The sequence below is a fragment of the Malania oleifera genome, chromosome 12, assembly GCF_029873635.1.
Source record: "Malania oleifera isolate guangnan ecotype guangnan chromosome 12, ASM2987363v1, whole genome shotgun sequence".
Classification (NCBI taxonomy): Eukaryota; Viridiplantae; Streptophyta; class Magnoliopsida; order Santalales; family Ximeniaceae; genus Malania; species Malania oleifera.
The window spans coordinates 14,837,901-14,909,989 of record NC_080428.1 but is presented as its reverse complement, the minus strand read 5'-3'; the positions used below and the strand labels follow the sequence as shown (position 1 = coordinate 14,909,989).

Below are 72,089 nucleotides of genomic sequence, written 5' to 3'. Positions count from 1 at the left end.
ACCGATTGTGCCCTCGAGTAGAGTTGTTAGCTCCCTGGCGTCCAGACCACGTGGAGCGGGCCTTTCATGCTATAGGCATCTAGATATGCATACAGTTAGGCTAGCACTGGAGGTCCAACCAGTGTTTAGCCCCGCCTACGTGCCGCACAACCTAATCATGAGGGGGTAAGTCATGACATATAGCCATCCAGGGGGAAGTTTATAGATATATGGTTATGTATAGTACACACAGAAAGTAAAGATTACGTATTATAGATAGAAGTACTTTTGAATAGATAACTCGAAAATTTTCATATTCTATATGATATAAGCATGTGTTATTATACAGATGTTTTTCTTGATGTATATCGTATACAATATTAATTAAATGATATGTTACCAATTAACTCATATATCACACACTGATAATAATATATTTCTCCTTACTAAGAGGTGTCTCACCCCAGCATTATTAAACATTTCAAGTAATCCAGAGATGTGAGCAGAACTGGCTCAGAGGTAAAGGTGGTGTTGAGTCGGCGTAGTTTTTGGGGTGAGTTTTTGGTTTGTCTTTGGAGCCCACAGTATTTTGGGATTTTTGGGAAGTGTTATGTATATGTGTGTATGTGTACAGCTAGGTATATAGTACTCTGGTATTGTATTTTGGAATATGATGGGTATGTATGTACTTCTGCTGTTTAGGTGTTATATGAAATGCACAGGATACCAAGGTCCCACTCCGAGCTGCGATGATGATAGCTATGCTCATGCAAGGTATTAGGAATTATATTGATATAGAAAACAATTGATGAAAATTTCAACTCGTTACAAGTTCAGTTGTGTAATAATTAGCCCAAGGGCCAGTTCATCTCCTTACGGAATGCAATTTATTTCCAAATTTCATGTAATCCCAAAGAAAATAAGAAAAGAAATTTTTACTGAACATAGTTCAGATTCAATTCCTTGGATTTTTGATATTTTTTCGATGAAACTTAAACTTTAACTAAAAATTTAACAAACATGAAAATAACTAAATAAACACCAGATTCAATACGAGAATAACGAAAGAAATAATCTTGCAATTATTCGACTACATAAAAATACTAACTTTGAACATAAACTCAAACAAAAATAAACTCTAACTAAATAAAAAAAAATTAATTTTAATAATAAAAATACCCAAAGAAAATATTTAAATGCGACAAAAACTTTAAATAAAAGAAACAACTGAAATTAACAATAATAATGCTCAAACAAGAATTTAAATGCAAGAAAGAGAGATTAAAATAATGATATTAAATCAAACATGAACTCAAACAAAACTAAACTTTAAACATCCAAGAACTTAACAAAAAGCAAACTAAACTTTAATAAAATTAATCCAACAACTAATTAAAATTCAACAATGATAAAAAGAAAGAGAGAGGGAGAAAAGAGAAAAGAGAGAAGAGATAGGAGAGAAAGAGAAGAGAGAAGGCCGTGGAGAGCTTCTTGGGTTCCTCCTCAAAGCTACTTGCAGCAACTTTTCCAAAATCCTTCTCTACCTTGTCTTGCGTGGCTATTCCCCCCAAGAGACCCTCCTTACTGAGGAAAACATAAAAAACACTAAAAATTGCCTACCAAACCTTAGCCTCCGTCCTTTTTATTCCTTAAGGCTTCCCTCTTTTTTTGACTTTTTCAACCCGTCCGAGAGTCCCTTCATGCATGGCCTGCAGCCCCATGAACCTAGCGCGCGCACACAGCTCTTGGGTTTTCTCCCAATACATGGCAAGGCCCCTTTTACATGGTCACATCACTCACCATAAAGCTCACGGCCTACCTTGGAGGAGCCCAACTCCTTGTAATCCAAAGACCAAGCCGGCTCCTTCACGCATGCACGCACAACAACACATGTCACAACCCAGCTGCTGCATAGCCACAATGCCCACTCTAAAATGACCCACATGGCCTCTCCACACATGCTTGTTACTTATTAATAGGCCTCATAAAAAAAAATTCTTTGACTTTAATTTCTAAAAGAATTTCTTGCAATAATAAAATATAAAAAATTTGTAAATTATCGAATAAAAACCCAAATATTATGAATTGAGTTCACTATTAAAGTATTGAACAAAATCAGACATTTAATTAAAATTATAATCTTTAATGCATGAATTTAAATGCCTAATTACGCAACTTTGACGCGTAATCACACCCCCCAACTAACATTTTGCTAGTTTCTCGCAAATAATGTGAATGCAATATAGGGCGATACCCACAAATACTTATTCCAACAAAAATTAAATGAATGCACATGCAACACAACCATACCATTTCACATACAGGAATATAACCAAATTACACACAAACTATACACAATTCATTCAACTTCGAAGCAAGTCATTCATGCAAGTTTCATCCTTATATAGCTATTAAGAACATTATACTCACATAGATTCAACCAGCAATAAAATTCAAAGTTAATGTAGTCATATAATTTCGAGTATAAATAAGCGAAATCTCAAGGCATATGTAATGTGTAAGACTTGTTACACCCAAGGTATCCATGGACACCTACAGAGCGGTTGTTTTGACTCATCTTAACTAGTATACCCTCAAAAACACTCAAAAAGTATGGATTCACTCATCATATGTGAGGAGGAGTGTCATGATCAAATATCCCACATATTGCAAGGAACAATGCTTAATGTACGGAGTGGACTAATTTGAAAAGGATCCAGCTTATTTGTGAGGTGTTGAGTCCTTCACCCTAGCATCTTCTTACCTACTCGTCATATCCAACTAAACTACCCTAGATCAACTTATTCACAAACCAGATGTGAATACATCTGAAGCATTAGGCGATTAAAGAGTCTTCATACATGGAGAACATGTGTTGTGTGAAACGACTTGCTAATAAAATAAAATATTTTCCCTTACTTTTAAATTCAATCATTAACCTAAACAGCGGAAGGCCAATCATATAGAATAAAACCACACGTAATACAATACCAAAGTGTCAAATCATCCCACAACGATACAAACATTGTTGTCCTCTCAAAAACTACCCTTACAGATACCAAGGGTTTACAAAACATGCCACTCAAAAATAATACTCCCTCTCAAAAAGGCAGTACAACAGCCCCTCTACCTGCGAGCCTGCTCTGCTCGCCTAACTGGTTCACCTGAAAAACAATTTAGTACTGGGATAAGCCAACGCTCAGTAAGACGAAACATACTATTACTAGGGTGTGGCTATTGAGCTATAGTTTGGTAAAAATAATCTGATTTAAGAATACTATGAATAATTGAATCCAAAAGTGTTGATATTACATAACGTATAATAAAACCATTAACTACATAACTGAACATGCCAATTTGTATGAAATTACTTTTCATATTAATACTACTATTTCTGAAAGTCTGATAGTAGGGGTGAGCATAATTCGGTGAAAACCGAATTAACCGGCCGAAATTGGCCGGTTCGGTTTGGGTAAAAAACCCGGTTCGGTCGATTCGGTTAGAATTCGACAAATTTTTTGTTAATCCGTTTTGGTTCGGTTAACAGTAAAAAAAATATCAGTTAATCGATTAACCGAATTACTAATAGTTTACATTTTTAATATAATTTATAATAGGGGCGGGCAGTGAACGCACTAAACGGCAATCGGGCTTGGGGCTTGGGGCCTGGGGGGAAAAAGGTCTTTGTTCACAGTGGGGATTGGGGATTAGAGTTAGGGCTAGGTTTCTCACTTTCTCTGCGCTCTGCCGATATGCCCCGCAGGCCCGCAGCTCTCCATCGGACCACCTCTCGCCTCTCGGAGTTGGCAAATCCCCTCTGGCCTCTAGCCTCTTCAAGTCTTCGGCAGCTCGGCTATCCAGAGTCCAGCTTCTCGGCCCTCAGCGTCTCAGCCACCAGCTTGTCGTGCAAACCCAGACCCTGCCACCCCAGTAACTCTTCCCCTTCTCCTCCTCCTCTTCCTCCTCCTCCTCCTCCTCTTCTTCTTCTTCTTCTTCTTCTTCTTCTTCTTCTTCCACCCCGTAAAATATCATTTTTATTAATAAAATTAATAAATAAGGTATATAATTAAGCTGGATTTGGTTTTTTAATTTTTTTTATAATAATCAATTTTAAATAATTTCGGTTAAAATCGGTTAACTGAATTACCCGAATGGGTAATTCGATCGAGTTCGGTTCGATTTCCTCCTCCAATTCGGTTGGTTTGGTTAATGGTATTATTTAACCGAATTTTTTGGTTAATTCAGTTAATTACCCGAATTTGACCTAACTGACCATTTGCTCACCCCTATCTAATAGTACTCATAATATCAGATAAAATTCCCTAGATGGTTGTATGTCATGATTTAACCCCTCATGACAGGGTTGTGCGGCCCGAAGGCGGGACCTATCCTGGCTGGCTGACTAGGGTAAGTCAACTGAACTCCGACAGTTTGATCGGCCCCCTCAATCCATATATGATGGAGAAGTTGTCCCGACGTGGGCATGATCAACCTCATACCACTTACTATCTGAGTAAAGTGGTTGCACTCTGAATTGAATATCTGTAACTACGGTACCGTGCTCTACTGTTTAATCCATTAGGGTCTGATACTATATAGGTAACTAATATCTGCAATATACTGTTTTTACTGTAGTTTCTAAAATAACCATAACCTCATAAAATTTATTTGAAATTCCAAATAAACTGTCTGAAAATTTGATTTCAGTATAACTGAACTGCTGTCTGAATATCTACTTATTGGGGCATTATAGAACTAATAAACATGCTATTCTGAAATTACTGAAAATGCATATTTCTAAGTATACTATATACTGAAAAATATTCGTCATTTTATAGCATGCAAATATCATGGTATTTCTGCTAATAACTATAGACATGGTATTCACAAATTCTGTAAATATAGCACTATTCGGTTATCAACTCAAGCCACAAATACATACTAATATTATCAAGTTCTGGAAACTGTAAATAAATATATAATCTGAATAATAATTTGATAAAAATATATAATTCATGCTGAAATCATAAAAGAGTTTCCTAACATAGCATATTTTCCCTACTTGACTACTAGAAAGCCCCTATGGTATATTGGTCCAACACCCGCAGGGCTTCTCACCCAACACCCTGAAAACAACATTCTCCAAAACAAAATATCATTATTTCTTTGTCTCCATCATTTCCTACAGCTACCAGAAGGCCAAAAGCTGAATAAAAGGCCTTACCCTAATTCTAGGGAGAAATTCAATTCGATCCCACCAACGATCTGCCCCAGCAAACTTAAAGAGAACTCTGCTAGAAGTGTCGTGGTGGCCTCAGATTGTTGATCCGGTGACTGACGGGGCCGAAATTGAAGAAAGTTGGAAGAAAAACTGTAGGAGAGGGAGAGAGAAGGTTTTTCGTCGATTTTCTGTGATTAAATTGAGTTTACGGCTATCTGTACTGCAGCCTTTGTCAATGAGCCACATCATCTCGTTGGCAAGTCTAAGAAGAAATTCGTCGATGAACTCTCCCCTTTGTCAACGAAATTCGAAGTCGCCCAAAACATTCTTTTGGTATATTTTCGTCGAAAAAACATACCCTCATCGACAAGTCTCTCTTGTACCCTCGTTGACGAATCCCTTGTGTTCATCGACGAGGCCATAAGAAAGTTTCTTGGGTTATTATATCCAAAATGAAATGTCGTCGATGAACGCGAAACATTCGTCAACGAAGTCTACTGCTTCCTTTTGTTCCTGTTCCCATTTCCTTTTCTCTTTATTATTTAAATAACATTATTCTTCGGGTCGTTATATTCTCCCCTCCTTATAAAATTTTGTCCTCAAAATTTGCTGTTTATATATCTCATTATCCTTTAAAGGCAAAACGGTCTACTTATTTTATTACCTACCCTCACTTATGGCGGAGGAATACCGTGGTCACATGGGTAGTCCTGGGAGATTACAATTATGAAAGAAAATTCCCCCAAAAACAAAATACTACCTATCTTATACATTACATTACAATTACATTATACAAAACAAAATAAAATTACTACTACCCCAATCTATACATCACCACTGTGTTTACTAAATAAGTGGCGATATTTTTGTCTGATCTCATCTTCAAGCTCCCACGAGGCTTCTTCTACCATGTGATTCATCCACAAAACTTTCACTAACGGTATCCTCTTGTTGCGCAATATCTGTTCATTTCTATCTAGGATCCGCACTGGAGCTTCTTCGTATGCTAGATCACCACTGTATTCCAATTCTGCATAGCTAATGATATGAGAAGGATCTGGGACGTATTTCCTTAGCATAGAGACATGAAATACATCATAAATCCTGAATAAAGATGGTGGTAGAGCTAGCTAATAAGGGGCCAATGAACCTAGGGCTCAACTTACCCTTCTTCTCAAACCTCATGATCCCCTTCAATGGTGCTATTTTCAAAAATACATGATCACCCACTTCAAATTCCAGTTCCCAATGGCGAGTATCTACGTAGCTCTTCTGCCGACTCTGTGCTGCACTGATTCTATTTCGAATGAGTCGAACTTTATTGCACGCCTGCTGAACCATCTCTAGACCCAAAACTCACCTCTCGCCGACTTCATCCCAGAAAAGAGATGATCAGCATCTTCTACCTTATAAAGCCTCGTATGGTGCCTTGCCAATGCTAGCCTGATAACTGTTATTATAAGCAAATTCAACTAGAGGCAAAAATTGAGTCCAGCTACCCCCAAAATCTAGTACACACGCTCGCAACATATCCTCAAGTATCTGAATTGTTCTCTCTGTCTGTTTGAGGATGGAAAGTGGTGCTAAATGCTAGCTGAGTCCCCGGTACCTCCTGCAAACCGCGATGTAAAACGTAGATCATGGTCTGAGACTATGGATACCGGCACTCCATGGGGTCGAACAATCTCCTGAATGTAAATCTCTGCTAATCTACTCATAGGGTAGCTAACTTTAATGGGCAGAAAATGAGCTGTCTTTGTCAGCCTATCTACAATTACCTAGATGGCATTCTGACCATGTGGCGGCAGCCTAGTAACAAAATCCATGGACACGTGGTCCCATTTTCACTCGGGAATAAAAAGTGGCTGCAACTGACTAGCCGGCCTCTAGTACTCAGCTTTAACTTGTTGGCACGTCAAACACTGTTGCACAAATTCTGCTATTTCCCTCTTCATTCCACTCCACCATAAATACTCTCGCAGATCCTTATACATTTTTGTACTGTCAGGATGAATAGTGTATAGAGATCTGTGTACCTCTTCTAAGATCATTCTCTTAATGTTATCATCGACTAGCACGCACAATCTGGTGCGAAATCTGAGAGTCCCATCATCAGAAATGTTGAATTCCTCTCCCTGACCATCCTAAACTCTGGCTAGCACCTCTACTAATTTGGGATCATTTCTATGAGCGGCTTTAATTCTTTCATACAATGCATGTTGTACAACCAGACTAACAATGAATGCCTGAGGATCATCTTCAACTAATTCCACACCAAGCCTTTCCAAGTCCATCTGAATTGGATGCTGAACTACTGCTACTAGCTGTGCTATATCCTCTAATTTACGGCTCAAACCATAAGCCACCTCATTCACTTTACCTGGGTGGTAACTGATGGTATAGTCGTAATCCTTGATGAGTTCAACCACCTTCTCTGGCGCATATTCAACTCTTTTTGTGTGAAGAAATACTTTAGACTCTTGTGATTAGAAAATATCTCACACCTCTCACCATATAGGTAATGTCTCCAAATCTTCAGTGCATGTACAACCGCAGCCAATTCCAAATCGTGAGTAGGGTAGTTCTTTTCATATTCTTTCAACTGTCTGGACGCATATGCAATCACCCTACCATGCTGCATCAGTACACAACCGAGCCCTTTCAAAGACACGTCACTATAGATAATATAACCATCACCTCCAGATGGAATCGTCAAGACTAGTGCAGTGATGAGCCGCTATTTTAATTCTTGGAAACTCTACTCGTATTCTTCATCCCACACAAATATGGCATTTTTCCTAGTCAAACGCAGGTCCTACTAAAGCTGAAAACCACTCAACAAATCGACGGTAATAACCTGCCAATCCCAAGAAACTTCTGACTTCTTGCACATTTCTCGACCTGACCCAATTCACCACCGCGTCAATCTTGCTGGGATCCACTGATATACTGTCTCCTGAGATCACATGGCCTAAAAATGCAACCTTCTCAAGCCAAAACTCACACTTACTAAACTTGGCGTAAAGTTTCTCCTCCCTGAGTTTTTGTAGTACCTGCCTCAAATGCCCCTCATAATCCTCATAATTCTCATAATTCCTCGAATATACCAGTATATCATCAATAAAAACTACCACAAACTGGTCTAGATACTGGTGAAAAACTCTATTCATAAAGTCCATGAACACAGCTGGGGCATTCGTCAGACCTAAAGGCATAACAAGAAATTCATAGTGCCCGTACTTGGTTCTAAAGGCTGTCTTAGCAACGTCCTCTGCTTTTACTCTCACTTGATGGTACCCTGATCTGAGGTCAATCTTAGAATATACCCGTGTACCCTGGAGTTGATCAAACAAATCATCTATACGGGGTAGAGGATATTTATTCTTGATAATAACCTTGTTGATTTCTCTATAATCAATACACATCCTCAAAGACCCGTCTTTCTTCTTTACAAACAACATTGGAGCTCCCCATGGCAATACACTAGGTCGTATAAATCCCTTGTTCAGCAAGTCCTGCAACTGCTCCTTTAATTCTCCCAATTTAGCTGGAGCCATACGGTAGGGAACCTTAGAGATCAACGCTGTCCCTGGAGGCAAATCTATAGGAAAATCCACCTCGCGTTCGAGAGGCAATCCTATTAGTTCCTTTAGAAAAACATCTGAAAATTCCCGCACGACTGGGGTACTGTCGAGCTTCAATTCATTTTCTAACGCTTCCTTTATAAAATCTACGAATCCCTGACTTCTGTCTAGGAGTAATCTGCTTACCTATATAGCTGACACCAGCTGCGGTGGAGTACGTACTCGTGAACCAACAAATCTGAATTCCTACTCACCAGGGGGTCTGAAAATTACCTCTTTCTAACAAGAATCAATGCTGGCGTGATTAGTAGCCAACCAGTCCATACCCAGTATTACATCAAACCCACACATATCAAATACAATCAGATCTGTTGGTAACACTCTCCCCTAAATTTCTATTGGATGGCTTCTAAATACCCTTTGACATCTCATCACTGACCCTGATGATGTAGCTACTGACAATGCTATATCTAACAATTGGGTTTCACTTCCAGATAATTTAATGTAAGATGTAGAGACAAAGGAATGAGTGGTACCTGAGTCAAATAAAACAATACCTGGATATGATAAAATAGTAAATGTAAATGTCACCACATCCGCGGCAGCCTCCACATCACCCGGCGTTAAAGCATAAATTCGCGCTGGGGCTACATTCCTCTATTGGCCTCCACGAGACGCCTGATATCCTCCTCGACCTACTTGATGTCCTCCCCGATAGGGCTTGGGAGCTAGAACCTGGTCCTGCGGCCCTGGGCATGCACGTGCCATATGACCGGGTCTCTCACACTGGTAACATACACCTGTCCCTACTAGGCACTCCCCCGAGTGTTGTCTTCCATATGTCTGGCACACTGGAAAGGTCTGTATACCCTGGTACTCCAAAGATCCTGCCACCTACCTCTGATCTCCTTTATCACGGCCTCCTCTCCATGGACCCCTACTAAAGCTAGCCTGGTAACCCTGAGGAGTCGACCTCTTCCTCTAACTCTAAGCTGCTAAACCCCTCTGAATACCACTCTTAATGATCGCAGCTCTGTCTACAACCTCCGTAAATGTTTGAGCTCTGAAACCAATCACCTGCTCAAACAAATTCTACCTCAATCCCTCTTCAAATTTCTTGGCCTTTTTCTCTTCATCAGGTGCTAGGTGTAGAGCAAAACATGACAACTCGATAAACCGAGCTGCGTACTGGAATACATTCATCTGCCCCTGTACAAGATGTAGAAACTCTGTTGCCTTTGCGCTCCGAACGACAGAAGGAAAATATCGCTTGAAGAACAGCTCCTTGAATCGATCCCAAGTCACTAGCACTAGAACCGGCCTCTGCTCCTCTATCAGTCGCGCTGATCTCCACCAGTGCTTCACCTCCCCTGTCAGTTTAAACACTGCAAATACCACCTTCTGTTCATCCGTACATGGAAGCACAACCAGCGTCTCTTCAATATCCTAGACCCAATTCTCAATTACAATCAGGTCATCTCCTCCAGTGAAAGATGTGGGCTTCATCCGTGTAAACTGCTCGATCGAACAGCCACGCTCCCCAGAGCTTCTAGCCATCTCAGCCATCACCTGCTGGGTGATGCTGTGCAGAACGAAATCAGTATCGGCACCTTCCATACTGGAAGATCCTGCTCCATCCCTCCCAGCGTTCGTATCGCTACTTCCTGGATTCATCCTGAAAAACAAGAACACACTTAAGAACCTAATCTTCTGCACGGACCCTATCTATTTCATTCTACTCAGATCCTATATTTATAATTAACTACTCTCCCTAATCTTAACTCAAAATCCAGTTCTTCCACCTAGACACATGACCCGACGATAGTTTACTATGATTTTCCTGAAACCATCACCCCAGGAAAAACACAGAAACCACCACGGAAAATTCAGTACCCAGACCATAGAACAAACCTCAAATTCTTCCCTATACTCTAGTATTGCTTTCACTGTACTCTAAAGTCTACAGAACCTAGCAACCTAGGCTCTAACACCAAATTGAAACGACCTGCTAATAAAATAAAATATTTTTCCCTTACTTTTAAATTCAATCATTAACCTAAATAGTGGAAAGCCAATCATATAGAATAAAACCACACATAATACAATACCAGAGTGTCAAATCATCTCACAATGGTACAAACATTGTTGTCCTCTCAAAAACTACCCTTACAGATACCAAGGGTTTACAAAACATGCCACTCAAAAATAATACACACTATCAAAAGGGTAGTACAACAGCCCCTCTACCTGTGAGCCTGCTCCACTCGCCTAGCTGGTTCATCTGAAAAACAATTCAACACTGGGATGAACCAACGTTCAGTAAGACGAAACATGCTATTATTAGGGTGTGGCTATTGAGCTATAGTTTGGTAAAAATAATCTGATTTAAGAATAATATGAATAATTGAATCCAAAAGTGCTGATATTACATAACGTATAATAAAACCATTAACTACATAACTGAACATGCCAATTTGTATGAAATTACTTTTCATATTAATACTACTATTTCTAAAAGTCTAATAGTACTCATAATATTTGAGAAATTTCCCTGGATGGCTGTGTGTCATGATTTAACCCCTCATGACAGGGTTGCGTAGCCCGAAGGCAAGACCTATCCTGGCTAGCCGACTAGGGTAAGTCAACTAAACTCTAACAGTCTTATTGGCCCCCTCAATCCATATCTGTTGGAGAGCCTGTCCCGACGTGGGCACGATCGACCTCATACCACTTACTATCTGAGTAAAGTGGTTGCACTCTGAACTGAATATCTGTAGGTACGATACCGTGCTCTACTGTCTAATCTATTAGGGTCTGATGCTATATAGGTAACTGATATCTGTAATATACTGTTTTTACTATAGTTTCTAAAATAACCATAACCCCATAAAATTTATCTGAAATTCCAATTAAACTGTCTAAAAATCTGATTTCAGTATAACTCAACTGTTGTCTAAATATCTGTTTATTGGGGCGTTATGGAACTATTAAACATGTTATTCTGAAATTACTGAAAATGCATATTTCTGAGTATACTGTATACTGAAAAAAAATTCGTCATTCTATAACATGCAAATATCATGATATTTCTGCTAATAACTATAGATATGGTATTCACAAATTCTATAAATATAACACTGTTCGGTTATCAACTCAAGCCACACAAATACATATTAATATTATCAAGTTCTGGAAACTGTAAATATATATATATATATATATATATAATCTGAATAATAATTTGATAAAAATATATAATTCATGCTGAAATCATAAAAGAGTTTCCTAGCATAGCATATTTCCCTTACTTGACTACTAGAAAGCCCCTATGGTATACTGGTCCAACACCCGTAGGGCTTCTCACTCAACACCCTGAAAACAACATTTTCTAGAACAGAATATCATTATTTCTTTGTTTCCATCATTTCCTACAACTACCAGAAGGCAAAAAACTGAATAAAAGGCCTTACCCTGATTCTGGAGAGAAATTCGAGTCGATCCCACCAACGATTCACCCCTGCAGACTTAAAGAGAACTCCACCAGGAGTGTCGTGGTGGCCTCAAATCGTCAATCTGGCGACTGACGGGGCTGAAATTGAAGAAAGTTGGAAGAAGAATCGTAGGAGAGGGAGAGAGAAGGTTTTTCATCGATTTTCTGCAATTAAACTGAGTTTAGGGCTATTTATAATGTGGCCTTCGTCGACGAGCCACGTCATCTCATCGTCAAGTCTAAGAAGAAATTCGTCGACGAACTCTCCCCTTCGTCAACGGAATTCAAAGTCACCCAAAACATTCTCTCGGTATCTTCTCATCGACGAAACATACCCTCGTCGACGAGTCCCTCTTGTACCCTCATTGACGAATCCCCTGTGTTCGTCAACGAGGCCATGAGAAAGTTCCTTGGGTTATTATATCTAAAATGCAATGTCGTCAACGAAATCTGCTGCCTCCTTCTATTCTTGTTCCCATTTCCCTTTCTCTTTATTATTTAAATAACATTATTCTTTGAGTCATTACATTGTGTGCCTGACTTTTTATTGTAGTTGTGTGGAGCAGGTGTTAATTTTTCACCTCATGGTTGTGCATTTCTATTTCCTTTTTCTTTTTTTTTTCCTACTTATTCTTCAATTTCTTTCTTTTCATAGTCAATTAAGACAATTAGTACACTTCTTTTTTTGTCTTCATATCACCTATGGAAATTAAGCCATGAAATAAGTATATTTCTAGGGGTGGCTCAGCCTTCACATCTTGAGTAGGCTACAAGACCTAGGTTTCTATCTCCCCACTGGATGTCACCTCTAGACTAGCAAGTCAAAAACCAAGACTAGTGTACAAAGAATATTCAGAAAAAAAAAAAAAAGGAAATTTGAGTTTTATGAACTCTGAGTTGACATCAAAACTCAAAAGAACAATAAATGGCTCAACAATACCTCATAAGGTGTCGAAGTCGCCACAAGCACTCTCTAAATGCTCACAAGGAACCCTAAGTGCTACAAGTCTTGTGAATGTGTATTTTCAGCCTCATGAGATACCATGTAAATACAAGAGTTTATATAGCCAGATTAACACGAATGAACTACTAGTCAACCTACATAGAGTTACAATTCCTAGATTAGCCATGTAAAGAGAAACTACACATAAATAACCCATTATACAACTTAAGTGTGTAACTCCTATGTTATATGCAAGTATGTAAACGGTATAATTGAGTGTTAATCATGGTCTAATCATCCATATTCAAAAAAAAATATTCAATGTATTTTCTCATCCCCCCCCCCCCCCCAAACTAAAGTGAAACATGGGAGATGGGAGAGGTGATAAGGAGGGAATTAGAGACATACTTGGGTATAGAAGTAAGGGAAAAGAAAAACTGAAACTAAGGGAAAATGTACTTGAAAATTAATTAAAAATAAAACAAGATAAAACAAAATGAAATGAAAGAAAAGAAAAACATCACTGTTTGTTTGGCGGAGGCTCTGGAGGAATTTCATTTGGTGGGTGCAGTTTTATAAATTGAACTAGTGGGTCTCCAAATTTGAGCTGCCACAATAAATTAGTCTTGTTACCTACAAAAAAGTTAGCCTCAAATAAATCAATGCATTCTAAGATACCAAACAAAACATGTGCAGACTGTCTTCCTTGTTTTAATAAGAATAGATTTTTATTCATTATGTTTTCCAGGAAATTAACTTCTTTAAGAACCGGTATTTGAGGCAAAGTTATCAGAACAGTTACCATTGGGTCTTCAGAAGCATCAACATTAAAATTTGTACCTAGTTCCTTGAAAATTAAATTCTCACCATTCTACTCACCCTCTTTATCGGGTGTATCAATTACCTTACCACTACAAGGATTTGTTTCAACATTGCACTCCTTGACATTTACCCCAGTAAGGAATGACAGTTTAACGACTGTCAATTTATGAGGATAAGATACCACAAGTTGGTATTCCTTACTAGTCTTGGTCTCCACATTAACTAACTTCTTAAATTTTGGGCTTGCTTCCTTTGATTTTTCTTTGGCTTCATCTGTCTCAGTTGCAACTTCAGGTGTCAGGACAACTGTCTGTCTATTGATGAGTATCTCAGGTTGGGAAACTTCTTTTCCACTTCTCGAAGTAATAATGGCCTTTGTTGTCTCAAGATAATCCTCTGAGACATTATGTACTTGTTGTTGTTGTTGTCAGTATTCTTGAGGATTAGGCTGAGTTTGTGCCAAAAATTCTCATTTTTCTAAGATATTCAATTGCATGCTCATCTCATTAATGGTGCCCCGCAATTCATTGATAGTTTGCATATATTGCTGAAGTGTATCCTCAAGAGACTTCTCCAGTGGAGCAGGTGATACATTAGATTGAATTTCTTGACATGCATAGCTTTGAGAGATCTGTTGTAAGTGATACTGATGCTGAAAGATAGCCTGATGATACGATGGCTGATAAGGGGGTGCATACTTGAATTGACTAATTAGTTCCTGCAAAAATTGAGTTTTCTGCGTGAGAGAAAATTTATGCAAAAATTCACGTTCCATATAAGCCCAATTAGAGACAGAATGAGGCATCAAATAATTAAACCACATCTTTGTTTTATCCTTCAAAGAGGAAGCAAATAAACAAAGTCTAGTAAATTCATCAGTTCTAGCTCTAGGAAAAAAATATTGCAAGTCAACTCAAGCTCTGTCAGATGCTGATAAAGACACTCAGATTCCATCCCATAGAACTGAGGTATCAATGACGTGTTCCCTCACTGAATCATGAAATTAAGTGTGTTATTAGGTAAAGTAGTGTATGATGGTGCAGTGGTGCATATAGGCTACAAAAAATCCATAAGATTGTGTGGTGCAGGTGCAGTCATATTTTATTTTACTTTATTTTATTTATTTTTTTTCAAAACTTTTTTTTTTTCATGAAGAAAAGCAAAATGAAGGGAAAAAACACTAATTTGAAACTAAATCTGGCGTTCCCTGACAACGATGTCAAAAACTTGACTCACTCTAAAAATGAGCAGCTTGGAAGCTATCCCAAGTATAAGAGTTCAGTCGTGTAATAGTTAGCCCAAGGGCTAGATCGTCTCCTCAGGACATGCAGTTTAGTTCCAGACTTCATGTAACCCCAAAGAAAATAAGAAAATAAATTTTTACTAAACACAGTTCAGATTCAGTTCCTAAGATTTTTGACATTTTTGCGATGAAACTTAAATTTTAACTAAAAATTTAACACGCATGAAAATAACTAAATAAACGTCGGATTCAATACGAGAATAATGAAAGAAATAACCTTGCAATTATTCAACTAAATAAAAATACTAACTTTAAAGATAAACCCAAACAAAAATAAACTCAAACTAAATAAAAATACTAACTTTAATAATAAAAATACCGAAAGAAAATATTTAAATGCGACAAAAACTTTAAATAAAAGAAGCAACTGAAATTAACAATAATGATACTGAAGCAATAATTTAAATGCGAGAGAGAGAGAGAGAGAGAGATTAAAATAATGATATTAAATCAAACATGAACTCAAACAAAACTAAACTTTAAACATCCAAGAACTTAACAAAAAGCAAACTAAACTTTAATAAAATTAATCTAACAACTAATTAAAATTCAACAATGATAAAAAGAAAGAGAGAGGGAGAAAAGAGAGAAGAGAGAAGAGATAGGAGAGAAAGAGAAGAGAGAAGGTCGTGGAGAGCTTCTCAGGATCCTCCTCAAAGCTACTTGCAGCAACTTTTCCAAAATCCTTCTCTACCTTGTCTTGTGCAGCTATTCCCCCCTAGAGACCCTCCTTACCGAGCAAAACATAGAAAAACTAAAAATTGCCTACCAAACCCTAGCCTCCGTCCTTTTTATTCCTTAAGGCTGCCCTTTTTTTTTTTTTTTTTACTTTTTCAACCCATCCTAGAGTCCCTTCACGCATGGCTTGTTGCCCCATGAACCCAGCGCACACACATGGCCCTTGGGTCTTCTCCCAGCACATGGCAAGGTCCCTTTTATGTGGTCACATCACTCACCATGAAGCTCACGGCTTGCCTTGCAGGAGCCCAACTCCTTGTAATCCAAAGCCCAGGCCGGCTCCTTCACACATGCATGCACAGTAACACATGTCATGGCCTAGCTGCTGCACAGCCACAATGCCCACTCAGACAAGACCCACTTTGCCTCTCCATACATGCTTGTTACTTATCAATAGGCCTCATAAAAAAAATTTTTCTTTGACTTTAATTTCCGAAAGAATTTCCTGTAATAATAAAATATCAAAAATCTATAAATTATCGAATAAAAACCCAAATATTATAAATTGAGTTCAATGTTAAAATATTTAATACAATCAAACATTTAATTAAAATTATAATCTTTAATGCATGAATTTAAATGCCTCATTACGCAACTTTGACGTGTAATCAAATGACATTCACAAATCGTTCCTTGATCACGACCACCTGAAAAAGATCAAGCAAGAATGACTTGGTGGATTGGAGGTGTGCTCCGGGGGATCACTCCGATGACTAACTAAGGGACTAATAAGAGGCTTTGAATTGCAACAATAGAAACAAATGGACTTGGTTGAGATGCTTACCTTTTCTCCAAGTTCTTTTTTATAGTGACGAATGTTGACCCTCCATCAATACGACATTGATGGGCATTATTGTGCTTGTGGGGGTTATAGATGTTTTATGGAAATTTATGTGGAGGCTTTAAGTATTGTTTTGTAACCATTCCCTCTCATTAATGTGTGTACATTAAGGTTTGCGCCGGTTATGTAGAGAGGTTTAATAGTGGGTTTGTAACCATTCTTCCTTTTGAGTAAGGATATTTTGGGTATATTAGTTGCCCCCTCTGGTTTCGAATCTTTGAAACAAGTTTTTAGAAATTGACGAGCCCCTATTTATTTATTCAACGAGAGCAGCTTTCAGTTCATCCAAGCCGTTTCTGATAATTTCGGGTCGTATTTGGCTGATCTGAGCCACTCTCAGCTCGTCTGAACCTTCTTGGAAAATTTTAAGCCATCCTTAGCTTTGTGTTGCTTTCCATATTCCCAAGTCATGCTCACGATCCGTGCTGCCATCATCTTGCCAAGCCATTTTAGAAGATACCGAGCCATTTTCGGCTGAACCAGAACTACCCTTGGTTCTCTCCGAGCCACTTTCAACTTGTCCCGAGTCGCTCTTGGTTTGGTCTAGAAGAAGTTGGTTCACTTTGAGCCATTCATTCGGTTGAAAGCATGATGCCCCTAACTCATCCGAGCTGTTCTTGGCTCACTTTAAGTTGTTAATTGGCTGAACCAGGGCTAGATTTGGCTTCATCTGAGCTACATCTAGTTTGATCCGAGCAGCACTGGGTTCAATCCAAGCCAAATTTGGCCTATCTTGGTTTATTATGGGTTGATAATCTTATTCATTAGGCTCAATTCAAGCCAAATATTTCACATTTTTGGCTCAGTCTGAGCCGATCTCATTACTGTTTACCATATTTGAGCTGAATGTTTTACACCTTTGCTCAATCTAATCTCGATGCTTCACATTTTTTGGATTAACCTTTATCTACCTCATGAGTTGTATTTATTAGTTAGGCCAATTTGGTGAGCAATGCTCACTTGTTTGCCTTATGATATGTGCTCATCGGTTAGGCTAGTCTTCGGGCCTCGTGAGCTATTCTCATCAGTTGGGCCAATTTGGTGAGCAATGCTCACTTGTTTGCCTCATGAGCTGTGCTCATTAGTTGGGCCAATTATTCAGGCCTCATGAGTTGTACTCATCAGTTGGGCCAGTTCTTTCGGCCTCATGAGTTGTGCTCATTAGTTGGGCCACTTTGTTGAGTAGTGCTCAGTCTTTGTTTTGCCTCATGAGTTGTGCTTATCAAGGGGGCTGGTCTTCGAGCCTTATGAGTTGTGATCATTAGTTAGGTCAATTCTTCGAGCCTCATGAGTTGTGCTCATCTGTTGGGCCACTCTGCTGAGCAGTGCTTAGTCTTTGTTTTGCCTCATGAGTTGTGCTCATCAAGTGGGCTGGTCATTAAGCCTCATGAGCAGTGTTCATTTATTAGGCCAGTCTTTAGGCCTCATGAGTTATGCTCATCAATTAGTCCCTTCCTCTTATAATGGGCACCACAGGTTCACATCATCTTCAAGTCGGTTCAGCTACTTCTTATGGTCATCACCTCTTCTAGGTTGATGTATTTCTAGGCACGTGCCATTAGCTCTCCCATATTGATTGGGGGCTTCTTTCCTAGTGAATTTAGGAAATCCCCTGGCTAAAGAGCCATTGTTAGGGCTGCTACCGCCACTCCATTATCTAAGTTGCGAATCTCTAAGGTTGCATTGATGAAATGATGCATAAATTTCATTAACGTTTCCCTTTCTCCTTGAACAAGGCTCATATGATGAACTGAAGTTTTTGCCATCTTCCAACTGCCGATGAAGTGTCTAGCGAACTGATGCTCCATTTCAAAAAAAGATCCAATGGAATTAGATTTCAAGATTTGATACCACGCCTTGGCATTCCCTTTTAGAGTAGCTACAAATGCTTGACACATGATTGCATTTGGTGCGCCCTACAATTGCATCAGTACTCTAAAGGTGTCCAAGTGATCAATAGGATCAAACAAGCCATCGTACCCTTCTATATTTGGTATTTTAAACTTGTTAGGTAGGGAAACATCCATTACCTATTTAGTGAAAGGTGGATATGAGGATTTAACTGAGGACTCCCCAGTGGAAGGATTGCTGCGAGCTTCCTTCATCATTTTCTCTAATTGATCAATTTTTTTTTTGAATTTTTTCTTCTTATTCGTGTGACTGTTGTTCATAAATGCCCACGCTATTTGTGTCCTCCAACTTTGTTTTTACTGGAACGGAAGCTCTATTAGTGACTTCTGGTGGAACTGTAACTTTCTTATTTGAATTGGGTTCTACTTAGTTAGGATGAGGAGCACATTCCTTATGATCCCTTTTCTGCTGCAGGATCATAGTGAACATGTTCTCTATCCTTTTCTGAAATGTAAAGAATTCACTTCTCGTCATGTTGGAATTGTCACCTGGTGCTTAATGTATAGATTGGGGTGATTGGTCACCCATTGCCGATTCTGACTTCGAATTGTATGATGTAGCCATGACCAAGGATTGGAAAAAACTCTCAAAATAATTCCCATAGATGGCACAAACTATTGGTGCCTGAAAGTCAAATGAACTTCACAAATCGTTCCTCGATCACGACCACCTGAAAAAAATGAAGCAAGAATGACTTAGAAGACCTGGGGGTGTACTCTGGGGAATCACTCCAATGCCTAAGTAAGGGACTAATGAAAGGCTTTGAATTGCAACAGTAGAAACAAATGGATTTGGTTGAGATGCTTACCTCTTCTCCAAGTCCCTTTTTATAGTGCTGGAGGTTGACCCTCCATCAAAATGTCATTGATGGACATTATTGTGCTTGTGGGTGTTATAAAGGTTTTACGAGCATTTATGTGGAAGTTTTAAGTATAGTTTTGTACCATTCCCTCTCATCAACGTGTGTACATTAAGGTTTGCGTTGGTTATGTAGAGAGGTTTAATAGTGGTTTTGTAACCGTTCTTCCTTTTGAGTAAGGATATTTTGGTTATATAAAAAAGAAACCCCTAAATATCCTTTTCTTTCTTCAATCCTTTGTGCATAGTTAATAGGGTACTATAGTTCATATAAAAGTACTTGGAAGAAATAGTTCCTACAAGTAAGATTTAAAATCCACCAATTATAAGATGTTATATTAATATTTGCAAGGAGGCATTCCCAGCAGGGTAGTCGTGCCCACCTAACCACTCTGGCCACTTATTCCTTTGATTTAGCCCTTGGTAAGATTTATTTCTTGTTACTCCTACGTGCACAACTAGTACTACACAACCACCTAGGCTCAATGAATTTTGATAGTCACATGCTGCTCTACAACGTCATAAACCTCAGTTTCCCATATCCAGTGCCCACCTCACTACTCTCTAAACAAGTCTAGCTAACCACCATTGACTATACTTGTTGTAGCTCTAGGCGAATCCTCTGTTAGCTTCCCATTCATACACATCCTTTTTAACCTCCATGAGTTGTTATGGCCACTCCACTTGATTCACTACTCATCTCGACACTCTGTTGAATCTCTAGTTCAAAACGACAACAACCATAATGTTTTACTCACCTCACTACTCTCGATTAATATCTTGCCCATAACACCAGCCACCATCATCGTAGCTCGTGGGTAAGTTCATTTTCTCCCTCCTTCCTTCTCTCTCTCTCTCTCTCTAACATTAGTGGTTGTAGCCACTTTCCTTCTTTAGTTTATAATATGTATATATATATATATATATATATATTTCCTTTTCCTATTTTTTTTTATTTTTTAAAATATTTTCTTCTATGTTTTTATTTCTGGCCAAACTTACCCTCTCATTCCAATTTCTTGCCTAACTTTTTGTTTCCTTCTTAGTTGGCTTTCCCTTTTTTTTTCTTAGATTTTCATTTCCAACCTACTAGGCCTTACCTATGTGATACTCTCTCTAGGAAATCTTAGTTCAAGTAGTCTCCAACACATCATATTATGATCATCATATAAAAAATTCCATCTCTCAAACTCTCCTTTTAACTCTTAACTTCCAAATCACTACACTTAGGTTCTTAAGGTCCTTGTATACCCACTTGTCATTAGGCAAGCTTGCTTAGGGTGCTATGCTTGCCTTTGACTGCTTGTTGTCATGTGTGTATAAGATGTATTGCCATTATATACATAGTAGTATATGTTTTATTCATTGAGTGTTTCAATGCCCTTGTGTAAAATAAGAGTATGACTCCTCAGTCAATTTTATACTTCCTAGTGCTAGTACTAAAATAGCATAGAAAAATCTTTAGGAGAGGGTGAATATTCATTAGTCTTTGTAAATCTCATGAACATTTATAAACATTTTAGCCTACTTGCATCCCTTGCCAAACACATGTTGCATATGAAGGTATTGATAATGAATTATGTTTCTTTAAGATTTATTGCATGATTCTAATTTTTTTTTTATATATTATTGCTTATTGATTCCACCAACTTTGCATTCAATGGTTGTGAACATGTTGCTGTGTTAAATCAGAATATACTTTTGACTGACTAGTTAAGAAAAAATGCTTTACCTGGAGTAACACGATCCTTTATAAGGTGTGAAGTGTTCGACATGTGACAATTGGTATTAGAGCTTGGTTAATTGCTTCATGAAATTGCTTATTTTCGTGTTGCTGGATTATGTGAAGAATTATAGACTATGCCAATTAATACTAAGATAATTGAGGCGTTAGAGATGCAAAATGAGTCAGCCAACCATTTGACTATGGAGATGGCAAAATTTGCTAAACATGTTCATGCATTGGAGGCTTCAAAAAACATTAGCAGGGTTTTATTGTGGAAATTTCATAGGACTTCCATGCTAAAATAGAAGTTGTATAGATATAGATGAGTGGTCTTAATGCCAAGATGAACCTATTGGTTTGTGTAATGGGGAATTCCAACACTATGGGGGTATAGTATAAAAAAAACAAAGGTGTTAGAACGCCGAGGTTATGAGTGTGCTCGTGATGCTAAGGAGTTATAAAACTTCTTATTTTACATGGAGCAATAATTTTATGATGCAAGGACCAACTCAAAAGAGACAAAAGTATCCATGCCAACAATGTACTTAAGTTGTGATGCTGAACATCGATGGCCTACCAAGTACAAAGAGATACATAATGGATATTTTTTATTGATTGTTGGGGCAAACTTGGAGAGAAAGCTCAAGATGATATTCTTTCTTGAGAATGTTAGTACAATTTTTAACACAAACTATGAGACCTCAAACATATTAAATGCATAGGATTGAAAGAACCATGTAATTAAGCAAACTCACATAAAATGCATAGTTTCCATGAAACCATTCACCCCATTGAATATTCATTACAATGATTGTTGAACAAGGTTATATAAAACACTACCGATATATATCCTTTACCTATCATAGTGTAAAATCTTCATATATAAAGCATTAGTGCTATATATCCTTTCATTGATCATAATGCAAAATCTTAGCATATAAAGCACTAGTGCTATGAAGCTATGTATTGGTACAAGACACAAGAGTTGAGTATAGGGCATGCAATCTTCAACCATTTCAAATGTACACTAAATATAGTTTCCATATTTGAAGTAACTTTGAAAATGAGTACTTTCAAACAAACAAGTAAATAGTAATACGAGGAAAACAAGGAAAAAAAATAAGTAATCAATTTTTCGAAACTTGGAAGTGGTGTGAGGTTTCCTAAAAGTATTAATTTTATAGTGTCCCTCCTACGCATTGTAGCATGAACGCGCAGGGAAACTTCCCTCCCCTCCCCTTCCCTTCCCTTCATCCTTAAAAGGTGGAGTTTGTTGCGAGGCACTACTGTAGAGTTTCAATCTCCTAGTTCCCAATCCAACCCACTACCGAAGTCCAATGCCGGCCAACAGAGAAGGAAAAAGAATGGAGAACGGCTTGGCCATTGATTCCGGCGACTACAGACTGGAGCTTCTTTCTCCGGCCACCAACGGCACTGCCGATGCCGCCTCCTGGCGTCTCAATCTCGAAGAGTTCCGTCTTCCGGAGCGTGATTCCGACCCTCCTTTCTCATTCCTTCGCCTTCTTCGCACTCAGAGTATGTTTCCGGTCCCATTCTCTCCGCCAAATACTATTTCATTTATTAGTTCTGTGATGATAAGTACTATTTTCGTGCTGTATATTCTGAGTTCTACGGGGCCCTACGCTGCGAGGACCCCAATGGAGACTGATTAATCAACCCAAACGAGTAAAATTTAGTACAAAAGCGATTCCTACGTTGTTGGTGGGTGTTGGGCTTTGAATGGTTGTTGTTCTATGACTGGATTATGTATTTTTGTTGTTGTGTTGACAAGTGAGCTGACTCGGCTGAGTTACCAATCCACGCGAGCGTGATGTGGGTTGGAATCTTGGGTTTTCATGCTGTTATTTGTGCACAATCCAGGGTTATTTCAGAAGACCAGGTGGAACCCTGATGGTTATTATCTTAAAAAAAAAAAAAAAAAAAAAAACGAAAAAGGAAAAGAACAAGAAAAAGTTCTAACATTCTACCGGAAAAATATCTTGTGTTTGTGTGTCTGTTTTTCAATAATTTTTAAAGAATAAATTGTTATTATTGCTGAAAGATACATAAAATTTAGCAGAAAGAAAGACTGAAAAGACTGACGAGTTGAGTGATGGCTAAGGTGTGTGAGCTATTATCCTTTGTGTGCATTCTGATCAAGTTCTTGGGGAGGTGGTTGCTTTCTGGGAACATCGTATGTAAATTTATGAATTGGGCCTTTCTATTGAAAACTTGCCCTTCTAAATAATTTTTAATTATTTCAGGGAAAGGGGAAAGTTGGAAACTTATAATTAAAATAAATTGAGAAAAATGGCTTGCCAAAAAAAATATATTTCCTTTAATTCAGCACTTAAAAGAGTAGTGTGCTTGTACTTTTGGAAATTAAGTTAGGAAAAATAAAAAAAATTCCCCATTGTTGCAAAAGTAGAATCCAGGATGTGCATATCCTTGACTGAAAATATATATAACTGAGAGTGCAAGAAGTGTGTGATATAAAATTCATAATTTGGAATATACACACAGTTCTTGTAGGTTGTGGTCTAATGTCCAACGCTCTCATCAACTTATCTATCAAAATTATTAGTTAAATAAGTAAAAGCTAAATCCTCATCGATTAAAGTTTTAGAGAATTTTTCTTTCTTTCCTTAATTAGTATATATGTTGTACCAATCATGGTACAGATGTTCTTTCTGGGATTGGGTCTAGCCATATAGCATGGCTAACATGGTTCATCTTGGATTTCACTTAAAAAGAAGTCTTTGCCTTCTTGTTATTTTTTCTTTGCATTTTATGAATCTGCTACCTTTAGTTTGATTTTATCAAACTTTCAAGTACTTCAATATCAGTGCTGCATTATATTCCATTTAAAAAAGGTTAGGTCCTTGTAAAGTTTCCCCTTTGAAGTTTGTCATGGGTGGGCTGTGTTGGTTACAGCTTGATTTATTTTGTCTCTTATGTACCTATCAAAAAAATAGTCCAAATCTTGATAGATTAAAGTTTAGAGACTCTTAGATTATAGTCTAGAAAATCTCTTTTTTGTTAATTATTATATTTTAAACCAGCCATGATGCGGATGTTATTTTTTGGGATTGGGTTTGGCCTTAGAGTATGGGTGGTACGGTTCATCTTGGATTTCAATTAAACAGAAACCTGCCAGCCCTGGTTGTTTATTTTATTTTATTTATTTATTTATTTATTTATTCCTGCATTTTTGAATCTGCTATCTCTAGTTTGCTTTCATCAAATTTTAAAGTACTTCTATCTCATTCCCGAGTACTTCCCATTTAGAAAAAAAGGTTAATCATCCTAAAAGTTCCCTTTAGAATTTGTCATCTTGGGTGTTTCGGTTAGAGCTTTGTTTATTTGTCTGTTATGCACTGTTATTGATCTGAAAGTTAATTAGTTCTTTAAGAGCTCATCAATGTGGCTGTGACAAAACATATCTTTTTCAGGCAAAGTTTTGAATCTTGGTAGGGTGCTTATTTGTTGCTACCTTCAGTGCATTTCAACTTTGCAAATGATGTTTTTTATTGTTTCCTTAGGTGATGCTTGCCATATGAAATATTGAATGTGTCCTTTATTGGCTTAAAACTGCTTTTAGTCTAAAAGTGCACTAAAAGGAAAACATAGTCAGCATAGTGTATAGTCTAAAAGTGCAGATGATTATTTGTTATTATATGACATGATACATGGCGAGTTGAGATAGTAGAGATTCACTTGGTTTCAATTGTTTTCAGTTCAAAGGGGAACCTATGGGAGAATGCATTGCTTAAATTTGGTCACTTTACAATTTGATGCTATTAGCAAACAAAAACAAGTGGCAGCTTGATTTTCCTTTATATAAATGCAAGTATCATCATTGCTAGCAACTGTTTAATCATTTTCTTGTGTAGCAATCCAATAGCAGAGCATTGTCAAAAGACAAACTTATAATAGAAGGCATTTGCCAAAGTGGTTATATTCTCTTCTTGGGAGTCCCTGCCAAGCCTTGTTGTAATGTTCTCATATCAATATTTTACCACTATAATTAGAGCTTCAGAGAAATTAGAGATGTTATTTGGGCAAAATTCTAAGGGGCTGTTTGGAATTAGTATCAACATTTATGAAAATGAAAACTAGAAATGGAAATTTAAAACTAAAACTAGCAACATGTTTGGTTAATATTTCTAAATCTAAAACAGATTAGAAACTTGATTAAACAAATGCTCATTTTTTTCCTTGAAGCAAATAAAAGTTAAAAAATATAATTGAACAAACAAAAGTACAAAATAATACAAATTAAAAAATGCTATATTAAAAATAAAAACTAATATAATTATTGTACTTAATTATTATTTTTCAAAACTCACTTTACAAGAAAAATCTTATTGTACATGACAATTGAAAAATAGTAAAAATATTTTTAGGTTTTATTATTATTTTTACTCGGCCTGTGATGCACTTAATGACCTAATTTTTTCACACACTGTCGGTCCCAGGCTTGGGTAAAGGAGGAGTGTTGCGTTAGGTAGTTGATAGTTAGCATAAAATTTGTCAGATCACCATGATATAAATCCTTACCGAATATTTGTTGTTGTTATTGTTTTATTATTTTTTTTTTAATTTTTTTTTGAAATTTTATAAACTTTTTTTATTTTAATTATATTTTAAATTCCTATGAATTTTATTTTAATTTTAATTAAAAATGTTTCTAAAATGAATGATTTAGTCCAAAAAAAAGTTAATTTTGAACATTAAAATATTTTGGCAATAGGTTGCCAAAACAATTGAAAATCAAAAAATTTGGTTTGTAGTTTTTTTTTTTTTTTCGCAACAGTTTAAAACTAACAAAAAAAAAAAATTAATGACATAAACAAATATATTTTCATAATTTGTTGTTTCACTGTACAAAGACGATACCAAATAGATGCTAATTAATTAAAGGTGAAAGATAATGCATTTGGGTTATATCTTAATAGAAAGAGGCTTCTTGATCCAAACAAGGTGAAGGGTCATAATAGGTTCGAAGCTTTGAAGTTTAAACAAGTCCTTCACAAATAATATTTGGAATTTTGATTTCTCTCTCCAAAGACGGGAAGGGAGATAATGGCCTTCTCAATCCTAAGAAGTTTGAACAAAGCCTTTGTGGGTGCTATTATGGAACTTTAGAGAGGAAAGTACCCAATTTGCAGACTTATTTATTAAATATGTTAAGACTTTCCAAGTGGCCAGATTTGTGCAAATATCATTTTAGAAGCTTGTTTGAGGTTAGCATCAGATATTGGGTGGGTAATTGGAGAAGGAGATTTTGGTTGTGTTCTTGGTATATTGTTGCACTCTCACACCATTGGTCTCCATATATGTTTTCAAATAGAATTAAAAATATGATTTTGGTGCAAGTTAATCAATACTAAGAAATCAAAACATTGGCTTAATCCAATGGAATAATATTCCTCTAGACATGATATCCTTTATTTAGTTTTTGGTTGGTGAGTCACGAGTGGAATTTGACTCACCAGATACACAGGCGGGAGGGTAAAAAGGATACTGTAGTGCACAAGCACTCCTAATTGTGAAATTGCTATCAATCAGTTGGAATGAGATTTGATAAGCCCCTGTCAAGGCAGATTCATTGTGAGGAAATAAATATTAGCAACTAGACAAGATTTACATGCATCTTGCACACCTCGAATTGATTGAGAGACAAGATCCTAGAATGATTGAAAGGGGACAAGACTTACGTGCACTGCACAACATGTATTGACTGAAATGAGGTGAGATTTATTTGAAAAGGAAAACTATTCGTAGGGATACTTACCCATCTCAAACTAGTTTGAGGAAAAAATACTTCACAAGGGGGTTTGTCAAGACCCCCAAGTTGCCAAGTCACTTGGAAAGGAAAACTATCTATGGGGACACTTACCCATCTTAGATTAGTTTGAGGAAAAGTGCTTGACGAGGGGGTTTGTCAAGATTCTATAAGTTGTCAAGTCACTTGGAAAGGAAAACTTCATGGGGATGCTTACCCATCTTGGATTAGTTTACAGAAAGGTGTTTTACAAGAGGATTTTTTTTTTTGGACCCCTAGGTTGTCAAGTCACTTGGAAAGGAAATCTTTCCATGGAGATACTTACCCATCTTGGATCAATTTGAGTAAAAGTGCTCGATGGGGGGGATTTGTCAAGATCCCTAGTTTTCAAATCACTTGGAAAGGAAAATTATCCATGGGCATACTTACCCATCTCGGATCAGTTTGAGAAAAAGTGCTTAACGAAGGGATTTTTCAAGACCCCTAGGTTGGCAAGTCACTTGGAAAGGAAAATTGTCCATGAGGATACTTACCCATCCCAGACTAGTTTGAGGAAAAATTTGCTTGACAAGGGGATTCGTCAAGACCTCTAGGTTGTCATTTGAGATTCATAGCGAGAATTGGTATTTGGAGAAAGCTATGTTGCGAATTTATGTGAAAACCAGGATAGCCTCAACCTGTTGCTTATGATAATCCATGTGTGTGATGAATTCTATGATAAAACTAGAGCAATAGGAAGCGAGAGGAAAATAAAGAATAAAAGCTAGCAAAGAATGAGTTGCTATTGATTTGTATTCAATCTCTGTACAACCCCCTATTTATACAAAGAACTGAGAAACATGTAATTAAAGGAAAATCAATCTGTACGCTCCTTTCCAAAATAAAATGATCTGCCGATTTTTCTCTATAGGAAAGTTTACGTGATTTCAGCCGGAGTGCGGCATTCCTCAACACCCTCCTCAAGTTGGCGTGGATATTTATGACACCTAACTTGTTAAGTATATAATTAAACTGTGTGAATCCAAGAGCTTTGGTAAAAAGATCAGTAGGTTGTTGGATTGTATGCATGTAGACTGTTTGGATGATGTGACTCTGGAGTTTTTCTCGAACCACATGACAGTCTATCTCGATATGCTTGATTTGTTCATGGAACACTGGATTTGAAGCTATATGTATAGCGACCTTGTTGTCACAGTACAAACTGACTGGTTGAGAATGCATTACTTCAAGGTCTAAGAGTAGAGACTTTAGCCAAGTAACCTCACAACATGTGGAGGCCATAAAACTATATTCTACTTCGGCTTAGGAGCGTGAAACTGCTGTTTGTTTCTTGGTCTTCTAGGAAATGGGTTATTTTCTGAGTAAGATGAAATACCTGGTGACCGATCGTCAGGTGTCCTTGCATCGTGCCCAATCTGCATCACAATATGCATAAAGCTGAATTTCACTAGAAGCGGATAGGAAAATTCCTTGACCTAAGGTTTTCTTAAGGTACTGTAAGACCTTGTGTGTTGCATCTAAGTGTGGTATTCGTGGCTTGTCCATAAACTGACTTTGTACATGCACTGAATAAGCTAAATCGGGTCTTGTGATGGTTAGATAAATTATTCTTCCATCAAGTTGCCTATATGACGAAGGATCTGAGATAAGTTTGCTATCACTTTCGTTGAGTGCAAGATTTTGATCCATGGGAAAGTTTCCAGGTTTAGCTCCAAGGAAGCTTGTATCTTCTAATATCTCGAGTGCATACTTCCTTTGAGATAAAAATATTCCCTTTGGCTGAACAAGCCACTTCGATTCCCAGAAAGTATTTGAGAGTTCCAAGATCTTTGAGTTTGAATTGATCGCTTAGGTATTTCTTGACCTCATTGACCTGCTCCAAACTGTTTCTTGCCATGATAATGTCATCCACATGACTAGAATGACAATGAAATTGCCCTCATGGGATTGGACAAATAGTGAATAATCTGCCTTGGATTGTTTGTATCCAGCATCAATGAGAGTGGATGAAAGTTTGGCATACCATTGCCTTGAAGCTTGTTTGAGACCATACAGAGACTTAACGAGCTTGCAAACTCTAGTCTCCCCTTTTAGTCCGAATCCTGAGGGAAGCTATATATAGACTTCTTTATCAGGGTCATCATAGAGAAAAACATTGTTGACATTGAGTTGATGGATGTGCCAATTGCGAGTGGAAGCAAGAGCCAAAATGGTACGGATGGTGGTCATTTTAGTAACCGGAGCAAATGTCTTGGTGTAGTCAATGCCTTCCTGTTGACTGTAGCCCTTGGCAACTAGGCGAGCCTTGTATCGTTCGATGAATCCATCAGATTTGTATTTGATCTTGTATACCCATTTGCAGCCAATGAATTTCTTACCAAGAGGAAGGAGTAAGTTGCCAGTTGTTGTTGAACTCAAGAGCATCAATTTCAGCACACATGTTAGTACACCAGTTGGGATCTATCATGGCTTGAAAAAATAATTGTGGTTCTTTGGCAAGATAGAGAGCTGTGGTGAAGCACGATGAGAAGGAGATAAGCAGGAACAAGATAGAAAATTAGTGAGAGAATAAGGGTTACCTGACAAACGGACCATTGCAGAGTTAGATGATTGAGTGTGCTGAGATGGCAAAACTTGTTCCACATGAAAATCTTGCAAGTTTGTCAATGGCTGAGTAGGACGAATGGATTGTCGGGGTGGTGAAGAAGAGGGTAAAGGATTAGATGAGGATGGAGGAGAGGGAGGCGGTGAAGATGGTGATGAAGGTGGAATGTCACTGATGTCGTCACGAGAAGGAATAGGACAAGGTAGGACAGGTTCCATGGGTTCGGGTGTATATGATGCAAAGGGGAAGGAATCTTCATGAAAGAGGACATCTTGAGACACAAAGAGTTTATGTGTTGCAAGGTTATAAAGTCGGTTGCCCTTTTGACCATATGGATAACTAAGAAAAGCACATCGAGTTGCTCTGGGATCGAACTTAGATGGGTTTTGCGGGTCAGTGGAACAAAGCATAAGCATCCAAAGACTCGTAGATGGCTATATGTAGGTTTGACATTATGAAATCTTTCATAAGGGAGACAAACCACCTAAAACAGGAGAAGGGGTTCGGTTAATGAGATAAGTTGCATCCCCCCAAAAGTGTTTAGGCATATGGGCTTGAAAAATTAATGCACGAGCAACATTAAGAAGGTGATGATGTTTGCGTTCAACTACTCCATTTTGTTGGGGAGTGTTGATGCAACTGGTTTGATGTATAATGCATTTGGGAGCATAGAATGAGGGCATGTCAAATTCAGGCTCATTATCACTTCGGATGATTTTTATGGTGGTGGAGAATTGATTTTCGATAAGGTGGATGAAGGATCGCAAGAGAGAGCGAGTGTCAGATTTATGACGCATTAAGTAAACCCAAGTACAACGGGTATAGTCATCAACAATGGTGAGAAAATAATGTGCATCAGTAGTGGAAGGGACACGATGGTTCCCCCAAATATCAACATGCAATAAGTCAAAAGGTTTAAGAGAAGAAATGGAACTAGATAAAAAAGGTGCACGAGTCTGTTTAACCAATGGACAAATTAAACATGATTCTGAATTGGAACTACAAATTTTTGAGAATTTATTGGAAAGAAAAGACAGATTTTTATTTGACAGATGACCCAAACAACAGTGCCAAAGTTGGGAAGTGGATGTGGATGTAGCCACCTGCCAACAAGCATTCCTAGTGTTGGTGAAGTGGTATAAGCCGTCCCGCTCAGTTTCCAGCTCAATCATCTTCATCAAGCGTAGGTCCTAAATGAAACAAAAATTAGACAAAAAAATAATTAGACAATGATGGATTTTGCATAATTTATGGACATGAACTAAGTTGAAATGAAAATTCGGGACGCAAAGGACATTGTCTAAATAAGATTGGAAGAGAAGTGAACTGATCCAGTATGAGTGTTAAAATATCAACCCCGAATATCTTTGTAAATAAAATACAAATTAGGAAAGTGAGTAATTATGGGAGATTTGATATTATTCAATAGGAAATTGTTTCCTTGTTTAGAATAGGTAATTGTATTATATATTGGATTGTATGTAAGAACAAAATAAAAAAAGAAATATTTTTTCCAATCGTTTCTTCTTTCATGGTATCAGAACTCCTGCCAAAGATGACTCATCTCCATGAAATACTCGGCAACACCTCTCTCGCCTTGCCGCATCTGCCACAATTGGGTCTTGATGTCAAAGATTTGTGAGTAACTTTCGACATCGGAGTACGTCTCACGTACGGCTTCCCAGACCTCCTTCGCCGTCGGCAAAAACAAATAAATTTTTTCGATTGATGGTTGCATCGAATTGACGAGCCAAGCTGTGACCATGGAGTTTTCGGACCTCCAACTTTGCAAGGCTACAGCGTCGGAAGGATCTGGTTTTCTTCGCTCACCGGTAAGGTAACCAAGCTTTCCTTTTCCCTCAATCACCAGTTTCATGGACTGAGCCCATTCACGGAAATTTTTTCCGTTTAGTTTTTCCAATGAGCGTGGAAAGACTGTGTTATCATTCGTACCCCCACCGGACATAACCTTTGAATCGCCGGTGATGTTTGCAGAGGAGGTAGAGCCTCTGCTGTCAGCCATCGTTTAGCTGGGTTTAAGAAACCCTAGCTCTGATCCTTGGCCGGCGACCTCTACCTTCAACCCGAGAAGTCTTCGCAGAGGTCAGGAGGGAAGAGAATAGGAGGCGAGTGATGTTGCGGCCTCAAAATGGATCTGCTAGGCCAGATGCCTCAGCTTTTGCATTAAAAGGCCCAGGAGGACCTAGACAACGACCACAAAGGGGAAAAATATGGTGCGAACATTGCCGAAAAATAGGTCATTCAAAAAATACTTGCTGGGAGATTCATGGAAAACCGGCAGACTAGAAACCGCGACAATACCAAAAAAATTGTGGGTACCAGGCCAGCACTGGCGGATCAACTGACAGATCACAAGGAGAGAACAACGATACCCCGTCCAGCAGTGCATTCAGTTCTGAACAGTTGAATCAATTGTATAAGATGATTTCATCAATGCAAACATCGGGTCAGTCTTCCTCTGGTTCTTTGGCTCATCGAGGTAATCATCTGTCAGCTTTAAAAACCACATCTTGTTACAAATGTCATTGGATAATTGACTCGGGTGCATCCGATCATATGACTGGTTCGTGTCAATATTTTTCATCCTACTCACCATATGCCGGGAATTTGAGGGTAAAAATTGCAGATGGATCTCTCTCACTAGTTGCTGGAAAAGGAAGTATTCACATATCTGATTCCTTAACTTTACAATCAGTCTTACATGTCCCCAAGTTATCGTGCAATATGTTATCTATCAGTCAGTTAACAAAAGACTCGAATTGTTCCGCTAAATTTGTTTCCTCCCATTGTCTTTTTTAGGACCTATCATCGGGGAAGACGATTGGCACTGCTAAAGCGTAGGAGGGACTTTATTACTTTGAGGAGGCAAGTTTGAGTGAACTATGTAATACTGCAATTTGTGATTCTGCATCTACTTCTAGTGTTGGCTTTATGGGAAGTCAGCAGTCAACCCTGTTGCGAGGAATCGTAGCAGTGGGCCCCAGCTCGACAGTGTTTGGCGTGCCAGCCCGTCGGCACCCCTGCTTAGAATTAGTGCAGCCCCTCATGTCCACCCGACGCTTAGTGCGGGGCTCTGTGCTGCCGTTTAAAGGAAAAAGTTGCGCCCCTTCTACCACCAATTGGTTTTAGAAGAACCGGTAACGCTTGATCCTGACAAGTGGTATCAGAGCGAGGTCACAGGTTCGAGCGCTCCTAGGGTAGCTGCTGGGGGGGTGATTGTTGGCTTTATGGGAAGTTAGCAGTCAACCTTGTTGCGAGGGATCGTAGCAGTAGGCCCAGCTCGACAGTGTTTTGCGTGCCAGCCCGTCGGCACCCCTGCTTAGAATTAGTGCAGCCCCTCATGTCCACCTGACGTTTAGTGCGGGGCTCTGCGCTGCCGTTTAAAGGAAAAAGTTGCGCCCCTTCTACCACCAATTGGTTTTAGAAGAATCGGTAGCGCTTGATCCTGACATCTAGAAATAGTGAACTTTTGTTATGGCATTCACGGATGGGTCATCCCAATTTTCAATATTTAAAACGTTTGTTTCCTTCTCTTTGTTCAAATAAAATGGCTTCTGAGTTTCAATGTGAAGTATGTGAGCTTGCTAAACATCGTCGTACTTCTTTTCCATCATCCATATACAAACCATCTCGCCCCATTTGCTTTGTTTCACAGTGATGTATGGGGTCCCTCACGTTCCCTAAATCGCACCAATACAAAATGGTTTGTGACCTTTATTGATGACCATACTCGTCTTTGTTGGGTCTACCTACTGAAAGACAAAACTGAAGTCCGCTCCATTTTCATCAATTTTCATACCATGATTCATACACAATTCTAGACTCATATTCAGATCCTACGTACTAATAATGGTATGGAATATTTCAATATCATCCTGGGAACTTATCTTCAAGATCATGGGATTGTTCATCAAAGTTCTTGTGTGGATACCCCTCAACAAAATGGGGTTGCTGAACGAAAAAATAGACATATACTTGAAGTAGCCCGGGCTTTAATGTTTACGACCCACATGAAACATTATTTTTGAGGCGATGCCATCTTAACAGCCACACATCTCATTAATCGAATGCCAAGTCGAGCACTCTCATTTGTCACTCCTCTTCAGAAATTTCAGGAACACTTTCCTACCTCTCGACTCCCTTCCAGTCTCCCACTGAAAATTTTTGGTTGTATTGCTTTTGTTCATGTCCATGCACACCATCGTGATAAATTGGATCCTCGTGCCATTAAATGTGTCTTCATTGGTTATTCACCTACCCAAAAAAGCTACAAATGCTATGATCCGATCTCAAAACGGCTGTTCGTTAGCCTTGATGTCACTTTTTTTGAAATCACTCCTTATTTCACAAAGCCCTCTCTTCAGGGGGAGAAATGGAGTGAAGATCGGTTCTTTGATCCTTTTACTACTGAATCTACAGTTACTCCAGTTACTTCATTCCCTGACCCATCTATTGAGTCTTCCATTACATTACTTCCTGACTTGCCAAACACAACTGAATACTGACCCTCAAGGGGAGATGCAAGAGAGCAAAACAACGCAGACATACTGGTTTACTCAAGAAAGTCGAAAACAAAGGAGAGGAAGAATCTCATACCTGAGGCACCAAGAGCGTTGGAACCGATGATGGCTTCGAATAATCATGAGCTCTTGACTTATCCTGATCTGGTAATTGAGTCTTCCTCTGATAATTTTGCACCTGATGATATCAATCTACCTATTGCAATTAGAAAACAAACCAGGTCATGTACTCAATATCCTTGGTCGAAATACATGTCTTATAAAAGCTTGTCTACAGGATATCGTGCATTTGTCTCTAATCTTGACAGGATGAAAGTACCAAAAAACATTTAGGAAGCTCTAGAAATACTAGAATGGAGAGAGGCAGTCATGGAAGAAATGTGAGCCCTAGAAAAAAATGGAACTTGGAAGTTGACAGATCTACTGAAAGGGAAGAAGCCAGTAGGTTATAAATGGGTTTTCACAGTGAAATGTAAATCTGATGGAACAGTTGAAAGATATAAAGCCAGACTTGTTGCAAAAGGCTTTACACAGACCTACGACATTGACTATATTGAGACATTTGCACCAGTGACAAACTTAAATACAGTTCGGGTTCTCTTATCTCGGGCAGCCAATTTAGATTGGCCACTACAACAACTTGATATTAAAAATGCTTTCTTAAATGAAGAATTAGAAGAGGAAGTTTACATGACTATACCACCAGGATTCAGTAGCACAGGTGAAGAAAACAGAGTGTGTAAACTAAAGAAATCGTTATATGGCCTCAAACAATCTCCGAGAGCATGGTTTGACAAATTCGCAAAGGTACTAAAGAATCAAGGGTATCGACAAGGGCAATCAGACCATACACTATTCTTCCAACAGTCTGAAGGAGGTAAGAAAACAATTCTAATAGTGTATGTTGATGATATAATCCTTACTGGTGATGATACTGTAGAAATGGAGAGATTGAAGAAGGTTCTGGCTACTGAATTTGAAGTTAAAGACTTGGGACAGATGCGATATTTTTTGGGCATGGAAGTGGCAAGAACGAAAAAGGGGATTAGTGTTTCTCAACGAAAGTATGTTACCGATCTCCTAGTTGAAACTGGCATGCTAGGGTGCAAACCCAGCGAAACCTCGATAGAAGCAGTAAAGAGGGTGGTTGAAGATTGTGAAAAACCAGTAGAAAAGGAGAGGTATCAGAGATTGATTGGCAAACTGATCTACCTATCACATACTAGACCAGATATTGCATTTGCAGTCAGTGTAGTAAGTCAACACATGCATTCACCAAAGGAAGTTCACTTCGATGTTGTATACAAGATCCTTAGATATCTCAAGGGATTCCCAGGAAGAGGACTCTTCTTTAAGAAATGTGAAAGCAAGGAAATAGAGATCTTTACAGATGCAGATTGGGCAGGATCAGTGGAAGATAGAAGGTCCACCACAGGATATTGTGCATTCGTCTGGGGAAATCTCGTGACTTGGAGAAGCAAAAAATAGAATGTGGTGGCTCGTAGTAGTGCTGAAGCTGAATTCACGGCAGTCGCTCAAGGGATTTGTGAAGGATTGTGGTTACGAAAACTATTGGAGGAATTACGGGTACCGGTGAACCCTCCTATCAAACTCTACAGTGACAATAAGGCAGCTATTAGCATCTCTCTTAATCTAGTCCAACATGACAGGACTAAACATGTGGAGGTAGACAGACACTTCATCAAAGAAAAAATTGAAGAAGGAATTATATATATGACTTATGTACCAACCAAGGAACAAACTGTAGATATCCTCACTAAAGGCTTGGGACGACAGAGCTTTGATGATCTTATTAGCAAGTTGGAGATGATTAATATTTATGATCCAACTTGAGGGGGAGTGTTAAAATATTAACCCCGAATATCTTTGTAAATAAAATACAAATTAGGAAAGTGAGTAATTATGGGAGATTTGATATCATTCAATCGGAAATTGTTTCCTTGTTTAGAATAGGTAATTGTATTATATATTGGATTGTATGTAAGAACAAAATAAAAAAAGAAATATTTTTTCCAATCGTTTCTTCTTTCAATGAGTGACGGTGGCATAAGATCCATCCAGTAATTGAATAGTATGACCATGTATTGAGAAAGATTGGGTCAGAGCAGTGGGTGAGCAAACCCTATGATCGGTTGCGCCATTGTCAAGAATCCATAAGAGATCATTATGGGATTTACCTGACAATGAAGATTCGACACTACCTACTTGGTGTGTCATGGATTGATGGGGGAACGGAGTTGTTGAGAATGGCCAGAAGTTGTTGACACTTTTCAAGGGTGAAAGGAAGGTTCTTGGTAGATGGGTTTGAAGAAGCCTAATGAGCGCTATGCTTGGGACCCTGATTGGGTTTAGAGTTATGAGGCCCTGGAGGGAAGCCATGGATGTGGTAGCATTGATCTACAGTATGACCCTCTTTGCCACAGTAAGTACATTTGAGAGACTTCCTTGGTGGACCGGCGCATCCTTCCTTTTGTGGTTGATAGTTGGTGGTGGCTAGAGCAATGCCTTCAATGGATGGTGGAGACAAAATGCTGCGGAGGCGTTCTTCTTGAAGCACAAGGGCATAGGTGCGGTTGAGAGTTGGAAGTGGATCAATTAGAAGTACCTGCCCACGGATTGTAGTGTAGGAATCGTTGAGCCCCATAAAAGACTTCAAAACATGATCTAGTTCTTGTTGTGTGAGTCTCCTTGCGTGCGCTACATGTGCAGGTAGACGTTCCTTGAACTGCGCATAACTCATCCCACAAACTCTTCAATTTGGCAAAGTATGCACTAATTGATAAAGATCCTTGAATAAGATTAGACAATATCTTGTCTAAGCTTGTATAGGCGGGGACCATTGGCTTGGGAGTATCGATCTTTTAGATCGTCTCATGTGGCATGGGCAGTTTCACAATAGATCACACTATTAGAAATCTCTTTCGAAATGGAATTGAGAAGCCAAGACCATAACGTTGCATTGTCTCCATTGTGAGTATTCCGAGGATTTGGAAAATGGTGGAGCTAGCATGCCATCAATGAAGCAAATTTTGTTCTTTGCTTGAAGTGCAAGAATCATCACACGGCTCCGTGTGGAATAATTATCCTTTGTGGGCGGTAGAGAAATTAAAATCAATCCAGAGTGATATGATTGTAGGAGACATAAGTGATGATTGGGATCATTATATTTTTCCACCTTGATTGCCTTTTTAGTCATGAGCAGTGAACCATTTTTTTTTTTTGAAATACGGACCGGGTTTGGATTGGACCGGACCGGGGTGTGGTCTGAATCGGGGGCGCGGATCAGCCTAGGCGTAGGTTGGATCTAGGACGTCTTGGAGCTGTGACTTGAACTTGGGGCGTGGCTTGGACCTGTGACACGGATCTGATTTGGGAAGCGGATCTAGGCTTCAAATCAGAATCTATGAAGAGAAATAGAATCCGACCCAAAAAAAAAATAAACTGCTTTGGATTGGGCTTTTGAAAACAGAATATTGTGAAGCCCAAGAAAATAGCCTAAATCTAATTTTTGTCAACCTTTGAACAGAAAGAGAATGTGTAGGTTGTGCAACTCAACTGTTTGACAAAATGCCCAATGAAAATAGAAATTAAATTGGACAGGTTGATCGAACCAAGTGGAAAAGAAATAGCATCAAAATAATCCCACAATCAAGAGTAGCAGAATTTTGGAAAATAAAACTCACATTCAATGTTTGACAATAATGTTGATGTGAGAGAAGATGCAAAAATAAAGAAGCAAGCTCTGCTTTGTGGTATTCAAAGACAGAGGGATAGAACTTAAGGAGAATTATCCTCAAACAAGAATTGTACCTCTCAAGGATCGATTTGCTCAGATATCATGATAAAACCTAGAGCAAAAGGAAGTGAGAGGAAAATAAAGAATAAAAGATAGCAAAGAATGAGTTGCTATTGATTTGTATTCAAAGAATGAGTTGCTATTGATTTGTATTCAATCTCTGTACAACCCCCTATTTATACAAAAAACTGGGGAATGTGTTATTAAAGGAAAATAAATATGCACGCTCCTTTCCAAAATAAAATGATCTGGTGATTTTTCTTTTTAGGAAAGTTTACATGATTTCAACCGAAGTGCGGCATTCCTCAACATTCTATCTGTACCTGTTGTGAAAAACGAATGCACAGCGGAAATAAAAACGATCTTACAACGCAGCACTCAACAGTGGAAATACAAAACAACACAATCATGCATATTATATGAAAGCAATAACAAAGACACAACGAATTACGTGGTTTGGCAATGCCTACATCCACGGGAGCAATCAGCAGTAATTTTTTATTATCTTGTGTCAAAGACACAAGCAACCTTACAAATACATCATATATAACGTATATATAAAGTTCCTGGAGGTTTTCCCTCCAAACCCCAACCAACTTAACATGCCTATTCAAAATTTGAAAATCTGCACAGGGTTCCTGAGCCAAACCGTCGACGGTTTGGAGACACACCCGTCAACGGTTTCAGACAGAGTAAATTCTTTCTGAAACTAGGCCAAACCGTCGATAGTTTCCCTTGGCTAACTCCAGCATCTTGATTTCCATGATGTTTTCTCTTTGTGCATACCTTCCACTTAAGTATGTGAGTCACATATCACAACAATCTCCACTTTGACGAACACATATCACAACAATCTCCACTTTGGTGAACATACGCCCCTTAGGAGAAACTGAAAACATAAACTCGCTGCTCCACCTTGACCTTGGGACTTTAGGTTGGGATCGTCTCTCTTCTAGCAATTGGAGACAAAAAACAAGTCCAAGCAACGCTTGAACTTGTCCGTGACAGCTTTGACTACTGCCAAATACCTCGATTCAGTTGTAAATAGACTCAGTTGTAAATAGTGCAACTTGAGACTAAATCCTAGACTTCCAACAAGTGGGTCTTCCCATAACGGTGAACATAAATTCTGTTGTAAACCTTCTATCATCAAAGCCCTTTGCGTTGTCTGCAACAACAAATCTTACTACTAACGGACTACTCTCTTGTCTGCCGAAACATCCCATTGCACCATCATAGGGGACTTTTGACATATCTTGGACATCACCGTCTGTCCTTGGGAAGTGAGCGGTAGACATTTTATATTGATTCTCCACAAAACCATCCTGAGACGACAAACAAAATCTCCTTGCAGTTCTGTCTACAAAGCCACTTCGAGATAACCCCAATTTCCTTGCAGCTATGTCTTTGTGAATCTTCAAACCAAGATTTTTCTTGGCCGTACCCAAATTCTTCATGTCAAAACCTTTCAATAGAGTTCCCAATTGATTAGTCTCAGTCAAAGTCTTCCCAGCAAATAACATGTTATCCACAAACAACGAAAACATCACTCTTTTGCATCCTATCACCCTCTTCCATCCTAGAAGTTCCACCAACTTCCACATATAGTTCATATACAATGTCTTCTCTCCTCCAACATAAAATCATCTATCTATTTTTCTCTTTGTTGTGCATTGTATCTTGAAAAATAGTAGGAACCTTGCTGGTAGAAATGAATACATAAAACATCAGAACATCAAATTTATACCTGAGTGGTGGCCTGATAGTGCATCCGGGCCCGTTGTTTTCTTGCTGGTATCCCGAGTTATAACTCCCTGCATTATGAACAATGCCATCTCTGCCTTGAGTCTGTAATTCCACCTGCATCACATGTTCATTGCTGCTGCAGTTTTCTAGTATTTGTTTTTCTTCCTTTACCGAAGTACGTTGCACCATGGCTTTTTCACCAAAAATCATGTCTCCACTAATTACTAACTTGTATGTCATTGGATCATCCAGCTTGAACCCACCTTTCTTATACCACAGAAAGATGTACTGTTCGGACGTTACATAAAGCCTAGATCTCATCTCACTAGAAATGTGCACCTGTGGACATCTACTCAAACCAGAGTAGTCTACTGCAAAACTTGCCCATAATTTTCTTGCAACTCTCTCATCTAGTGACACCTTTGGTGATCAGTTAAACGACAAACGTGCCATACTCACTGACTTCACCAAGAAGTTCCATACAAGCCCTGCATATAACCTGCATTCTCACAAAACTCCTTGAACAAAACCAGCGTATTCAGTCCCAATGTCTGCCCCAAAAAACTCTCCCCTGGTCTAGTTTTCCACCTCTGCCACAAGTTAAACTTGGCAAACATTTCTGATTTATTCCGCATGAGGTATACCAAGACCTTTCGTGATAAACCCACAAAATACATATGTCCACCCCGTGATGCTATCTTCACCGGTCCCCAAACATCTGAATAAATGTAGTCATTCATATCCCCTAGCCGCATATGCCATAGAACGTTTGACTTAGATTCTACAGTTGTAGCTCCACCTACAATTGTAATACCCTGCAGTGCATAGATATGTTCCGCTAACTTTTATCCTTTCATCACCATCAACTCGCTTTCACACACTTTTATTATTCCACTTTTAGACTTGTAACTATACTCGTTACAATCTAAAGTACCCAATGAAATCACATTCTTCTGTAGATCCGGTACATGCCTTACATCACATAAATATCTCACAATACCATCATACATCTTAATTCTGATATTTCCTATTCCAATTATTTTGTATACAACATCATTTCTCATTTTAATATAACCAGAATTATCTGACCTGTAGGTGTTGAGCTAATTTCTATTTGTTGTCATGTGATAAGAACATTCGAAATCTAGGATCCAAGAATCCATGAGGCTTTCTGAACCCTATGAAACATATATCATATCATCATCATTGCTCTCTGAGTCTCCTTCCATTACATATGCAAATTTTGACGAACTCTCTTGATTTTCAGCACTCCCCTTCTTCCACTTTGGATATTCCGGTTTTATGTGCCCAATTTTACTGCACCTAAAACACCTTATGTCCTTCCTGGATCCGCTCCGGGACTTCACTACAAGCCCTTCACCATGTGAAATTTCATCATTGGTCATTTTTCTTTTATGAAAATCGAGCAATGCACTTGTTAGCTCTTCCAAGTTCAGGCTTTCTTTGCCCTATGCTAGAGTAGTAACCAAATTCTCATACGTGTGAGATGCAGGTAGGGAATTCAATGGCATCAATGCCTTGTATTCCTCTTCGAACTTCACATCAAATCACTTACAATCTGATTGAATGCGTTGATGTGTTGGTTCAAATTCGAACCCTCTACCATCTTAAGCCAATACAATCTTTGCAAAAGAAATAACTTGTTCGATAAAGACTTAGACATATACTGGCTTTCTAGTTTCCGCCAAACTATTGTCGGAGAATCCTCATCCATGACGTGATACAACACATCATCAGCCAAACAAAGTCGGATGGTTGATACTACCTTTGCCTCCAATTCATTCCAACTTGCCTCATCCATGCTTTCCGGTTGAACTCCGTATAAAGCCTTCACCATACCTTGCTGTACTAACAAATCCTTCACCCTTCTTTGCCATAAATCGAAGTTTCCCGTTCCATCAAACTTGACAACATCGAACTTTGCAGAAGAAGTTCCAGAAGCCATTACAACAATGCTCTGATACCAATTTGTTGTGAAAAAAGAATGCACAACGGAAATAAAAACTATCTTACAATGCAGCACTCAATGGTGAAAATGCAAAACAACACAATCACGCGAATTATATGAAAGCAATAACAAAGACAACAAATTACGTGGTTCGAAAATGCCTATGTTTACGAGAGCAAATCGGCAGTAATTTCTTACTATCTTATGTCAAAGACACGAACAACCTTACAAATACATCATATACAACGTATATATAAAGTTCCCGGAGGCTTTCCTTCCAAACCCCAACCAGCTTAACGTCCCTATTCAAAATTTGAAAATCTACGCTGGGTTCCCAAGCCAAACCGTTGACGATTTGGAGACATACCGTCGACGGTTTTAGACAGTGAGTAAAATCTTTTTGAAACTAGGCCAAACTGTTGACAGTCATAGGGCTACCATTGACGGTTTCCCTCAGTATGTGAGCCACATATCACAACAGTACCAAACCTTGAAATAAATTTTCTCCCATGATATCTTGTTCTTTCTACACCAAGAAAGTCTACATGAAAGACTTATTAGGTCATTTTCATTCAGAGTGCCTACCTCCTCACCACCCACTTCCAGCCCATCCTTTCTGAGAAGGGAACACTTCCTTGAGTTCAATAATACAATTCTTTTTCCTTGGTATGGGACTTGAAGTAATATTTCTTTCTTTGTTTAATGTAGGGAAACAATGCAAGATTGCAGAATACTACAAGAAGCAGGAGAGGCTGCTTGAAGGATTCAATGAGATGGAGACAGTGAATGAAATGGGATGCTTGCCTGAAAGTCAAACAGAGGTTGATTGTTCAGCTATTTCTTCAATTTCATAGTTCAATGAGTTTTCATTATATCCATGGGATTTAGATTTGTTTTCCAATTTGATTTGGGAAATGAGGTAGGCTGGAAAAGGATCGAGGAAAGGCAAGTTTAATGATTGAACTTTATTTATTTTTTTGTATTTTCAATTGTTAATGTAGCATTTATTGTATTGGCAAAGTCATATTTTTAACTTCCAGGGACTGAGGTGTAATTTTCTTATTTTAGTCATGGGTTGGTTTTAGAAGTTCCTTGCTTCCCAAGCAAATTGAGTAATTTAAAGTCCTAGTTGGATTGGTAATTGTCTAGTTCATAAATGGAGCATAATCTTTTGATCTTCTTCTTCTTCTTCTTCTATCCTGAATTTTAAGTTGATTATTTTGACTTCCTGACACAGGATATAATATATATTAAGGGAAATCTGCTTATGTGGCTTACATGGGCTTGGGTTAGGAAATATAAAGGATTTTAGGGTTTGCGATTATGGTAGAAAAAGATCAAGGTGGGTGAACTAGAGCTATATTTAGTTTGAATTTAATGACAAGAATGCTGGAACAGAGAACAGGTGGGTGGAAATTCTGGCAGCCAGAAGACTAGAGTTTTATTAATCTTCTGGCGGTTAGGATGTTAGTATTTTGTGATTGTAAATGGAGGAAAATATCTTGGGATTTGAGAATATTTTAGGGTCTTAAGGCTTTTATTTCATAAAAGGATGGAGTAGTGATTCGGGTTGCAGAGAGTAGGAAAGGGAAGTTTTTGTTGCTGGTACTAAAGCATGCATGTCAAGATTTTCATGCTCCTGGTTTCAAATGGAAACTCCTGGAGCAAAAAGTCGGCAATATGTGATTTTGGCTTTCTTAGGGAAACTAAAGAATAGCATGGACTAATAAATACTGTGGCTGTTTCTCATCACACTTTAATGGCCACATAATCCTTGCCAGTGAAAAATCTATCAACGCGTTCATTTTCATTTGATTCCTTAAAATTTAATTATTTTTAGAAGAATAAATATTTGTTGTCAAATATCTGGTAAAAAACCTTTTTTTTTTTGTTGCGTATTGAATACGGTTTGTGTTATTTTGTCTTTACTGGCATTTTTCTCTTTTCAGGATGAAATGAAGCAGCTTGCTAGGAATGAGAAGATGGCAATTTATGCATCAAACGTAGCCAATTTATTTCTTTTCACGGCTAAAGTTTATGCTTCTATTGAGAGCAAGTCATTGGCTGTTATTGCTTCGACCATGGATTCCCTATTGGATCTCTTATCAGGATTTATTCTGTGGTTCACTGCCTATGCCATGAAAACCCCAAACCATTATCGCTATCCTATTGGAAAGAAGCGAATGCAGCCAGTGGTAAGTTGTTCAATTTTCCACATGAAAAAATTTCAATTTTGTTTGAACTTCTGTGGGTATGTTTTGCATCCAAATTTATTCAGGTAATCTCTTTCAGGTTCCAATATTCATTGATTTTTGTTATGCATTCCTGCATGCTCTTTTCCCTGTTGGCCATATTATTAATTCAGGTGGCACTGTTTTTTTGTTTTGCATTATAATTTAAGGCTGAACTTGGTTGAACTTACCAAACTTGTCATGATCTCTGTTTTGTATAATTTCAAAATTATGCAGAATTTTACAGTTACATTATAATCTATTTGGTTGATGGGAATCATGTGGAAATAAAATTTTGAATTTTACATTAATATGCCTTGTATGAATTTTTTTCCCACCCAGTAACTTAAGGGGGCGGTAGAGAAATGCTATATCTACAGCTAGAAGCCATGGAATGCTAACAACATTTTGTAACAATCCAAGAAGCTTTCAAATGAATATTATTCTAATTTAAAAATTCCTTTACAAAAGCCATGCAATAAATTGCTACTTGTGCGAAATTAGAATGAGAAGTCATGATCTTCTGTGGACATTGTGGTCTATCAGGTGTATGGAAAAATATTGGGTTTGCAAATGTGTTTTGACGAGTGTGTTGTGAATTAGAAGAGTGATCAACGATTCCGGGTAAACATGCACAAGGCATGTTGCTAAATTTTGTCACTCATTAGCAGGGCTATCTTTGCAACTGTATATTGTATATGGTACAGTATTATTTATTTCCTATCAAAATTATTTTACAACATTAATTTTTTTTTCATTTTTTGTTTTTTTTGTTTTTTGTTTTTTTGTTTTTTTAAATATCAAAATCTTGTACTAATCAGGCTTAAGCATGCAGGGTATCATTGTTTTTGCTTCAGTAATGGCGACTCTTGGATTACAAATATTGCTCGAGTCTACTCGGCAATTCATTACAAAGGTAATTTGACCTTGTTCTTATTCTGTGCGGCCCAGAAAGGATCAGATGAACCCAAAATCAAGTAAATGCCAGTATTGAACATTGCAGAATATGATAATGGGTCTGGATGTATTGGATGTGTCTAGTGAGGCAAATTCCCAAGTTCCCAACTTATGCTCAATAAAAAGAGGTGTTCTTAGTTTGCTTGAAGTTTCCTAGGGTGTGGACATTTACACCAACTCATCATTTTACACGGGGGTGGAGCAAACTTGCAATTTAGTTAGACCACTGTTTTGTGCAAAGAAATTAAAAAGTCTACAAGATGTACCCAGGATGCTGCTCTGGTCTGTCCCTGTATCTCTAACTATAAATGGTGAAAAACCTGTCATAAAATAAATACTGACCTTTAATGTCCTTTATTTCATAGTTTATGGTGATTAATAATTTTGTTTTTAAAAGGGCTTTATTTTTTCAAGCTATATAATTCTGAGATTAAATTACAAAATTGCACTTCCACTAAAATGGGTAGCACATTCACAGAAGTCGGTCCGCTGAATAAATGGCATCAGCCATGAATCTGTCATTTAGGAAGAACTTAGGAGACAGCAAATAGTTACAGAGAATGGACAGCTTTTATAAAAATTTCATTTATCTAATCAGTTTTTTAATTGCTGTTCTGTTCCATATATAGTCTAGGCCAGACATGAGTCCTGAGAATGAAAGATGGATGATTGGCATTATGGTTGGGGTCACAGTAGTGAAGTTTCTGCTCATGCTGTACTGTCGAAGATTCAAGAATGAGATTGTTAGAGCCTATGCTAAAGATCATTTATTCGATGTCGTTACTAATTCAATTGGTCTAGCAGCAGCTGCTCTGGCTGTCAGATTCTACTGGTGGATGGATCCAACTGGGGCGATAATAGTAAGTGCATTGTTAGGCTCAGTCCTTTGTTCAAGTTTTTAGTGTGTAGTTCAAATCTTAAGATGATATTAATAAAACCTGTAAAATGCAGATAGCAGTATATACAATTAGTACCTGGACAAGGACAGTGTTTGAGAATGTATGGTCACTGATTGGAAGGACGGCCCCTCCAGACTACGTAGCCAAGCTTACATATCTTATATGGAATCACCATAAGGAGATCAAGCACATTGACACGGTTAGAGCATATACTTTGGGTTCTCATTACTTTGTGGAAGTTGACATAGTGTTACCAGAAGAGATGATCCTGGGCCACGCACATAATATCGGTGAGACGCTCCAAGAAAAGCTCGAGCAACTTCCTGAAGTCGAACGAGCATTTGTACACATAGATTTTGAGTATAGTCACAGGCCAGAACACAAGATCAGAGTAAAATGACAATTTTCATGGTGGTAATGACCAGAGATTGGTCTTTTTCCCATTCAAGTTTCCTAAAATATTTTGCTTCCTTTGTTTGCTTTTGGAGATCACTTCACCTTCAAATACAATTTAGCAGGCTGACATATTGGTAAATTGTAATACATTATTGGGAAGTTGACTTAGCTGCCCGTGAAAAAAGAAAAGCCTTATTGATTTCAAGTGATGTTATCTATTCCTCTTATGTTTGCTTTATTAGACATTTACTGCCATTGTGTTGCACATGGATATGCCCTATCGTGTATAGGAGATAGATAGGGTATCCTGTGGTATGCATGTGTTTCTGAGTAAACAGTATATTTGAGGTATCGAATAATGCACATCCTCTACAGATTCTCGACAACAAAAACTAATATAAATACCTGATTAGTGCATAGTTTTCCCCTTTCCAGTAAATTATGGAATCCGAAGGACTCAATTCTCTTACTTGGAGAACATCACCACCGACCTCATTTTATCACTTATCTGAAGAAGCTTTAAAAAGTACCCCATTAAATACACGTACACCTAAATTTCTTAATGGCCAAGCTTTACTTATCCTCTCGCAGTAAAGGTGCAAAGAATCACATATATATATATATATATACTCTTTTGAGGCGTTACAGTGGGATTCTTAATATTGTACATTATCTCTTTCAAGTTTATTGCACGCCTAAGATTCATGAAAACAAAGTCAAAAACATGTATACAATAATATTTTATATACTTATAAATTATTTTTTGCAAGTAAACAAAGCCTTAAATTTTCTATTGTGGATTTGTATAGCATTTTGGTGGGTACTTGTTAATGCCAAGTGCTGTTATGAAGTTTTCAAAGTCACCCCTATAAGGAAAGCTAGGAGTCCCCTTAAGTTCAATACACACTCCATCTTATTCTTAACATGTTTCATAAGGCTTTTCAAAGAGAAACTAGAGTATATGCATCAAGCATGGGGCCTCTTTTCAGATACAACTGTGGAGATCAACTCGTTTGTCATGGGAGCTGAAACTAATGGTATCATCAGAACTCCCCCTCCAGACAGCTGGTTCATGCAAAAGTAAGTGCTTACTTGAATTTAAATTGCTGTGAGGAGAACAATTGAGATTTCTTTCATCTCTTAGTAATTTTTTTTGGTTTATCACAACCCCCCCCCCCCCCCCCCCCCCCCCCCCCCCCCTCCTCCACCACAAAAATGATGGTTTAACGCCCTGCCAAATTAGCTTTGTTTTTCTGTAGATACAAACATTCTCCTTTGGCAGATTCATGATTTTCTTGTCTCCCAGATCGGCCACATTCCTTTCATTTGTCATTTGAGTTTTGCAAATCAAATGCATTATTTCTTTGGGTTGTTTGAATCTGGCCGTAAATTGAGACATAGGGGCATCATCATCCACCAAACAAACAAACAAAAAAAGTGGAAGTCTCACAGCAACTTTAACAAGCACATTGAATCCAACACAAAACAAGCACAGAGGTATACAGAGAGAAATCAAAATGAGGAAATAGATTTAGGAATATTCATTTGCATGGTATTCTTTATTTGTAAACCCCTATTGTTACCAAAAACAAATCCCTAGCCCATAACGCCTATATTCGGCAATCCACAAGTTCGATTTAGGAAAAATTCATTTGCATTAAACCCCTATTGTTACAAAAACCCTAACCCATACTCTCATCTTCAGCAATTACCCAAACGAAACCAGAGAGGAGAAGGGATTAAAGATTTTCCTACAACGAAAATCAAAACCCTGTACATCAAATTTCGTATTCGATCGTGTCCCCTAAAAACTCTAAACCATCTTCGCACAACAGAAACCCTAAAACCCTAACGTCCAAGCGGAAACCATCTATACCTCAAACCGAAGCTTTCGCACCACTCCCTCTCCTCCCAATCCGTCATCACCGCCATTGAACAGGGCCGTAAATTGCGGCCTCTTCATCATCAGGGGGGCTGGCGGAGCGGAATCGGATGCAGTCCTCTTGCCGCTGTCTCCATGATCGGGAATTCGAGGGACTGAGTCTCCGCCGCTACGGTTCCGGATCGTCTTGACGCCGCCGTTGATGGTGGGGCCATGGAGGCGGTGGCGCGTGACGCAGATGGCGACCATAGAGGAGAGCAAGGCGTCCAAGAGGGAGAGGGTGCTGGCGCAGGAATTCATCATGGTGGGGTTTGGGAGGTTTGAGTCTCTCACAGCTCTGGCTTTCGCTCTGTAGTCCGTGCGCGACTGTTAGTATTTTGAATTTTTGGAGCTGTTGAGTGTGGCTTTTATCCTCGCACCGTGTTGGGATGGGATGTCGGTTTGGAGTTTTGGTTGGAAAGTTGAAAGTTGAATGTGGACTCGTTTTAATTTTGTTAAGCAAGCAATGGACAATTAAATTTTGATGAGGCAAAAAAAAAAAAAATATTTTTTTCTTATTTTTATTTTTTAAAAGGTGATGCAATCTTTTTTTTTTTTTTTTGATTACATAGGAATTCCAACTACCAACGAGTAGACATAGAAAAATGGATAAAAATCCATTAATCCGAACCGCATCCGACCCATTTTAACCGACTTATAATTATCCGCTTGCTAAACGAGTCGAATATGGTTTTTCATTTTCATATCCGCCCCCTTAACGGGTCGGGTCGGGTTTATCCGGCGAATATCCGCCAACCCGCTTACAAAATTAACCCAGGAAAGCCCAACATGCTACAGCCCAAACCCTTTAACCCAGCCAGCCCAGTAAGCCCACTGCCCAAATGCCCACACGGCCCACTACGTGCACGGCCCGCTCAGCGCCTCACTACTTCAGCCTTCCCACTCCCAAGTCACTCATCTGAATCTTTTGATTCTTCTTTCATTCTTTGCGTTCTCACTTCCCAGTTCCCGTTCACTTTCGTTTAGGGTTTCATACTTCAATTTTTCTACGCTGTCATCGATTGCCGCCCATCGCTCGCTCGCTCGCAAAGCCTTGTGAGTTTGACAACCCTCACCTTGTAGTGTTGCCATACTTTCGCCAATTCACTGCTTGCCCATCGCTCTCTCGCTCGAGTTGCTTGTCGTCTGATTCTTCTCTCATTCTCTGCGTTCTCACTTCTCATTCACTTTCATTTAGGGTTTCGCTTTCGTCGTCGTCGACTGCCGCCCATCACTCGCTTGTTGTTTCAGCTTCGTGAACCACGAAACCAGGTTCAATTCTCTCTCTTTTGGGGAAATTTGTCTTTTGAGTTCTGACCTCTGAGTCGTTTGTTGGTTTTTGATTTTTTGATTTTTCTTTTTCTGATTTTTAATTTTTATTTTTGATTTCGTTCTTGTAATTTTTGACAATAATACCAATCAACCCATAAAATTTTGTCTTAAGTTGTATTTGAGGTAGTTGATTTCAAGCTCTGTACTTAGATGGTATTCAATATACTTTCACACTAAAAATATAATTCTACAACTTATTTGAAGAAAAGCAAATATGTTGGGAGAAAATTCAATCGTTGTTAAGAGTATGAGTTCTGAACTTATGATTTTAATTGTTGTGAATTTGAAAAAAAAAAAAAAAGTCAGTGCAATTTGAGATATGTAATTTGAGCATTGCTTGGCTACTTTGTTGGTAGAGCAAGAGATGATAAGAAAATTCAATCGTTGTTAAGAGTATGAGTTTTGAACTTATGATTTTAATTGTTGTGAATTTGAAAAAAAAAAAAAAAAAGTGAGTGCAGTTTGAGATATGTAATTTGAGCATTGCTTGGCTACTTTGTTGGTAGAGCAAGAGATAATGAGATAGTTTTTTAGAATTTAGATTACCTTTCATTCAATCAATGTCTATTTTAAGGATATTAAATCATGATATAAGAAATCGATAGTTTGAAAAAATTAAAAGATGTTATCATAGCAATGTAAATAATAATGTATCATAACATTGAATAGAGAATGATAATATCCTATTTTTAATATGGAAAATTGGGAATGTCTATTTTGAGAGATTCCTCGGATTTGAAAATAGCTGTGTTTAAAGAAATTCGCATGCTTTAAGAACAGTTGTAATGTTTAGATTTTAGAGACTCACACGAGTAGCATGATTCGAGTTTCTATTTTGAGTTGAATTGAGACTAATTTATTATGTTTTAATGTTTACAGTTTTACTTACATGAATCATGAGTTGTTAATTAGTATAAACGATTGAATGATTGATATAATTATTAGAAAAGTTAATACACAAACTAATCGCAAGTTGTCGTATACAACTTAAATTATTATGACACAATATAAATTATTAATAAAATTATATTTGAGAATGGCGGATTATCCGCCCATCCGCCATGAATTATCCGACCCGAAACCGCCTAATTCGCCACTTAAACGAGTCGAACATGGATTATGATTTTTTCACCCGATAATCTGCCTTATCCGTCATGGATAAACCGACCCAATCTGCTTTGCCAGGTCTACCAACGAGCCATTCGAGCCTCTTGGTGCGGCACAAAACCTATGGCTTCGCCCCTAGGTCTCACTGATCATGATAAAATTCAAATGAAAGGGGATGCAATCTTTACTCTTGTCCTCTTTATAATGGGACATAGTTGATATTATGTGCTTTAAATGGTTTTTTACATTAAATTGCAAATTGATTTTAAAAATAATAATTAAATTAAAACTCCCCTTCTTGTTTCTAAGCTATATTCTTATTTTCTTTAATGAAAAATATTTAATTAATTAATTCTAATCAGTAAACGGTAATTTAATTTTTATCCCAATAAATACAAGAAGTCACTGAAAACCAATTATGCATGTGGAGTATGTTTTTCCATTTTTCGTAAGTAATTATTTTTTATTTTTACCTTATTTATTTTATTATTAAATTAAATATTTTTTTTATGCCTCCATCAATTACTCTCTATTCACTATGAATTCTTCCCTTTACAAAAAAAGGAGAAGAAATAGCATGTTTTTATTTATTTATTATTATTATTATTATTAAAATTTAGAAAATTTATAGGGATATATAAATTGAATTGCAATTACATCTCCCCCATACTCTACTGTGACAACCTCAGTGCTTTTCACATGACTGTTAATCTTGTCTTGCATGCTTAGAGCAAACATATTGATTTGGATTATCATTTTGTGTGCGAACGAATTTCACGTGGACTATTTATCACTCAACATACCTCCACTAATAACTAGGTTGTGGATATCTTTACAAAGCCAATGTATAAGTCAGCACTTCATTATTTTCGCAACAAACTTTGCCTCCAACCCCAACAAGGTTTGCGGGAGTGTATCAGCAAGCAACTCATCACAGCTCGACACTCTCAACGCGCGTGAAACAATCAATGAATCCACCAATCTAGCCCAAATCAGTGGAGAGACGTTAAGGGATACTGGAGTTCTCAAGTCAATAAATTCAAACCACAATGACGATTCAGCAACTCCTACAAATCAGGATAATTCACATCAACAGGAAATAAATTTAAACTCTCACCAAAGAAGAAAGATTCAAATCAGTATGAATATCGCTCCAACAACAATAAAATCAAACCAAAGAAGGAAGATTCCAATCAGCATGCAAATCTGTCAGTCCTGATACTCGACAAAAATCGTCGATAGTTTCATCAACTGTTGATGGTTTTGACTCAGTCGAGGATCATTCCGTCAATAGTTACATTGATGGTATAGAATGTAATTGTCGACAGTTACATTGACGAATTCAGATAGAATGGAATTCAATAGTAAACCGTCAACGATTTTGACCATTGCTGAATATTTATTGAAGATCTGATATCAACTGTGAAAAAATTCAACTTAATTTATGGGATTTGTAATTAACAATTGTATTATGTATCTCCATTTAAATAAAACTCTCTGTATAGCCAAGTGTTCACATTGTCATTCATAAAAATAAAAATATTATTTCTTTCAAATCCTCTGTTTCATTTTTCTTTCCTTAATTTATTCAACAGTACAAGTTAAAACAACAAATAAACAAAAATTTATTGACTACATAATTTTCAAATATAATATAGTAGCACTAGTGTAGTAGTGTTTAAATAAATTCAGACAGAGCAAAACGATACACTAGATGAGCTACGACCTGCTCTTTCAGCTTGAGCAATATCTTTGCTAATTTCTTCCTTATCTACAAAATCTTCAACTGCATTCAAAATTCAAAAGATAAATTAATACACAAATATTGCATAATACATAGTGATTATAATAACATAGAAATATAATTAAATAAGCATACCTCCTCGACCATACAACCAATCACGAGTTAAAATGATAGTTTCAGCTTTATCAGGCATAAGAGAAATAGGTGACATATTTATCACGTTTCCTCCAATACTAAATGCTGATTTCGATGCAACAGTTGATAATGGAATTGATAAGACATCTCTTTCAATTCGAGAAAGAATTGATTTTAAATCTAAAAAAAATACAAAAACTTATTTAAATTAAAAAAAAAATGTCCAATGAGTTTCTATTAGGTTGGTTTCAAGAGTATTTAAGAATTCAGGGTCTTAAAATAGACTTGCAAGTTAGAGAAAAAAAAAAAAAAAAAAGGAAGTTTGATGGTGAGTATAGCATCACACTTTGTGCTTAAAATGTTATCCTTTCTTTTTCCTATGAATATGGTTGTATCTTAATCCCATATAAGGATGATGGTGAGTCGTATAATTCAATATGTTCTAATGAAGAATGTGCTCAATTCATGTCACTCAACTTTTATGGAATATATTTGAAAAGTATTGAAACCAATCGTGACATGATGAGATTCAAACTTTAAATTGTGAGTGAATCAAATGGAATGAAATCAAAGGACTTTAATTAATCACATTGAATGCTATATAGGGCATAGTATCACTTCCTATCAATTTTATTGAGGTGATGGAAGTTTAATGTTCCAAATAGCAACACCGTGAGAATGTAAGGTAAAACAATAATAAAAGAAAAAGCAATAAAATTAAAATGAAGGATAATTGATGTGTTGATGATTATATATGGCCAATTGGTACTTGTAGAAGGATGGATGTGCTAATACCTTCCTCTCGCATGACTAAGCTCCCAAGTTTGGCTTTGGTATACAAACTATAAACTATCGATTCCCTAGGCCCTAGCTAGGCTTAGTTAGACCAATCAATTGATAGTAATTAGGTCAATTTAACAATATCTAACCTTAGTTAGGCCAATCAATTGATAGTAATTAGGTGAACTTAACTACACCTAGGTAAAAGAGGTTAGTGGTGACTCCGTAAAACCTACAAAGTGCAAGATAATGGTTAAACAACATACATTTTTTATAGTCATCCCCATCAATGTGTCGGATCTCGGTCCGCACATGTTGACAAGGAGGACAAGGGACACAAGAGCATACAAAAGTGTAAAGAAGAAGAGGTATCTATAAGAGGTCTCCTACCAAAAGATAGCAAAACCACCTTTACTTATGCCCTAAAAAGGAGTAAAATTTTGACAAGCCCCGTAGAAAACTAATTTTGAATACTCTTGAAAGTTTTAACTCAAAGCCCTCTTTTTAGACTCAATCTATCCTTTTGATAACTTAAAAAGAAAATACAAATCAAGGATAATAAGTTTTCCTATATGAAATCTTGGAAAAAGTAGGGTGTTAACAACATGCATGTGTTTTTTAATAGTTAATTTTGACCAAATATTTTGTAAGTTAGCTAAACAATTCAAAATTTGAGCCAAAACAAAGAGAGAAAGAAAACTGTATAGGGTAGTCGACTAGTTACTTAAAGGTAGTTTGGTCCTTTTCCTTCCTAGGGTTTCATGCATGCATGAAGACTTCTGGCTCCACCTCGTTAGTGGTCAACAGATCCCATGGGAAAGTTGAATGGTTGTTAGTTTTCAAAATTTGATTTTTTTTTATTAGCTATTGTTTCTTTAGGTGCCAAGTGTCCTATTTGTTGTCACATGTCAAGTAACAAACTAAATCATTGTTGGTTATAGGTTGGTGGTTGTGGAACTTGAAATTTGGAATTCAAAATTCAAAATTTCAAAATTTATTTCCCTCCACTATTCATGGTTTATAAATAGAACAGGCATGGGATGTTTTGGGGCATATCCTAATAGGGGGTAAGGAGTGTTTTGCTTTTGAAAGGACTGTTTAAGGTGTTTGAGAAGGGAATTAACACTTTGCATATTTTAGAGACATTTATTGGCTTTTTGGGTCCAATCTCTATTTTGATGTTGACAAACACAAGTATCTCATATGTGGGCCTAGTATTTTGAACAGGTTCATAATTCGAAATGCACATACGAAAGAGAAAGATGAAATCCAGAAAGGACTTAAAACTCACATTATCTTGGTTGTTCCTTGAAGACTTGAAGAACAAAAGAAGAAGAAGACATTTATTCTATTTGTATTGCATTTAATTTTTATCTTTGGTCTGTAATAATGCATGCATCTGGATGATATGGATTGATTGCTTAGATGACCTTATATTGACCTTAGGGACCCAATCGTTCACATAAAACCTTTTTCAAAATTGCATAAATCACACAAAGGTTTTCAAAATAAATTAAGGTAAAAAATTAGGGCTAAAATGAATTTGACAAAGACGGTCAACCGACATTGGATTTTTTTTTTTTTTAAATAGCCTCGGCTGACTGACCAAGTAACATTTAAATCACCACGGTCGACTGAACACACTGTAGGCTAGAAGTCAATATTGACCGTGCCTCGGGTGACCAACTGTAAAATGAACATACCATCCACGGTTGACCATATCATGGAACTTGACTTTTGTATTGTCCTTAGGCGATCGAACTTATAGTTCAAAAATGCCTCGGTCGACCGAACTTATAGAACCAGCAGACCAGCCTTAAGCTCGATCAACCAAACCTACAAATGTTTGATTTTTCGCCTTTGGCTCAGCCGATCGGCATCACCCACAGCCGACCGAATCCACTTTAAAGTCCAATTTCTTGTGAGTGTTCAACTGACCGACACCAAGCACCGATCGACCGAACCTCTCAAGTTGGGTTAATTTTCAGCACCTAAACACGCTTAAATTTTAATTAAACAAATTTAAAAATACTAAGTGTGTCCCTGACGGTCATATTTTTTGAAAAACTATAAATACCTCTTCATTTTCTTTGATTAGTAACTTTGATTACCTCCAAATTCTTTCTAAACTTTTGTTAATCAAAGTTCCCCCAAACCATTTTTTATTGCTAAAATCATTTCTTTGGGGCAATTTTTTTAAACAAATCTCTCCAACTCTCTTTTATTCATTTATTTCAAAAATCATCTTTGAAGAGAGTATTTTTATTTGGGCACTTATTTTATCATCTCACATGTATATACTCACACTTAGTATTTATTTTTGAAAATCGTTTTTGAGAGTATTATTTGAGTTTTTCCCGATTATTTTCATGATAAATATTTTTGGGAGAAATTATTTATTACACAAATATTTTTCTTGAGCTTAAAACTCCAGATTCTCCAAATATTTTTATCTGTAAAAATCTTTGTTGGAGATTATATCTTTTATACACACACATATATTTGTTGTGCAAAAATTATTTGATAAGCACCCTTACTCTACTGAGTATTTTTCATATCATATTAGAGTGTGCATTTTATAAGCTTAGATGTGTACATCCCAGCTTATTGTTTGAAGTATATAATATGTACAAAAATATTTTTAATGTATCGGTTGGGTTCAGCCTGAAATTGAACTAGGGAGTCACTGCCTCGTAAGAGAGATTGGTTCGGTTCAGCCCAAAAATTGAACTGGGGGTGTCTCCGCCCCATAAAGAAGACTAGTTGGGCTCAACTTGGTAATTAAGTTGAGGTCTACCTTGCCCCGTAAGGAGAGGTTGTAACGGCTTTTGCTCTGCCCATTTGAGTAAGCAGGGTTAGTGAATCCTTGGGGGGTAAGCCCAAGGCGAGGACGTAGGCTAGTTTGGTCGAACGTCGATAACAAGTATCATGTGTCTCTCTCTCCTTATCTCTTTTAATTAATGCAGTTTAGTTTCCATATGTGTATGCTTGCTTATTTACTGTTATAATTATTTGCATGCACACATTTAATTTAAATGAGATATGCTTACACGTGTATGTCTGCACTGATAGCATAATCGTTTTACATACACACTTTTAATATTGAATGTTAAATTTCAGCAAAGATATAAACTGTGTGGATGTTGTAATTCTTTCAATTATAAAAATAACACATATTGGAAATTAAATAAACCAACACCTAATTTGTTCTTAGGCTTGTAGAAACCGAAAGGGAGTACGTTGGTTAATCAATATTTTGCGGAAACCGTAAGGGAGTACGTTAATTGGTTAACAACCTAAAACCTATTAGATGAAGGTCTATTTAAATTCTGATCTTGAAAAAAAGTTTGGATGTTATTTTAATTTTCAGTTCAAAAGCCAACTACAGGACATGCACATTCATAAACAGGATCGCTGAATATTGCAAACTATTAATTACTTGCATGGTGTTTGTTTGGCTTGAATAGTTGATCACTTGGTTTTGAGTGTTGTGATTGTGGATTGAATAGAAGAAGTTAGTGCTTGTGTGGATTGACTTTATTTGAGCGTATAAAGGCCGTGCAGGCTAGTGATGTAGAGTTGGCGGAGATTATGGAAAAGGTACAACAGGGACTAACTGCAGAGTTTAACATCTCTGAGGGAGGTGTGCTGAGGTTTGGGACTAGGTTATGTGTTCCAAACGACGACGTGATTAGAAAGACGATTCTGGAGGAAGCACATCATTTGTTATATACGGTACATCCTAGTAGTACAAAGATGTATCGGGACTTGCACGAGACTTCTGTTGGTTTGGTATGAAGAGACAGATTGCTCAGTTCGTGGAGCAGTGTCTGATGTGTCAGCAGGTGATAACTGAACATCAGAGGCCGGTAGGGCCGTTGCAGCCTTTGCCTATTTTGATATGGAAATGGGAGCATATTTCCATGGATTTTGTGACCGGATTGCCACCAGCGCTTCACGGGCAGAATGCTATTTGGGTAATCGTGGATAGATTGACGAAATCTGCTCATTTCATACTGATGAAGGTTGGCTATTCTTTGAATAGGCTAGCTGAGATGTATGTGCATGAGATTGTGAGAATGCATGGGGTACCGGTATCCATTGTGTCAGATCAAGATCCGATGTTTACTTCTCGATTTTAGACGAGCTTGCATGAGGCACTGGGGACGAAGCTTACTTTTAGTACAACATTCCACCCCTAGACTGATGGACAGTCGGAGAGGACGATACAGATCTTGGAAGATATGTTGCGAGCTTATGTGTTAGACTTTGGTGGTAGCTGGATACAGTTTATGCCACTCATAGAGTTCGCTTATAATAACAGCTTTCAAGCTAGTATCGGGATGACACCGTTCGAGGCTTTGTATGGTCGAAGGTGTCGATCTCCCTTATGTTGGGATGAATTTGGTGAACGTCAGGTGTTAGGACCTGAACTTGTGCAGCAGGTGTCTGAGAAGGTAGGTTTGATCCAGGAGAGGATTAGATCGGCTCAGAGTCGGAAAAAGAGTTACGTAGATGTTCACCATCGTGATTTAGAGTTCGAGGTGGGGGGTAAAGTATTTATGTGTATCACTCCGATGAAAAGGGTGATGAGATTTGGGAGGAAGGGTAAGCTGGGCCCAAGGTATATCGGACCATTCGAGGTACTTAAGCGAGTGCGTCCAGTAGCCTACAGGATTGCACTACCCCCAGCACTTTTGAGGGTCCACGATGTGTTTCACGTATCCATGTTGAGGAGGTATGTACTGGATTCATCACATGTTATCAGTTATGATGAGTTGGAAATTGGAGATACTTTAGCATATAGGGAGATACCTGTTCAGGTTCTGGACTGTAAAGTTTAGAAGCTTCGTACCAAAGATATACCATTAGTGAAGGTATTATGGAGGAACCACGAGGTTGAGGAAGCTTCTTGGGAACTTGAAACAGAAATACGCCGGAAGTATCTGCAGTTATTTTGAGCATTTGTATGTTATCCTACTTTAGGTTGGGATAGGTGGTTAGTTGTCAGGAGGATGTGTATTGTGAACTCCCGGGACAGTGTATATGTAACCACGGTATTCCTCCAGCATAAGTGAGGGTATGTATGTGTATGATGGGGCTATGCTGTAGTAGTCGCCAGATTTTTTTTAGAGTTACGTGTATGTATTCGATTGTATGAATGAGTTGTGAATGAGAGATTGCAAATTTTGAGGACAAAATTTTTGTAAGGAGAGGAGGTTGTAAGAACCCGAACCATGATATATGAGTTTAAATAACTAAGAGAGGGGCAAATTGAGAATTTAGCTGGATTCGTCGACGAAGCCAAAGTTCGTTGACGAAGTCATGTATCTCTCGTCGACAAAGTTTAGAGGCTCGTCGACTAGGAGAAGTCAAGGAGTCTCGGGAAATCGATGTTCTTAGGCTCATTGACGAGGTGTCTATATGACCTCGTCGACGAGGACACCATTTGTCGACGAGGGCGGCCGAGTAAAAGGGGTTATAAATAGAAGTTTCATTACTTCCAAGCTAAGAAAACTCAAATATCTCTTTTCTCTCTCTCTAGAACTCTCCTTACTCTCTATCTCTCTAGATTTCTTTGCAGTTCATCGTGAGAATCGTAAATTTGAAGTTACCACGAGGATCGTGGAAGGATTCTCTACAAGTTCTACAGATCGGAATCCTGTTTCGGAGATTTTTGGGTTTTGGCGTAAAATCAAGGTAAGGCTCGGTTTTTAATTATGATCCAGTAGTTTTGTAGGAAGTAGTCTTGTGAGTATATTCTGTATTGTTGATTGTAGGTTTTGAAATTTCAGTTCGCTGTTTAGGGGCTTTAGAGTTCGAGATTTACTATTCGGGGAAAAGGTAAGGGTATAATCATGTTTATATCGGTTATTTTTGAAATCAGACTCAGTAGAACTGTGATTCATGGTCATGTGTGTGTGTTGGCTACTCAATTGGGGGGATCTAATGGGGAAAACTATGGGTTTTTCATGATTACAATTTTGGGAAAAAGGGGGCGACGGGTTGCATCCCTGGTTTTGTTGAAAACCAAGCGTATATATTAATTTATACAATGTTATAGGGATGGTCGTGCCTTAACTTATTTAAATTGTATGTGTTTGGAAAACCGTGATTTTAGATTACCAAATGGGTGTGGTTTGTTTGGTTATATGAGCTTGCATGTGTTGTATTTTGGTGAAATAGGAACGGGGTTCCGAATTGTTCAAGGTTTGAAAATTTGGCTTTTGCCGAAGAGTGCGTAATACCACTAAATTGACCGGCTTCCGAGCTGAAGGGTGTGCGAACACTAGATCTGCACCGATTCAACGCTGATGCTATGCCAAGTTATTAGAGGCACCGGCGTTTGCTGAAGGGTGTAAAATATCACCAGACTGTCGATGTTGGCCGAAGGGTGTGAAATATCACCAAATTGTCGGTTTTTACTGAAGGGTGTGAAATACCACCAGACAGTCCGGCTTCGAGCCGAAGGGTGTGACGACACTAGATTGTATTGCTTGTTTTTGTGTAAATACTGGAACTGGTTTTGACTGATTCAACTATTAAACTATGCATGTTAGTATGTCATGATAGCACTCAAATGCCACACACCGATATAACCTGTATTCTTCCTTCCTGAGAGGTGTCTCACCCCTACTGTACGTACATTTTTATAGGTCCTTCGAGTAACCGGAACTAACGTCCTGGTATAGGGAGCGTAGTGAATGGTGTACTGCAGTTAGCGCTTGGGTAAGTGCTAGGTCTGTGTTTTGGTGGGTTGCCATTTTGGGATGTATTAGGCACCCAGTTGTACGTTGTATGATAGAGCATGTTTCTGCTCTTGAATAGACTCTAGTATGGTACTTAGGATTTATTACTCTTTTTTTTTTTTTTTAAATTTTTGTGGGCTGTCTTATTAAACTTTGGTTCATTTTTATTTGTTATTAGTTAACTAAAAATCCAAAAAATGCAAAAAAAAAAAAAAAAAAAAGAATAAAATCCCCCCAAAAAATTTTAGTTGTTTTTTAGTATTTCATTTGAGATTTAGGGATGTTTTAACCATATACATATGCTCTTAGAATAGGCTCAACAAGTAAAAATAAAATAAAAATGAGTTTAAAGGTAAGTTGGGTTTTTCATTTTGTACATAAAATGTTGTTTCATTTCATTTTGAGTGTGGGAAATTAGTGTTTGTCATAGATTGAATCTAATTCACATGGGATGCTATTTGATCGTGTGATTTGGTTTTCTTTGATGGGATGGTATGCATGTGTGAGCACTTCATTTCATTTTGCATCTATTTGATATATCAGTGGAGTATGGATGGGTATATGCCATGGTTGGATTTTGAATATAGCGATGAGTTGTATGCTTGAAGGATGCTTAAACAAGTTGTTGCACGGTGTGCTTTGAAATATTGTTAGAGAATTGTGAGTGAATAATATTCTAATTAAGTAATCCTACGATAGATGCTATAGGACGACATAATAGCACCCTCTATCGGTATTCTTAAGATGAGGGAAGCCTTATGCTTCAAATTCAGAATACCATGAAAATTTAAAGTGGAACAATATACTAAGAGGAAAGGTAATAAAAAAAATAAAAAAAATGGTAATTAATGTGTTGATAATTATATATGTCCTTGGTACCGTTTGAAAGGATAAGCATGTAGGGTGTATTAGTGCCTTTTTTGGGCATAATTGTAACTTGACTTCGAAATGTAGACCTTTGACTACTAATTTCTTGGCCTACTGTAAGTATAGCATTATGACTTCTGAAAATTCATATAGCATAATATTTATTATCAACACATAATAAATTGAACATTTTTTTCGATTTAGAAATTATTGAGAAATAGTTACAAGCTATATATATATTAATTTATTACAACTTTTCAAATCCAGTGATTGAGAGCATAAATTTTAAACATTTGATTTGAATTTGAGTGGGATTTGGACAAAATTTAATATAAAATTATATTAAATTTCTTATAAATTCATACAAATCCAAATTTAAGGTTAAATGCTACCAAGGACCACTTAACCGTATTTAAAAACCTAACCTACTTAGAGAAATCAGCAAGGTGCCTTTGCCAAATCTTAATTGTTCCATCAAAATTGGAAGGATAGTGTTGACACGATGATAATGGATATAAAAAGCAAGGAGAATGCGGAAGGTAGCCGGGAAGCATTTTGAAGCCAACAACGTAAACACATTCATGGCCACGTTTATGCCACCAGCAGCACAAAGACAAAACTCAAATCCTCCATTCTTCCAGAGTCTCCCTTCCTCATTCTCTAACCTGGACTTCATTTCTGAGCCAATTGGGAATCACATCGTTACAGATTAATTAATTAAAAAGAGAAAAAGAAAGAGGGAGAGGGAAAAGAGAAGTGGAGGCCATGGCTTATCTGCTACCCAACCTGCCTCCCGCCGTGCTCCGGCAATCCAACAAAGCCGCCCAGACCTGTCTTCTCTCCCCTCTTCCCCAACCGAAACCAACACTCACTGCTCACACACTCTCTCCTCTTGCGACTCTCCAAGCTTCTCCTCCTCCTCCTCCTCCTCCTCCTCCTCTCCCTATCACACAGTCCCCCACGTCGCAGAATAACAAGAAGCACGACGCCAACAACAACTTCTATGCCAACCTGGGTGTCGCCGTGCGCACCCTTCGCGAAGACCTCCCTGCTCTCTTCTCCAGAGACCTCAATTACAACATCTACAGGTACTGTACTCTCCTCTCCTATCCTCATCTAGGCATTCGTTCAAAAAAATTTTTTTTTTTTTTTTTCTAGGGTTATGGTTTTTGATTTCTGAGAGAAAATCCTCAAGTCTCCTTTTTGGGTGAATTTGACAATTCTCAGGGACGACATCACGTTTATAGACCCATTGAACACGTTCAGTGGTATTGAAAACTACAAATCCATATTCTGGGCGTTGAGATTTCACGGGCGTGTGCTGTTTCGGGAAATTTCACTGGAGGTTCTTAGGATTTGGCAAGTGTCGGAGAACAACATACTGATTAGGTGGGAGTTGAGAGGTGTTCCTAGGGTTCCGTGGGAGGCAGAGGGGCAATTTCAGGGCACCTCATGGTACAAGCTGGATCGAAATGGCAAAATTTATGAACATAAAGTTGATAATTTGGCGTTCAATTTCCCTCACCCTATGAAACCAGCTGCCTCCGTGTTGGATTTGGTCGCAGGCTGCTCCACAACCCCCAATCCAACATTCATGTGGTTGAGCTCCCCCGCTGACGCTGACGCAAACGCTCACTCCTCTTCTTGGTTGAGCTTTTACAGGGCGGTGCGAGAGACATTGGATCACCAAGCCTATTATTTTCTTGTTCAAGATAGGATATTGGTCACAGCTACTTCATAGCAAGCTAGCTTGCTAACTTCGAGATGAAAACTGAAATGGGTGCTTCACAAATGTTTGTCATTACGCTTCACATACATACCAATATTCATCAATAGCAAAATAATGTTCTTTCAACAAAGGGAATGGGAGGTGTATGTACATATATAGGCAGGAATGCTGGAAACTTGAATTGATGCTTTATATTAGTGGAGAGAGAGAGAGAGAGAAAGATAAGCTTGGGCATATTCTGAGCTTACTTCCTTACATACGTGCACAAACTTACGTTATTTCTTCTACTGAATCTCCTTATATATTTAACTTCTGTTTGAGTTTGAATCTTGGCATTGGGCTTTTCCCGTGGAGTTTATGTTCATCCATTGTGGCACTTTGGGGGACAACACAGTGCTAATTTGTATCTTTACAAGTTATATGTAAATCACGGTATAATTATAAATTGTGTTGCCTGCATGCTGCCCGAGAGTGGTTGTATATAAGCCATGGTATTTGGCACTATGTCTTTTCATAAGGGAGTGAAAATATTTTGTGCTCCTGTCATATTCCTCAGGTAGTGACACTTAGCCTCTTCCAACTTCATAGCAATTTCCTTTTTATTCTTCAGCTGTTCTGCAACTCAGGATCATCAGGACTGTCATACAGGAATTTCTGAACCTCTTTCAGTTCTTTTGAGGCCATTTCTGCCGAAATATGGGAAAAGTGAAGGGTATTCAGGTCACGCGGAGGGCCTTTCAGCATCTGAAGCTTCTTCGTCATTCTGAACAATTTACACCCTTCGATTTTGCAATTCCAGGCATCTTTCACAACCTTCTGGAAGCTCTCGTGCTTAGTCCACATATTAAAAAACTTGAAAGATCTTCCCAAATTATCCTCATTAAAAACAGACACAGTGCATGTTGCATGATCAGAAATGATTCCAAGGAAGTGGAATAAGGCATGTGCCCCCACCCCTTTTGAATCCATTCATTGTTCACCACTTCTCGATCAAGTTTACACCAGATCCTACTATTTATCCAGGTAAGAAAACACCCAGAAGATCCAATATCAACCAATCCATTCACAGAAAAACATTCAAACATATCTCTGGTTTCATAAGAGGACACTGAGTTTCCATTCTTTTTCTCATCAGCCTTCAATACACAGTTGAAATCTCCCACAAATAGCCACGGGCCATACCTGCAATACTCGTTGATGTTCTGCCACAGAGGCCTTCTAGAGACAGTGGTATGCAATCCATAAACAAAGCAAACTTTGAAACAATTATTAAAAGTTAAACATGTTACAGAACACTGTAATGCCCGTGGAGATTTAAACAGTATCTGCATTTTAGCTTTGCAAGGGTTCCATCCAGCATTATGCTCATCAAAATTATTGTATTGACACCAACCCACCAGCTTCTTTCTCATGAACTCTTCGTTTCTTCTTTCATTCATTTTTCTCCAATAATCCCATAATATCAATTCTATTATTTTTAATGAGGTCAAAACCCCATTTTGCTTCAAGGGTTTATTAAATCCCATGATATTCCAACAAGCAATCTTCATTTTGTTTTAGAAGGGGGCATCAACCTCTTCCCAAACACCAGAGGATAGAAATGAGATCCCTTACCTTTCTTCTTCTTCCTTACAGGAACAAACTCCTCTACTTTCTCCTTCCCTTTACTCATTTGCTTTAAGGGCAATGCTTGATTGTCACTGCCACTACCTAGAGCTTTACTTTTCCCAAATCCCATTACCTTGCCTATTGAAGCATCTCCTACCACCACTCCCGTTTGTTTCTCAAACTTTGCTTGCATCTGATCATCATCAGGTTTCTCTTTTATCTCACTGCAAGAGATTCCATCACTGTCTGGGGCATCATGCATCAATTGGGCCGAATTACTACAAATTGTAGTGTCCCTTTTTGGTTCCTCCGACTCTCCCTCATACTCCTCCCCTTTACTCAGCAACAGGCCCCCATCAGTTCCATCATTTACCACTGCATGGTTAGTTCCATTCAACTCAGCTCCTACTACACCAGCAGGGTCATGCCCAGTAGGTTCACCTACAAGATTCACTAGTATATCTTCCTTCATAGGCTCCATAGCGTTAAACCTGGTACCCGAGGCCCTCCACACCTTCTCTTGACTTACAGAAAGCCTCCGAGTGCGCAATATCTTTGCACTTATTGCAGAATCTTGGAAGTCCCTCCTACACTATCTCCTGCATAAAATGATGTCCACTATAAAAGCTAGCCTTAAATGGCTTTTGAAGGAAGGTAAAGGTAATGGTAATGGGATTCAAGCGGTGGCCAAGAAAGCTGTGTTAGCCATCATAGTTTATTGGATTTGGCACTTGAGGAATAAAAGGAGATTTGAGGGTATTATTACCCATTACCCAGGAGGAGGCCATCATTAAGGTGATTCAAACTCACACTTATCGAATTGTGTATGACAAATTTCCTCTTCTATGTAATTGAGTTGTAGTTAAATAGGAGCTTGCACCTGGTATGCCTAGGATGATACTTTACGATAGTCATGTGAGGTCCTTGTGATTTAGATGTATTTATATGATGTTTGGATGGAGTTAAATTCTCTTTTCTCCTGGGTATGCCCAGTGTAAGTGTACATATCCATTTTGATCTATATAATTATAATTAATGTTTTACTGGAAAAGAATGCCTGTGCTCCGCTGCAGGGCACTGCTGTGAAAAGAAAGTTAAAAAGTTTCAAACAATGAGAAAATATATTGGTCCGATATATAGGGTAAAAAATGAAAAAATAAAAAATAAAAGTTAGATCATGCATGCAAGTCACCCTCCATATGATTAATAGGCTTGGGGGCTTGATGGAGTAACTTCCTCTGAGTCAAATATGGGAGTGTTTGGTTTGCAACATAAAAAATATTTTCATACATTCTCGAGTATCTCATTCTTGATTGGGGATGAGATGCCTACCTCAAGGGATAATTTTTGTTTGATATCAACTTAAGATTCTCAAGATTAATGTAGATGGGATTCTCATATTAATGTTTGATTTAATGAAGTAGTCATTTCAAGAAAAAAGAAAATTATACTCTTGGAATGCTTATAATCAATATATAAGATTATTTTTTTCAAGACAAATACTTAATAAGAATACACAATTAAGTCAATATCCTTAGATTTTCTAACACTCGTAAATTTAAAAAATTAATACTTAAATATTCAATTAATTGAAATAATTAAGGACAATACGATGTCTAAATATTAACTATTATATTACATTATTACAACATGGTATCAATATTATTTTATTTTATTAATATTATTATTTTAAATGTAATTATATTATGTGATATTACTATATTAGTAGGGGCATTGTTGTCCAACCTGTCAAAATAATGAGGACAATTTGATCCGAAAAGTGAAATTTTCACGAGAATGGGATTCCCATGAAACTTACGCATAAGATTGGAATAGAATGTCTGTGTTTCATGGATATCATTTAATTCTCAGGAATGTAAACATTTTTGCCAGTTCTCATGCTCAAAACAAACATGGGAATGTGTCACAAGTCAAACACTTATGTCAACACATGCAGACAGGAATTTGACACCTCTATAGAGATGTCTATAAGTGGAGAAGAATTGAAATAATATTTCTTATTATTTTAAAATAAGGTACACTATGAATGTCTTATAGACTGCAAGGATAATCCAAAAGGAAAAAATAATAAAGGAAAGAATAACAAAAGGAAATAATGACAATTGCTACCAAATCTCCTAGAATATCTCCTAATATAGGTGGAAAGTTTCCAAATTTATCTAGTCAACTCTCCTTGACTATAGGTGAAATTTCTGTAATTATGTAAATATTCTTAGGAGATATTCTAACATATATATATTTGCTACTTATTCAATAGTTGAGATATAGGGTAAACAAATTAGTCCATTGTCCAGCTTCTCCTTTATAAAATTCTTGTCGACCTCAATATATTTTGTTCTATCATGAAGCACTAGATTGTGAGCAATGGCTATAATAGATTTGTTATCACAATACAGTCTCATAGGTAGTGGATTAGTGACTTTCAATTATTCCAATAATTTTTTAATCCACAACACTTCACAAATTCCATGAGCAACTGCTATAAATTCTGCCTCTGCATTGCTCCTAGTTAACACATTTTGTTTTTTGTTTTAGCATGTAACCAAATTTCCACCAACAAAGGCACAATAACCTGAAGTTAATCTTCCATCGGTTATACTCCCAGCCCAATATGCATCAGTGTATACCTCAACTTGTAGATGTCTATGGTCTTCAAACAATAGACATTTTCCTAGAGTTCCCGTTAAATATCTCAGGATTCTATAAAATGCATCAAAGTGGTCAGGCCCTAGTGAGTGCATGAATTGGCTTACAATATTGAAAGCAAAGGCTATGTCAATACATATATGTGATAGATAAAGTAGCCTTCCAACGAATCTTTGGTACTGGTCTCTATTGGTTACTTCTTCAAGATTGGCAGGTTGTAGTTTAAGATAAGGCTCTATAGGTGTCGCAGCTACTTTACACCCTAGTAAACATGTTTCTCCAAGCAAGTCAAACACATATTTTCTTTGTGAAACAAAAATACTTTTTCTTGACCTTGCAAATTCCATACCGAGAAAATACTTCAAGTCACCCAAGTCTTTAATCTCAAATTCATTAGCAAGCATCTGTTTTAATTTCTTAAGTTCCTTGCTGTCATTACCTATCAACATAATATCGTCAACATAGACAATTAGAATAGCAACCTTCCCTTCACTTGAGTGCTTATAGAACATGGTGTGATTAGCTTGACCTTGGCTGTAACCATGACCCTTTACAGCCTTCTCAAAGCTTTCAAACCAAGCTCTTGAAAATTGCTTGAGCCTATATAATGATTTTTTTTTTTTCAATTTACACACTGTATCTCGGCCAATAATACCTTCAAAACCTAGTGGTAATTCCATGAACACTTCATCCTCTAGATCTTTATTTAAAAAAAAGCATTCTTTTACATCCAACTGGTGTAAGGGCTAGTTAGAATGTACAACCAAGGAGAGTAATACTCGGATTGAGTTTATCTTGGCCACTAGAGCTAATGTTTCTTAATAGTCAATCATGTATGTTTGTGTAAACCCTTTTTGCAACGAGTCTCACCTTATATCTCTCTATATTGCCATTAGCCTTGCATTTAATGGTAAACACCCACTTGCAACCTACAATTTTCTTTTCCTTTGGTAAATCAACAATTTCCTAAGTATTGTTGTTCCATAGTGCATTCATCTCTTCAAGAACTTCTAACTTCCAATCCGGATGATCCATAGCTTCCTGAATGGTCATTGGAACAAATAGGAGAGAAATATTGGATGTAAAGGCCTTATGATTATGAGAGAGTCTATGGTATGATAAATATTTGGCAATGGAGTGTGTGGTATAGGTTCTAACTCCTTTCCTAACAACTATATGTACATCATGGTCAGTAGATTGATCAACTGGAAGTGTAGTAGAATAATCTCCTGGAATTTCAAATGACCAGTTTTTGGAGGTGATGGTTGATTCTATCATGAAATTGTGGGATGATCCTTAGTATTAGTGTAACGACCTCAAAAATTTCTGCTATATTTTTTTCCACATAATAACAATAATCATACTCTGATACCATAAAACGTAAACAAAGTCAACCCAGACCCATAGGTACCGGGAATTCACTTGTTTATACAAACATGCCAACTAAGTAGAGGAAACCATGATATACTTAAACTTATACACAATACCAGAGTTTTACTATTTCTATATATACACATGTACATCCCAAAAATGACTACAAATCCTAGACTCAAACCCAAAAATCCATCATGATCCTGACTCGACCACTTACCCTGCAACTGGGGTGGTACCAACGAACACCTCTATCTCAGAGCTTGCTCCACACCTCTGTCGAGGTTTCCTAAAATATTTGTAATGCTGGGGTGAGACACCTCTCAATAAGGGAAATAGACTAATATCAGTGTATGGTAATATGAGTATTATTGTGTTATAATCATATACTGTACATGATAATTGTATCTGATAAGTAAGGAAATTCTAAGCATAGCTTAACTTGCTTTTGAAAAATTTGGTAAAACTGTTCCGTATAAAATCTGAATAAATCATGTTTCAATATAATATATTGTGTCATACTAAATTTATGTATACATATAAAACATCTGCTAAATTTATGTGTGTTACTGAGATTATACCCTGGATGGATAGCTAGCTGATGTCATGTATTACCCTCATATGATTGGGTTGTGCGGTCCGTAGGCTGGACCTAACAATGGTTGGCCTACCACGCTAAGCCAAAATTGATGAGTCTATAAGTATAATTGGCTTGCCCAGCCTGGTCCGAACTGCCAGGGGGGCACACTACTCTTCCCTGATGCTCAATTGACTATCCAACTCCCACACTCTATTTGATATGTGTGGTACCACTACTTGAACTGATAGCTACGGTACCGTGCTCCAAATCTAAACTAAGTCATCCGGGTTCTACTATCATATAATATATTTCGTGATACTGTTATATAACTATTTCATAATTCCGTATAACATCTGTAATGATAATATTTTCTGAATAAATGTTTTAACATAAATATCACGGCATCTGCGCCGGCTGAATAATCACGACATCTATGCCGGCTGAATATCATAATATGCTGCAAATACACTTTATGCACTATTTATAGTTTTTTTTTTCTAAAATAATTTGTTATCAAATTCTGCTCGTTCTATGGTATCATAAAATACTCTGATAAGCTATTAATGCTGTAAAATATATACTCATGCCACACAAGTGAGTGCTACTGTAACGACCTGCTTAATTTACTACAATATAATCAACCACATTAAATACCTTGATTCCATTAACTTATAACATATCAAAGTCAACCCGAACTTATGGGTAACGGGGACACACCTGTTGTATACAGCGGACATCTACACAACAATAAATATAAATTTCATCCACCCAACCATAAAATACAATACTAGAGTTACTTACATTCCCCCGTATTTTTGTGAATGTATATATACAATCCTCAAAGATACCAAAAGATAAAACTAGGATCTTGCATCAAAAACCTACTGACCCTAGTTCAAAACTCACCCCACTAGCAGGGTAGAACAACTGCCTCAATGGCGCAGAGCTCGGTCCGTCTGTCTTTCTGGGTTTCCTAAAATAATTTTTGTGCTGGGGTGAGACACCTCTCAGTAAGGAAAATAAACTAAATACAGTTGTGTGGCAACATGAATATTTGCGTGCTATAATAAATATACAGTACATATTACATGCCTGAAAACACTGATAATATCATAACTTAGTAAACATACAATTTCATAATTATACTAAATCATACTGTATCTCATTGTTCATAAAATCATCTTCTATAACTAGTAGTACTTAAATTTACCCAGGATGAATAGCTAGCCAATGTCATGTATTACCCCCCATGACAGGTTGTGCAGCCGAAGGCAGGACCCGACAATGGCTGGCCGACCACTACCGAGTAAAAACTTTCTGTAAGTACGATGGGTCTGCCGCACCCTGGTCTGGACTGCCAGGTGGACGTCTACAAGTCTATAATGAAAGCCACATCAACTATCCATCTTCCACCCCCTCTACTGGCAGGGGTAGTTAACATAAGTCTAAATTGAACTGAACTGTATAGCTATGATATCGTGCTCTTGAAAATTGATCTGAACTATCATTCAAATTCTGATAACATATAGTCCATAATCATATACTGTTTTAACATAAATAGATTGATAGCATTTTCTAAATTCTGTCATAACATAAATAATCACGGCCTTGCGCCAGATACATACATAACTGCGGCCTTGCGCCGGCTAACATACATAATTACTGCCGGCAAACATACATAATTATGGCCTTGCGCCGGCTATCAATCACGACCTTGCATCGAACATATCATAAATACTGAACTGAGCATATGTATTGTTTATCATATATTTTGAAACCATAATTTCATGTATTATCATAGTTATTCCTAAAAATAATTGTAAACATGCCTTTCCTATAAATCTGACTTAACATAATACAATATACATGAAATAATATTCATGCCACGCAAATTGAATAAAATCATGAATTCTGTTCTGAAATCACATTTCCTGACATTTTTACACTAAAAACATATTACTGTGTAACAATAGTATTTTCCCAAATATACTTATACATAATACATGCTTCCTGAAAATTAATCTACTATTAAATAATAATAATTTTCATTGAAAAATACTACTTTAGTTTACTCCCTTACTTGACTACTGGAAAGTCCTTAAAATGACTAGTCCTGTACTCGCAGGGTTCCCCACTCAACACCCTAAAAAAAACATTGCCCCAAACAAAACTTCAGTATTTCTCCAAATGCTACCTTTTCTACAATTGTAGGAATACCAAATACTCAATAAAAAGCCTTACCCTAAACTTGGAATAGAATCCAAGTTAGCCCTACTAACGATCTACTCCAACAGACGTGAAGAGAACTTCCCCAGGAGTAGCGTGGCAGCTTTAGATCGTCGATCCGGCAAAGAATAGATCCAAAATCTTAGAGAGAAGGAAGAAGTACCGAAGAGGAGAGAGAGAGAGAGAGAGAGGTTCTTCGCGCGAATTCTGTGGTGAAAACTGAGTTTAGGCTATTTATACACTTGCACTCATCGACAAGACACATCACCTCATTGATGAGGCCATGAAGGGAGTTCGTCGACGAACGCTTATTCCTCGTCGATGAAATTCAGAATTGAAAATAGCCCCTCGGTAACTTCTCGTCGACGAGACGCGTGTCCACGTTGACGATCCCATCAAGTGTGTTCGTCGACGAGATCCTGTTGAATTCCAATTTACAATTTCTTTTTCTCTCCTCCTCTTTCTATTATTTAATTAATATAATTCATCGGGTCTCTACATTCTCCCCTCTTCATAAAAATTTCGTCCTTGAAATTTACTATCCATATGATTCACCATCCCCTAAAGATAAACAGTCTACTTATTTTATTACTTACCCTCACTTGTGGCAAAAGAATACCGTGGTTATATTTAGAGTTCTGGGAGATTACATATACAAAATAAAATTCTCCCAAAACTAAAATACTACTTACTAACTAAACTACTACATGTACTAACTATCTTACAAAAGAAACATTTCATAACCACTTTACTTTTCCTAGTTATAACTAAACCCCACTGAACAATTGTGGGTATTTCTGCCTTATCTGTTCCTAAAGCTCCCAAGAAACTTCTTCTATTGCATGATTTCTCCATAGGACTTTTACTAAAGAAATCTTCTTGTTACGCAATTCCCTCTCTTTCCTATC

The 72,089-nt window shown here is 37.7% G+C and overlaps 2 protein-coding genes across 2 annotated transcripts; both read left to right on the top strand.

Annotated features, from left to right (window-relative positions):
* The first annotated feature begins 22,612 nt into the window (after nt 1-22,612).
* LOC131144320 (metal tolerance protein 9-like) lies at nt 22,613-46,570 on the top strand. The gene is made up of 6 exons (XM_058092883.1): nt 22,613-22,952; nt 42,591-42,703; nt 43,832-44,077; nt 44,949-45,029; nt 45,700-45,930; nt 46,022-46,570. Exons 1-6 carry the CDS (start codon nt 22,754-22,756, stop codon nt 46,367-46,369), a joined length of 1,218 nt encoding a protein of 405 aa, XP_057948866.1. The 5' UTR covers nt 22,613-22,753; the 3' UTR covers nt 46,370-46,570.
* A 14,934-nt stretch (nt 46,571-61,504) lies between these two features.
* Nucleotides 61,505-63,056, top strand: LOC131144319 (uncharacterized). Its single transcript, XM_058092882.1, has 2 exons — nt 61,505-62,088; nt 62,228-63,056. The coding sequence occupies exons 1-2, from the start codon at nt 61,766-61,768 to the stop codon at nt 62,739-62,741; spliced, it is 837 nt and encodes a 278-aa protein (XP_057948865.1). The 5' UTR covers nt 61,505-61,765; the 3' UTR covers nt 62,742-63,056.
* Nucleotides 63,057-72,089: the final 9,033 nt, after the last annotated feature.

Coding starts and splice junctions, on each gene's coding strand:
- LOC131144319 (XM_058092882.1), top strand. CDS start 61,766: ATGGCTTATCTGCTACCCAACCTGCCTCCCGCCGTGCTCCGGCAATCC. Junction 62,089..62,227: donor CTCAATTACAACATCTACAG/GTACTGTACTCT, acceptor GACAATTCTCAG/GGACGACATCACGTTTATAG.
- LOC131144320 (XM_058092883.1), top strand. CDS start 22,754: ATGCCGGCCAACAGAGAAGGAAAAAGAATGGAGAACGGCTTGGCCATT. Junction 42,704..43,831: donor TGCCTGAAAGTCAAACAGAG/GTTGATTGTTCA, acceptor TTCTCTTTTCAG/GATGAAATGAAGCAGCTTGC. Junction 45,931..46,021: donor ATCCAACTGGGGCGATAATA/GTAAGTGCATTG, acceptor TGTAAAATGCAG/ATAGCAGTATATACAATTAG.